Source organism: Lygodium microphyllum, chromosome 3 (genome assembly GCF_053477565.2).
Source record: "Lygodium microphyllum isolate KBCC chromosome 3, Lygodium_microphyllum_v1.1.10, whole genome shotgun sequence".
Classification (NCBI taxonomy): domain Eukaryota; kingdom Viridiplantae; phylum Streptophyta; class Polypodiopsida; order Schizaeales; family Lygodiaceae; genus Lygodium; species Lygodium microphyllum.
This window is the reverse complement of record NC_141137.1, coordinates 136,864,485-136,936,573: the sequence shown is the minus strand read 5'-3', so window position 1 is coordinate 136,936,573 and position 72,089 is coordinate 136,864,485.

Below are 72,089 nucleotides of genomic sequence, written 5' to 3'. Positions count from 1 at the left end.
CCTTCGACAACGGCTTACTCCTAATTTCATTGTCAAACTCTTGCAAAGTGATTAGTCACTACCTTAGGTGGTCAAGTGACTACAACTTATTCATCGATAGTCTCAACCCCTCTGCTTTTGTATAAAATACTACCTTTTCATAAGGATATAGTGCTTGAATTTCTTCGTTGAAAAGACCATACCAAGGCACAATTTCTCCATGTAGGTATAGCTAATCTCAGACATCCCCAATTTGTGATTAATAAATACAATCGGATGGTACCACTTCTCCTCCCAAATTTGGGCTAAATTGTCAGCACAATTGATAGTATACATTGTACTTGTTGAAAACATATAACATATTTCACCCCTTTTAAGTGCTTTTGAGACTCTTACATTTGTCAATTCTTACTTCACATCCTCGAAGGATACTTTACATGGATCACTCCAAACAATGAAATAGTTAAAGGACAATAGATTTTTCAATGGAAATGTTATCTTAGCCATTGTATTAATAAATTAGCAATAATATTTGATTGATGATGACAAAAATCTATATACTTTTTTAGGAGTATGTGGTAGACTCATAGCAATGATAACCTTTATCTTTTCAGGATTGGTCACACTACCAATTGAGCTAACCACACATGACCTAATAGCAATCTATAGGACACTCCAAAGACACATTTCCTTGGATTAAGAATAATACAAAACTACATGCAGTACTCAAAAAAGTTTATTAGAATGGTTAGATGTCTCTCCCTAATGGTGGTTATCCCTAGGTTATCAATAAAGACATTTAGCTCTTTTGGTGAAATATCACCAAAACTTTTATCAGTTATGCGTTGCTAAGACCCTAGCACATTGCATAATCTAAAAGCCATAACATGATATGTAAAGGTGCCAAATACAGTGATAAATATCATTTTCAATTTATCTTCCTCTACAATAGCCATTTGTTTATTACCAACAAAGCAGTCCATAAACACATAGATATCCCTATCCATTAATTGATTTATAATCTAACCACTAAATGGAAACATATAGTAATCTTCGATTGTCTATTTATTGAACTTTCCAAAATCTACACACAGTTGAGTTTATTTTTTTTCTTGATAACTATCGATGAATATCACTCCATGTGTTGTAGAAGAAATATCATACCAGTCTTAGACAATTTTTGTAGCTCCTCAAATACTCCTTCCCTTAGCTCAAAAGGCATACGCCTCACTTTTTTTTGAATAAGATGGCTATCTTCCTTTAAGGGAATAGTATACATAGCCAGACTAGAAGGAATACCCCTTAGCTCATGCAAAAATATCATGGAATTCTTGGATCAAGGACACATAGTCCTTCCTCTCTTCTAGACTAAGCATAGATCTTAATTTAATCAGGTATGGCTCATTCAATATATCCCAATCTAGATCAATCACATCCACATCTCTAATTCAATAACTTGAGCCTTTATTAACTCATTGTTAACCCTAGCTTGAGATGGAAAAAGAAGATCAAAGAATAAGCAAAGGCACAAGAATGGCCTTTAAAATTAAGCTAAAGGCAAAAGTGCATTTTTAAGTGAAAGGAGCCTCAAAATTTTTTAAAAAAGAGCGCCAGGCTCTCTCCTGTGCAAATTGTAAAAGGGTAGATGAGCATAAAATAAAGAAATAGGCCAAGTAGAAGGGAATGGGAAAAAGAACCTTGCCACAACGGCCAGTCATGTAAAAAGGGGGATGGATGCCCATGGGACTTTAGGGCATGTATATAAAGTTCAAAAAGTGAATGAGGGCTAATTCTTTGGTGTGTGGCAACAAGAGACTCTTCTTCTTCTCTTCTCCTATTCTCTTTGCTTGCTTGGGTGTGCTTGAGGGAGGGAGGGTGAGAGTGTGAGGGTGAGGGATCAAGGTGAAGCTGATGCTAGGAGGCATATTCCATGGTGGATTCCATGCCACGGTGGATTCCGTGAGGTTTTACGGTGGATTCCGTAAACTTAGATGACCGGGGCTCATACACAAAGAGGATTCTTTGTGTGAGAAGTTGATGGGGACGCCTGTCCTTTTCGGGCATTTCATTAATTTAGTGTGTACGTGGGTGATTCCATAGCGGGTGATTCCGCAAAATGCATATTAAATTAATAAACGTTTATGAGTTTAGAGTGCGCACTCGTAATAAATTAAGGTTAGGATTTATTTCTAACCACTTGATTTATTTATGTAGCTGAAGACTGCTAGGTATTCACTTTTGTCGATTTAATTGTATTATTTTACTAACGATTGTGAATGCTTCAGTTGATGTGTAGAGATAGCAGCAGTGGCGGAGGAAAGCATTGGAGTTTAGCGAGTATTCGACCTTTGGATTATATTTTGATAGGCGCCACGCCTATATTTTGTTATGTCTATTGAGACATCGATTATTGATTATTATTTTGTATGCACCTATGCGCACGGATATGTTATTTCTATTTGGACATTGAGATTGGGCGTGCCAGACTCTATGGGCACCGTCCATTAGCTTTACTTTCCTATTTTTGTAGAAAGCAAACTCAAAAGCTAAAAGCTTGTCATATTTTTGTAAATTGGGCTATTATTGAGCATGAAGATGGAAATATACATAAAATACATGCTTTGTGAAGCCCTCACACAAGGCATGGGAGGAGATTGAACCCAATTGGTCTCTTGCTTCTTGTCGTTCATGCTTTTACATTGTTTTTTGTGCAAAAAGGTAGAGTTCATTGTTCTTGGGGACCTTCCGGGATTCACTACGTGAGCATACAACGTCCGATCTGCGCACCAGTGGTATCAGAGCGGAGCTGAGATCAAGAGCTTCCAATCGCTACCAATCTCGGGCAAAGGTGGAGCTCCAGGAACGATCCGGCTCTACAGTCAATCTCGTCTCGAACTGTCGATACAGGCAGACTTCTGGCAATCAAGAACCCCTGTTTCTACTATCAGATCGCGAAGCACCAGGCTGTGTAGAGGGAGGACCACACTCTCGTATTGCTGCGCATTCGAGGTGTGAAAACCACCCAAAAATTGTGTGTGTGATTTGATACTTTGTATATACTCAATTGTTGTGTTTACATTTATTTTCTATGCATGAGTGAACATGATGAGATGCTTTCAGCCTATGTTGATACATGTTGCTACAAAAAGGTTTGGAATCATTGCTTGCCAAAATCCATCAGCACTATTGCTCGTAGACTCAGCAGAGGGGAGCCATTGACTGTAGGACGGATTCACGGTTTGAGCTCAATGACTGAGGCTGCTCCATCATGTGGTTTTGGGTTTTCTACAGAGCGAAAGAGGATGGCCCTGTCCTCCTGGGTTTGCGGCATCCATGGGAGCACGGTGGCCATGGCCATGGGCACACACAGGTGCACGAACATGTGACTACACACCCATCGGAGGAGAAGGAAGAAGCCAAGGCTTATCATTGAATTTGAAGAACAGATGAGATGCGGACCATTGAAGGTGAAGAACTGATGAGTTGTGGTTTAACGCTCATCCTTGAATGTGAAGAATAGGTGATTTTCAAACTACAATTGTTGGAGATATGTAGTGTAGTCAAGAGCTTTTGTATAAGCTAAAACTTCTGCAAGCTCTAGAATAGATAATTTGAATTTGAACCAAAAATAATGTCATGTGAGCTATCGTGGGCAAAGGAGGGATTTTTTTAAAAGAGCTAAAGAGGGAGGGAAAAAGAAAAAGGCGTATGTGACTGAAAAAGAAGGGCTAATCTGGGAGGGGAAAGAGGAACAGAGCATGAGAGGCAAAAGAGTGCTCTGCAATCAGAGAGGAAGGGGGAGTAAACAAGGGAAAAAGCTTGAGAAAGCTCTGAATGCAGACGGAGTGCTAAAGTCTTGTGCAAGAGAGAGGATTGGAAGAGAAACAGTGAAGATGAGGGACAGGGGAGTTTACGCTAAATCAGAGAAAAGAGGAAGGAATGGAGCATAGGAAAAACAAAGAAAGGATTGGAGAGGAAGCCAAAGCCGAAGTTGACGAAGCTGAAGGCAAAGACAAAGTTGATGAAGTTGAAGGCGAAGCAACAGTCGAGATGAAGATGACAACTAGGAAGATGAAGCCGAAGACGCAGTAACAACGACGAAGAAGAAGCATCATTGAAAGGTAGAAGAGGAGCGAGGCCGCAGCGAAACCAAAGAAGCTGAACGAAGAGAAGTCGAAAGCAGTGGAAGATGAAGAAACAAATGAAGAAAGGAGGCCACGACGAAGAATCGACGATGATGAAGGCTGCTGTTTCTATAATTCCGTGCAGCTGCTCACTAGATTAAACGGGAAGAAGCAGTATTATTGTCCTCCTGTGAGTCGTAGGCCTCGGCTGCTTGCTGCTACCCTTCTGATCAGGCGGAGTGAAGAGCTTTTGCGCTTTGAGAGGTCTCCAAACAATCATATCGTGAGGCTCCATTCAATAAAATCCAGAGGCAGATTCCGGCCAACTGGAGCTGCTGTTGATGAAGCAAATATACCACTGATAGCCCGGACCTTCAGAGTCTCGATCGGATGCTTGAAGAAGGAAACCAGCATCGACGACAAGAGAGGAAGCATCAGAGCCTACATGGACGAAAGGATAGCATTACTGCGACAAGAAGACTGTAACAAAGAAGGTGCTGAATATGTAAGCCGAAGATGAAGAAGATCCAGAGAGGAGACTACTGATTCCAAAGACAGTGATGAGTTCAAGCCTTTTATCCGCCAGCTTCCAGAGTTCAAATTCTGGTATGCATTGACCAAAGCCTTCTATGTGGCATTTGGTTTGACATTTATATCTATATTCGACGTCCCTGTTTTCTGGCCTATTTTGCTATTGTACTGGATAGTGTTGTTTGTCTCCACCATGAAGCGGTAGATACTCCACATGAGCAAAACGATGACGGAGCTGCTATTCCTTTTATTCTTCAGACGACAGGGTTGCGAGAAGTGATCGATCAACTCTTCTAATTCAAGCCAAGATAATCAGTTTGATTCAGAGTTTATAAGTGTTCTGAAGCTGCATTGTGTGGAATGAACATGACAAATTGTAGAGAAGATAATGGTGAAGTTCATGTGTATTGAAAGTTTTTTTTTTTGAGAGAAAGGAGCGAGCTTTTGACATCTTTGCAAGTTGTCATGCTGAGCGTCGGGCACCTCGAATTCCAAGTGTTTGAAAAGCTCTGGGACATGGTTTGTGACCTTTAACGGCTGATAGAACTGAAAGGTCTTCTGAAGACGCGACTTTGTTTTCACAAACCCTTCGACATCTTTGTTGAACCCGACGTGAAAGCGTCGCAGAAATTTCAGGATGGGAGATACTTCAGCCTCTATTTCAGCTTCCTCTACAACTCCAGCTGCCTCTACTTTAGCTCCATCAATGACTGCTGCATCAAGTACTTCAACGGAGGATCTAAAATAGATTTTGCAGAATATGTCCATGTATATGCAGCTCCAAAATCAGCAAACACAAATGTATACGCAGCAGCAACAACAATTGCATCAACAGCAGTTGTCTCAGCAAAGACAACTCTATTCAGAGCAGGAGAATGCAAACAGCGCGACTAAGGCTATTGAAGCAGTTGAGAGTGAGAAGAAGCTATTTGACGGGCGTAATGTTTCAGCATATTTGAAGACATATGAGATCAAGATGGGGTTTTTTGGAGTTCCTACTGGACTTATGAGTAAGTACTTCCTTCGTCTTGTCACACCTGCTTTGAGGACAAAAGTGACTGATCTTTTTATTCAAAATATACATTGGCAAGATTTTAAGAAGGCTCTAAAAGAAGAATACTTCCTTGAGGACTTTGGTATGGCTACACGGCGGTCATTCCGAGAGTGGGTCTACATGCCAAACAAGGGTCTTGCTGCTTCGGAGTTGATTCGAGAATTCGAAGAGAGGTATATTCAGCTTGATGCCATTGAACAAAGAGCATTGTATGTTGAAAAAGTTGAGCTTTTCTTGCAAGCTGCAGATCCTGCTCTTCAAGAAGAATTGGGTGAGCTTCTTGAAGATCGTACGAAGCCTATAGGTCTTAAAACTGATTGGCAGGATGCTCAGGATGCAGTCTCGACTTTGACCAAGAGGAGGATATGGAAGACTCGCCTATAGAATGGTTCCATGACACCTACACCATCATCTGCTCCTATGCCTACTTCTATCCCTGTTATTTCTTCTCCTCCTCAGCCAGTTTCTTGGCCTATGCCAGTGCCTACTATTTCCACTCCACCTATTCCTCATGTTCCACGACCAATGCCTACACCTTCTGCTCCAAAACCATCCGCTCCATCGGTGCCTACCTCTATTGATGACATAATCAAAGGTATCACAGATTTGACACTTGAGTCAGTCAAGGCGGAGTTAGTGGGAAAGTTGAAGGAGCAGTTTGCTTCAACTGTGCCTACTACTTCTTCTAGTGCTCCTACTGCACCTAGGAGTGCTCCTAGTGCACCTAGGAGAGATCGGAGATGTATTTGGTGTGATAGTACGGAGCATCGGCATTGCAGGGATTGTGACTCTTTCCAGGATGCAAGGAGGCAGAATTTGGTATATTGGGGGCAAGATGGTAAGATTTGGTTGACTGAGACAGGAGCTCCACTTGCTACCAACTTTGGCAAAGGTGGAATGAAGAAGTTAGTGGAGGACATGGCTGCGCGTACTTCTTATGTGACAGCTAGAGGTGATGCTTCTGCATATGGAGTACAGATTGAGAAGGGATCGGAGACTCAGTCCGCACTATGGACTTATGCTATGGAGACTGCAAACAAGGGGAAAATTCAGCAAACTGTTTTGACTAGTGCAGGCTCTAGCATCAGAGCAGAGACAGGTTGGGACTCGCCTGTTGACAGGTATTCTATTTATGCTTATTTGGCTAAATCTCATGGTGCAGATGTATTTGTTGAGGAGAAGCGTAAGAGGGATGAAGAAAATCCAAGTGCAGCTAAGAAGACTAGAGGGGGTGAGTTTGTTTCTCCACCTACTGCAGGACCGTCTTCGAGACCAGGGCCAGATCGACAGATGGAGGATGCTCAAAAGAGAGAAAAGAGGCAAGAGCCTAGAGAGAGAAAGCAGCCAGGATTCAGATTGATGTCCGATATTGAGACATCTACAAACATGAAGAAAATCTTTAATGATAAGATACTTGGCAGTGAGGTGACTTTCACTATTTCTGAGATTTTGGGCATCTCAAAAAGAGAGTTTCAGGATCAGTTTCAGGAGGTCTTGAAGAGGAAAAGACATGCATTGTCTACCATTGATACACAGGGAGTTTTGATTGGAGAGTTGGATGAGGATGAGGATGAGGTTATGGTTGATAATGCTTCTGTTTTTCCACAGGTAGAGAAGAGAGTTCAACCTATGCATTATGCTGAAATTGATGAGTCTGTTTTGATACCGCGTAGTCACTTTTCGCGGAGCCATTGGGCTAGGGCAACTACAGAGACGATGGTAAAGATTGGAGAGAAACAGGTGCCTTATGTTGCATTGGTTGATCATGGTTCAGAGATTAATCTCATAGTTCGTGGAGTTTATGAGAGTAACAGATGGCCTATGGATGTAGAGCATGGGTGGCATATGAGAGCCGCCAATAATACTGCAGGTGATTTATATGCTGCTTGCCCTAGTGTCAGGGTTTCTATTGGTGATGTAGAGGAGGATTTTCATTTCTTTGTGCAGGATTCATGCTCTTATCCCATAATTCTTGGTTAGCCATTCATTACAGAGATGTGCATGGAAACAAAGGTCATGGATGATGGATCTACTTATGCACGGATTCGCAGTAAAGATGGTATGAGAGCAGTTCAGTTTATGACTGAATGTGTGAACCATGTTAGAAACAGGGATACTCTCAGAGATGCACCCTTACCCACTGTGAGGGATTCGGGTTTTCATTAGGTACTGCCGTTTCGCGAGACGACGATGGTACAGAGGAGAGGAGATTGGAGTTCTCGCCTCCTGGCAGCAGTGTTTTCTCCTCCGGTTATGTTGGGATTTCAGCAAACAGTTCGATGAGCTATCAGAAGACTTCTAGATTGTCTAGAGCTGCCAGGCAGTATATATACAGAAAGGAGAAAAATTTGAAAAATGCAGGAATTTTGGAGGATGATGAGCACATAGATGGGATGTATGACAGTGTGATTTGTGCAGATACGATGACAGAGATGGGAGATATGCTGAAAACTGATATGCTGAATTGTCATGGTAATGTATTAGTGCAATCCCTGGACATGTTTCATGAAATTGCAGATTTTGTGTCACAGATTGAGTCAGAGGCTGAGGAAACTCAACAAAGAGTGTTGAGTGTTGAAGAAATTCAGCAAACAGAGTTTCCAGCTGATTATGATCAGCTTTCAGAGAGACAGAGGGCTGAAAATTTTCAGCCAACAGAGTTTACTGCTGAAATATTTCAGCATTCAGAGTTTGGGGCTGTTCCTATGCAGTCCATAGAGCAGAGGGCTGAGAATATTCAGCCATTGGAGTGCAGAATTGCTGATTTACAGCAAGGTTTATGTAATGCAGAAGAGCATAATGAAGCCAGGGTTGACACGAAATACAAAACTGTGGATAAGAAGGTGAAGCCGGTTGCTGTACCGCTTCCATCTGACAGTGATCAGCAAATAGAGAGGGCTGCTAAACAGCAAATTTTGAGGAATCCGAAGCATATTGGTCATAAATTTTCAACAGAGACACTTACTGAATTGAAAATTGGAAATGGTGATTTCTTGTTACCTATAGAGAAGCAATGCTTTCAAGATATGCTTGAGCGTCATGGAAGGGGATTTGCTTTTTTGCCACATGAGATTGGATGTGTGAATCCTGATATTGTTGCTCCTATGGTCATTTTTACTATTCCTCATATTCCATGGAATCTCCGACCTATTCCAGTGCCTAAAGCACACTTGCCAAAGCTGATTGATTTATTGAATGAGAAAATCAGGATGGGAATCCTTGAGCCTTCATCTGCACCATACTCAAACAGGTGGTTTACAGTTCCAAAGAAGAATGGTACTCTTCGATTTATTCAGGACATGCAGCCAGTGAATAGAGTTACTATCAGGAATGTTGGTATAGGTCCAGTTGTGGATGAGTTTGCAGAGGCATTTGCTAGACGTGCCATCTATTCTTTGGGTGATTTGTATTTAGGATATGATCAGTTTCAGCTGGCTTTGGAAAGCAGGGACATAACCACCATGAGAACTCCTATTGGGCTTGTCAGGATGTGTACCTTGCCTCAAGGTGCCACTAATTCTGTTGTGCATATGATGAATGCCATGCATAAGGTCCTTCGTGATTACATACCTCATCTTACTATGCCTTTCTTGGATGATGTGCCCATTAAGGGGTGTGCAAAAGAAGAGAAGAATGAGAGCCTAAATGAGCAGGGATGCAGATACTTTGTGGTTGATCATATTTCAGCATGTGAGAAGATTTTGGCCAGGTTAGAAGAAGTGAACTTGACACTTTCAGGGCAAAAAACTGTTTTTGGAGTGAATGAGGTTGTCATTGTTGGGCATATGTGTGGATATTATGGCAGGAAACCCTCACCTGATAAGGTGAATGCTATAGGCAAGATTGCAGAGTATTGTTCTACCACTTTAGAGGTACGGAGATTCATTGGTGCTTGTGTGTTTTATATGATTTGGATACCTCATTTTGCACACATTGCAGATTGTTTGTATCAGCTGCTTCGAAAGGGGCAGAAATTCTATTGGGATGAGAGCCACACTAAAGCCATGCGGAAATTGAAGAAGTTATTACAGAATGCTCCTACTCTCAGGAAAGCGGATTATAATTGTGATAGGCCCATTGTATTGACAGTTGACACTAGTCCAATTGGCATAGGTTGGGCTGTGGGTCAAGATGATGCAGATGGAAATAGGTATGCTATTCGGTTTGGGGCGAAAGTCCTAAACGAGAGACAGAGGAGATATCCGCAAATCAAGAGGGAGTTATTGGGGATTGTCACGGCTCTCAAATGTGACAAGGAGTACTTTATTGGAGCTTCAGTTGTGGTAGAGACAGATTGCTTGCCGTTGATTGGTATGATCACGAGTTACTCTACTCCGGATATAGCCATGTTGAGATGGATTGCATACATCAAGTCATTAAATCCGGAATTTAGACACATAGCAGGAAAGGATAACCCAGTGGCAGATATGTTGTCTAGAGCCAGATATGATGATGAGGAGACTCTACTTGCAGAAGAGGATGATGCAGAAATTTCAGCCACTATGGTTGATCATGTTTGTCATGTCTATGATATTGAGGCTTTCATAGAAGAGCTCTATGTTGGAGATTGGTTGTAGATTGGCAGGTACCTTAGTACACTAAGCAAAAGAGATGAATGGACAGATGAAGAGTTCAAGAAGATCAAAAGGAAAGCCTATGGTTATTTTCTCAAGGATGGATTTCTTTGGAAGCATCCGAAGAAAAGAGGTGGATTACCTTTGCGGATTGTCTGTGATAGAGAGACACAGTTACAGGTGATGAGGGAGTTTCATGAGAGTCCTTGGGCTGGTCATAGAGGAGTATGGGCTACTTATGAGAAAATCAAGGAGAAATATTGGTGGAAAGTCATGTACAGAGATGTTTCTCACTTTGTTGAGACTTGCAGAGACTGCCAGATGTATTCAGTAGTGCGTCATCGAGATGAGCTTCATCCGACCTATCCACTATGCATTCATTATAAGTGGGTAGTTGATTTGGTTACCATGCCTATGGGTCTATGGCAAATGAGATACATTGTTTTGGCTAGAGAGGATCTTACTAATCATGTTGAGGGCATATCTTTGAGAATGAAGACCACTAGTGCAGTATGTAAGTTCTTATTGGAAGAAATTTTCTGCAGGTATGGTTGTGTGGGTAAGATCACTGCGGATCGTGGTGAATTGGATGCAGATGAAGCTAGGGAGTTTTTCTCCCAGCTAGGAATCAAGTTGGCTCTAACCACAGCATACAATCCAGAGGGAAACGGAAAGAGTGAAAGAGGGCATCCGCCGATAGTGAAAGCATTAGCCAAAGCATGCAGAGGACGGATTGGAGAATGGCCGAGACTTCTACCATTTGCTTTATGGGCTGATCGTACGACTCATAGTGTTACCACAGGATATATGCCTACAGAGTTGATGTATGGTCAGAAACCTGTTATGCCGATTGAGACTTGTGCTTTGACTTGGTCAGTTTTACCTTGGCAGGAGAATTTGACGAGAGAGGAGCTCTTAGCTCTTCGGATTCGACAGCTGGAGAGGAGACCTGAGGATATTCAGCTAGCTATTGACAGGTTGAAGGTTGCTAGACTAAGGAATAAGGACAGGTTTGACAGCAGGCATCGCTTGTGGCCTAGAGCAATAGAAGAGGGAGATTGGGTATTGGTCTTTGATAGCAGCCTTGAAAATCAGCATACTGCACTTCGGAAGATGGTGAAAAGATGGTTTGGGCCATACATAGTCAGACATGTCTTTGATAATGCAACATATGAGCTAACAGAATTGGATGGAACAGTGCTTAGAGTGCCTATTGCTGGAAAAAGAATCAAGATTTTCAAGAAAAGAGATGATGAGGATTATGCATTGGAAGAATTTTCAAGAGAAGAGCAACGACAAGAAACTCCAATGGAAGAGACAGATGATATAGCTGATAATCTTGTTGATCTACCGGAAATGCATAACGAAGAGATTGATTTGTTTGTGGATCTTGATGATAATGATAATGGGTAGTTGGCCCATCCAGAGGATGCGCAGGATTAGAGGGGGTGGATGTCGTATTGCTGCGCATTCGAGGTGTGAAAACCACCCAAAAATTGTGTGTGATTTGATACTTTGTATATACTCAGTTGTTGTGTTTATATTTAGTTTCTGCGCATGAGTGAACATGATGAGATGCTTTCAGCCTATGTTGATACATGTTGCTACAAAAAGGTTTGGAATCATTGCTTGCCAAAATCCATCAGCACTATTGCTCGTAGACTCAGCAGAGGGGAGCCATTGACTATAGGACGGATTCACGGTTTGAGCTCAATGACTGAGGCTGCTCCATCATGTGGTTTTGGGTTTTCTACAGAGCGAAAGAGGATGGCCCTGTCCTCCTGGGTTTGTGGCATCCATGGGAGCACGGTGGCCATGGCCATGGGCACACACAAGTGCACGAACATGTGACTACACACGCATCGGAGGAGAAGGAAGAAGCCAAGGCTTATCATTGAATTTGAAGAACAGATGAGCTGCGGACCATTGAAGGTGAAGAACTGATGGGTTGTGGTTTAACGCTCATCCTTGAATGTGAAGAATAGGTGATTTTCAAACTACAATTCTTGGAGATATGTAGTGTAGTCAAGAGCTTTTGTATAAGCTAAAACTTCTGCAAGCTCTAGAATAGATAATTTGAATTTGAACCAAAAATAATGTCATGTGAGCTATCATGGGCAAAGGAGGGATTTTTTTAAAAGAGCTAAAGAGGGAGGGAAAAAGAAAAAGGCATATGTGACTGAAAAAGAAGGGCTAATCTGGGAGGGGAAAGAGGAACAGAGCATGAGAGGCAAAAGAGTGCTCTGCAATCGGAGAGGAAGGGGGAGTAAACGAGGGAAAAAGCTTGAGAAAGCTCTGAATGCAGACGGAGTGCTAAAGTCTTGTGCAAGAGAGAGGATTGGAAGAGAAATAGTGACGATGAGGGACAGGGGAGTTTACGCTGAATCAGAGAAAAGAGGAATGAACGGAGCATAGGAAAAACAGAGAAAGGATTGGAGAGGAAGTTGAAGCCAAAGTTGATGAAGCTGAAGGCAAAGACAAAGTTGATGAAGTTGAAGGCGAAGCAACAGTCGAGATGAAGATGACAACTAGGAAGATGAAGCCGAAGACGCAGTAACAACGACGAAGAAGAAGCATCATTGAAAGGTAGAAGAGGAGCGAGGCCGTAGCGAAACCAAAGAAGCTGAACGAAGAGAAGTCCAAAGCAGTCGAAGATGAAGAAACAAATGAAGAAAGGAGGCCACGACGAAGAATCGACGATGATGAAGGCTGCTGTTTCTATAATTCCGTGCAGCTGCTCACTAGATTAAACGGGAAGAAGCAGTATTATTGTCCTCCTGTGAGTCGTAGGCCTCGGCCGCTTGCTGCTACCCTTCTGATCAGGTGGAGTGAAGAGCTTTTGCACTTTGAGAGGTCTCCAAACAATCATATCGTGAGGCTCCATTCAATAAAATCCAGAGGTAGATTCCGGCCAACTGGAGCTGCTGTTGATGAAGCAAATATACCACTGACAGCCCGGATCTTCAGAGTCTCGATCGGATGCTTGAAGAAGGAAACCAGCATCGACGACAAGGGAGGAAGCATCAGAGCCTACATGGACGAAAGGATAGCATTACTGCGACAAGAAGACTGTAACAAAGAAGGTGCTGAATATGTAAGCCGAAGATGAAGAAGATCCAGAGAGGAGACTACTGATTCCAAAGACAGTGATGAGTTCAAGCCTTTTATCCGCCAGCTTCCAGAGTTCAAATTCTGGTATGCATTGACCAAAGCCTTCTATGTGGCATTTGGTTTGACATTTATATCTATATTCGACGTCCCTGTTTTCTGGCCTATTTTGCTATTGTATTGGATAGTGTTGTTTGTCCTCACCATGAAGCAGTAGATACTCCACATGAGCAAAACGATGACGGAGCTGCTATTCCTTTTATTCTTCAGACGACAGGGTTGCGAGAAGTGATCGATCAACTCTTCTAATTCAAGCCAAGATAATCAGTTTGATTCAGAGTTTATAAGTGTTCTGAAGCTGCATTGTGTGGAATGAACATGACAAATTGCAGAGAAGATAATGGTGAAGTTCATGTGTATTGAAAGTTTTTTTTTTTAGAGAAAGGAGCGAGCTTTTGACATCTTTGCAAGTTGTCATGCTGAGCGTCGGGCACCTCGAATTCCAAGTGTTTGAAAAGCTCTGGGACATGGTTTGTGACCTTTAACGGCTGATAGAACTGAAAGGTCTTCTGAAGACGCGACTTTGTTTTCACAAACCCTTCGACAACGCATCCATCTCCTTCATCAAGTCGTGGTTATATAGTGAGAAAACAAAAATTTCATCTCTTATTTCTCATAAGTTTAAGCTTAAGTTAAGCTTAGAAGAAGCTTAAGAAGCTTAATAAGCTTCAAATTTCACATCGAGCTATCAGAGGAGGCCCGCGTTTTTCGCGCCGTCACGAAAAATGCCCCCCCGCCCCCCCCCACGAAATTAGGCGACAACTGATTAAGCTCTTTAAGCTTAATCTCCTAAGTCCAGCTAAGCTTTCTGCAAGTCACACAGGGCAACAAAGTCACCAAACTTCAGGTCCTGCACCTCAAAAGTCAAGTTCTGCAAGTCAAGTGGAATCAAGTCCTGCAAGTTCATCAAGTGGGCCTAAGTTCTGCAAGTCTGCAACTCTGTAAGTCGGCTAAGTCTGCAAGTCAAACTAGTCAACTGGAGTCAGAACTGACTAGTGCTCAAAACTCCTAAAAGGCTTGTTCCTACGCAAAAACTCTGAACTGGAAAGTTGTTCGTGGCAAGGTGTTCTACCTATCTATAGGTTCGCTGAAGTATTTTCAGCAAACGAAGACGGAAGTATTGCAAATTTTCTAAAAATTGAGAAAGAAATACCCCAAAATACATAGCCTTATAACCCTGAATTTGAGCTACGCTCATCCCGCTAACCTGATTTTGAGTGAGAAAGGTTTATTGAGTTTTACTGGATGATGACCCCACATATGGATGATCCTATGACTAAAGATGACCTACCTGAGCCTACCATGGAACAAAAGCTGGATCTAATCATGTTACAATTGGAAGAAGAGCGAAGGGCTAGGCAAGCATTGCAAGCGCAATTGACAAAACTACAAAGAGCGTCTACCGACAAAGAAGAACCTCAAGCTGAAGATTTGATTTGACGTACCATCAACGCCACTCTTGAAGCACAAACCATTCGCAAGGAATCCAAGATAAGTAAACGAAGTTTCAAATTTTGCACTTTTAATGGCATATGAGAAGGAAAGACTGTTTTATCCTTTATTAGCCAATTTGATGACTATTTCCATGAGGAAACTTATCCAGAAAAAGATAAAATCAAGTGTGTTACTAATCATCTGGTAGACATAGCATCACTTTGGTGGACTGTAGTACGCAAGAGCATAGAATGTCCTGCTACTTGGGAAGATTTCAAGAAGAAGTTCATGCAGAATTTCCTTCCACCGCAATTTCATGAGAAGGCTATCAAGCAATGGGATTTACTTCAACAACAAGATCATGAGCCTATTCCACAGTATACAGAGCGTTTTTGGAATGCACTTCTACAGCTACGCATGCTTGAAGACATACCAGAGACGACACATAAGCGGAAGTATATGTCTGGACTTCTTGGACATTACTACGCTGAAGTGAACATGTTCAAGCCTGCTACCCTTGAAGACGCCATCTCACTAGCTCACGACACTAAAGATAAGTTATGCGGAAGAGACAGACGACCACAGCAATTCCAAGCCAATGGTAATTATGGATCTAAACAATTCAATTCCAATTTTAGAAGGTTTAATCTAGGTTGTTTCTCATCACCATCTTTCCGCAAGAATTGGGCTAAACCACCTGCATTACCATCCACTGTCAATCCAAATCCTAAGCCTATTCCACAAGCAAATCCAAATGTACCCAGACTTCTAGCCATTGCAAATAATGTAACCAAAGCCAAGCCAATAGTATGCTATAAATGTCACCAGCCTGGGCATCTCGCAGCAAATTGTCATTCAAAGAAGCCACTAGCACATATCAACTATCTTGGAGCCATGGACGAAGACGAGCATGAGGATATGCCAGATTTGACTGAAGATGAGGATGATCCTACTACTACTTCCGACACTTTACCAGATATGCCTACTCCACATTCATTATTAACTATGAAATGTTTGGTGCATGGAAAGGAAAGAACTATCTTGCATGATGACGGTAGTACTCATGACTTTATTTCAGCAAAATTGGTAAAGGAATTGAAATTACAGACTGTACCTATGCATTATCGCATAAAAGCTGCATTTTTAGGCACTAGGTACAATGGCACACAAGAAGTACAAGATTTAGAGATTCAAATTGGTTCATATATTGAAAGAAGAAATTTCTTAGTTGTCCCATTACAGTCAAGCGACATTATTTTAGGAATGCCTTGGAGACACCAGCATAACCCAAATATAGATTATTCCATGCACACAATGAATATTAATTTTCAAGGAAAATCTATTACATTATATGGTATGCATGCATCTAACGTCTTTCCACTACTTTCGCATACTCAAGCAAAACGTGCATTACGCAAGAGTACTAAATCATATCTCATTTGGGTGAATGAATTGCACGCAAAGGAAAATCATATGCACCCTAGGCATAAGGAATTTCTTGCATATTTTAAGGACTGTTTTGCAGAAGACCTACCACCAGGTTTACCACCTTCACGTCCAGAAGACCATAAGATTGATTTAATCCCTGGCACACAACCACCTTGCAAAGCACCATATAGGCACAATCAAATAGAGCAAAAAGAAATCTAGAGTCAAGTTGAAGAATTACTAAGTAGAGGTTTAATTCGACCTAGCAGTTCTCCATTCGGCGCACCTGTACTCTTAGTCAAGAAAAAGAATAATACTTATCGTATATGTATTGACTACCGAGCTTTAAATAAGATCACTGTAACGAATAGGTATCCTATACCTAGAGTTGATGACCTTATGGACAAACTGCAAGGATCTTCTAAATTTAGTAAAATTGACCTTAAGTCTAGATATCATCAGGTGAGGCTAGATAAATCCGACATATTTAAGACTGCATTCAGAACACAGTTTGGCCATTACGAATTCTTAGTCATGCCATTCGGATTAACTAATGCACCTGCTACTTTCAGTAGAATGATGAACCGTATCTTTCTGAAATATCAGTATTGTGTGATTATTTTCTTTGATGATATTTTGGTGTTTAGTCAAAGTGAAAAAGAGCATTATGAGCATTTATCATTAGTTTTTCAATTACTGAAAGAAAATCAATTGTTTGCAAATCCTGAAAAGAGTGAATTCTTTAAGATAGAAATTGAGTATTCAGGTCATATTGTATCAAAAGAAGGAATTAAAGTTGATCCTAAGAAAATTGATGCAATATTGCATTGGCCTATTCCTAAAAATGTACATGAATTACGCTCATTCCTTGGTCTTGCTAGTTTCTATAGGATGTTTGTACGTAATTTTTCATTACTTGCTTTACCATTGACCAAACTTCTTAAGAAAGGAATTGTTTATCAATGGACTGAAACTCAGCAGAAATCCTTTGACTTACTGAAACATACATTAACCAATGCCCCTATTCTACAGTTGCCTGACTTTAATAGACCATTCTTTCTAGTTGTGACCGATGCTAGCAGATCAGGAATAGGAGCCGTACTAATGCAAGACAATCATCCAATAGCATATTCTAGTTCTAAGCTGAAACCCTCTGAGCTCAAATATTCCACTTATGACAAAGAACTATTAGCAGTTGTACAAGCATTAAAACAGTGGAAGCACTATTTAATGGGTTCAGAATTCATGATAAAGACTGACCAGCAAAGCATTAGACATCTACTTAGCCAACCCCAAATTTCTGACCGTCATATCAAATGGGCTTCCTTCATTCAAAGTTTTCATCCTATCATTCAATACCAACCTGGAAAAGAAAATGTAGTTGCTGATGCATTGAGTAGAAGACCTGCAATTCATAATATTTCTGTCATATCTTTTGATTCTTTGATTGTTATGAAATATACATATCACCAGGATATTAGTTTTCATTCTGATTGGCAAAAATTAGTTCAAAATAATTTCATTCATGTTGATTCATTGTCATATAATGATGGATTTATGTTTTTTGAAAAGAGACTGTGTGTTACTATTCCATTCCGATCTTTTGTTTTGAATGAAATTCATTGTCCCCCATATCAAGGTCATAGAGGTATCATATCTACATTACGCATGTTAACTGAAGATTTTTATTGGCCGCATATGGATGCAGATGTATCTAATTTCGTTTCTAAATGTTTGATTTGTCAAAGAATAAAAAGACATCATGGTAAACAATATGGATTATTAATGCCTTTGTCTATTCCATCTAAACCTTGGAAACATATTTCTATGGATTTTATTACTGGTTTACCAAATACTAAATCTAACCATGACATGATTTGGACAATTGTAGATAGATTTAGTAAGCAAGCATATTTCATTCCATGTAAGAAAACTTTAACAGCATCACAAGCAGCACAATTATTTTTGAAAACTGTTTTTACTAACCATGGATTGCCAAAAGTGATTATTTCAGATCGTGATTCTAGATTTTGTAACAATTTTTGGATTACTCTGTTTGCAAATTTAGGCACAAAGATTGATTTCTCATCTGCATTTCATCCAGAAACAAATGGACAAACAGAAGCCACAAACAGCACCATTTTAGATCTTTTACGTGCATATACTATCTCTAAACCTCAGACATGGGACACTCATTTGCATTTATTACAGTTTGCATACAACAATACACCACACATATCTACAAAGAAAGCATCTTTTGAAGTCATTTATGGATATAGATTATCTACACCTGTTGCATCTTTGTCTAATAGAATTCAAAGTGCTGATGATATTGCTACTATGCATAATAGTATTTTTTATGAGGTTAAGGATATGATTGCTAAAGCCCAACAATCATATACCAAACAAGCCAACAAGAAAAGACAAGCCATGAATTTCAAAGTTGATGATTATGTTTGGCTTAGAATAGAAAAACGTAGACTGCAAAGTGTAGATAAACATCCAGTTGTCAAATTAGCTCCTAGATTTTATGGACCATTTAGAATCATTCATAAGATTAATGATAATGCATTCAAGTTAGAATTGCCATCTCATTGGAAAATTCATAATGCATTTCACATTAGTTTATTGAGACCATTTAGAGGCCAATTATGATGCCAGGAGGCATATTCCACGGTGGATTCCGTGCCACGGTGGATTCCGTAAGGTTTTACGGTGGATTCCGTAAACTTAGTTGACCGGGGCTCATACACAAAGAGGATTCTTTGTGCGAGAAGTTGATGGGAACGCCTGTCCTTTTCAGGCGTTTCATTAATTTAGTGTGTACGTGGGTGATTCCATAGCGGGTGATTCCGCAAAATGCATATTAAATTAATAAACGTTTATGAGTTTAGAGTGCGCACTCGTAATAAATTAAGGTTAGGATTTATTTCTAACCACTTGATTTATTTATGTAGCTGAAGACTGCTAGGTATTCACTTTTGTCGGTTTAATTGTATTATTTTACTAACGATTGTGAATGCTTCAGTTGATGTGTAGAGATAGCAGCAGTGGTGGAGGAAAGCATTGGAGTTTAGCGAGTATTCGACCTTTGGATTATATTTTGATAGGCGCCACGCCTATATTTTGTTATGTCTATTGAGACATCGATTATTGATTATTATTTTGTATGCGCCTATGCGCACGGATATGTTATTTCTATTTGGACATTGAGATTGGGCGTGCCAGACTCTATGGGCACCGTCCATTAGCTTTACTTTCCTATTTTTGTAGAAAGCAAACTCAAAAGCTAAAAGCTTGTCATATTTTTGTAAATTGGGCTATTATTGAGCATGAAGATGGAAATATACATAAAATACATGCTTTGTGAAGCGCTCACACAAGGCATGGGGGGAGATTGAACCCAATTGGTCTCTTGCTTCTTGTCGTTCATGCTTTTACATTGTTTTTTGTGCAAAAAGGTAGAGTTCATTGTTCTTGGGGACCTTCCCGGATTCACTACGTGAGCATACAGTGTCTGATCTGCACACCAGAAGCTCTCCACTATCTCCGGCTTGAGGATGCTTGAGCTTGTATCAAGAATCATGGAGCAATCAATGTGCTTGAGGGAGGATGCAACTCATTCATGCATCGTGGTAAACTCACTGCACTCGTAGAGAGGGATAGCGCATCAGCTATGTGAGAGGTAGCCATTAGTTCCCACTTGAAACACTTGAACAATAAGCGGTTTGTGGGTCTTGGCAGTTCACCTCTACATCTTGGTTCCATTGTTGGAACCAACAAATTCAAGCCTTGAGTGCTTGTGTGCTTCAAATTGAGTGTCGAAGTAAGGGTTTCATTCCCAAACTGGAGCTTGAGATAGGTAGGAACTTTTGGGTTTTTTAATCTTCATCAAAAGTAAGTATTTTGGTTATTTTAATGGTTTGATAATTAGGAGAGTAGGAGAAATTAGTTCAATGATTTTTTTTTAATTGTTATATTTAGAGTAGGTTAGGATTAAGAAATCGGATTGGAAAAGCATAAGGTTTGTTTCAGTAAAACAGGTCAAGAAAAATGGGAAAGAAAGAGTGACCAAGGGGAAAGTGAGGGATTAGGAATGGCAAGACCTTTGCTCGGAAGAGGGTTTAAGAGCCAAGAGGCTAAGGGAGAGCTCATTTGAAACCCTGTTTGCATGAGAGTGAGAGAGAGCTCCATTCTGGGGATTCACTTCAATCTTTCCGCCAACAAGTTTGTTGGCCACTATAGGTATACCCACACCTTCTCCTTCATGCATAGATAGGATCAAGAAGTGATTGGCAAATGTGAAGCTCAAAATCACTTGATGTGACTAATTTTTTATCATTTCCAAAAAAACATGCCACGTTTGGCCCATTCAAGTGGCTTGACCCTGGGGGACCAAGTCCCAAAACCAGCCCTCGCCCACTCGTCTTTGGCCATTAGGCCTATTCAAGTCCTCGTAGAACATTCAGACACGTGGCCACTCGGCCCATATAGACTTAGCCCGTCCAAGTCTCATATTCCGATGTACTAGGTAGTTGGCCTCGAATGCCACACCCATTTGTCGCTTGGCCACTCGGCCCTTAGAAATTCGACATGTCTCAATTCAGCCCAATATCACTTAGTCCTATTCAGCCTGTCCCGAGTCATACACTCCACGCTTGTAGTTTGGACCAATTGGGCTAAATTTGAAATTTTCCAAAATTTTTAAATCCTAGACAACCTAGACACTAACCATACGAACCTTCAAAGGGCATACAAACACTTGAAATGTCTTTCTGGCGCAAGGGATAGAAGAATCCTCGAGACGCAAATGTGAAGGTGATGCTAGTTGACCATCTAGTGATCCAACATGTAAGCGACATCAAGCAGAGTCGTAAACCCCAACCATACCTTGACTGAACAAAGGTCCAATGAAAAATCCTATAAGCCAACGAGGAGAAACCCAAAGATACAAGCCTATTAGACCAAATCCATAAACGAGTGTAAGAGCCACTTAGACACTTTTTTTTCTCACTCACTCTAATCTCCAGCACTCAAAACACACTTGAGCTAAAAGCCTAATTGCACACAGTGCATGAAAAAGAAGACACACACACACGCACAGAGTGAGGGTAAGTTAAGGGCTGTCTGTAACTAACAAGGAACTCATGCAAACATAAAAAACTTGAAGGAACCCACCATTAGGAGAAGATCCCAAGACATAGACGAGTAATCAAATCCCCAAAAAGTAGGACCAAGCGAAGGACACAACCGAAAAGCCAGACCCAGCAAGGATCGATACTATTGGGGAAGTGGATCTACCCAACCTCATCAACCTAATTGAAAACTTGGTAGAACAGGAAGTCTTAGATATGGAAGAGGGTAGCTCAGGCCATGGAAGCAATGAAGAGCTTGACCTGGGAGACTTTCTTGAAGCAATCTAGCAATTAGTGAGCAAATATGATACTCAAACCTGGTTAGAACACTGCGGCACACCTGTGGAGGACACCATAGCAGATCTTGAGGAGGAGAGGAAGCTAGCACACAAGGCTCTACAAGGCATACTCGCATATAACTAGGATTAGCAAAGTAGGAGCTTACGCCAGAGCATGGAAATGCGAGAGATCCAAAGAGTGCTAGCCCTAGTAGGCAGAAATCAGACAGAGAGAAAGAGAGCACTAAACCTCATGCTAAGGGAGCTTTTGATGAAGCAGCTACTAGATAACACAATATAGAAGAGTAAAGCATTGCAACATTAGCAACATCGCTACTGGTGGCAGAGTTATAGGAATCAGCCAAGGCTCTAAGAGCCAATAAAAATTTCCCATGGTAGCAAAGCAGCTTGACAAAAATCAAGAAAATGATGACCCATATAGCTTTGTGGAGTAGTTCGAGTAGGTCTATGAGGCTGATGGCCTCACTAATCCTACTCTATGCTCACAAGCTTTCGGTCTGTGTTTAGGTGAGAAGGGTTGGACCTGGTACATGATTCTAGATGCTGCAAAGCAAGCCAATTTCAATGGCCTGAAAAGTTTCTTCATTAAGAGACTTTTTGAACTTGGATACTCTGATAACCTGCTAGTGCAACTTATGAACATCAAGAAAAGAGAGAAAGAGGACATCTGAGATTATGTGACCCATATGAGGAGCCTCTTCAAGAGAATTCCTACTATGGGGGAGGGACCAACAGAAAGAGTGGTGTCCACAGTATTCATTAATGGAATAGGAAGTGAAGATCTCTACAAAGCCTTGGTACGCAATTCAAACCTGCAATGAGACGGGCTAGTAAGAGTCTTCGAGGAAGCTAATAGAGTGGATGACCAACTCAAGGAGAGAAGCTCCAAGAGCTCTAATCATTCTGAGAGAGCTTCAACGCCAACCAAGAGATCAAGCTCGAGTACTCAAGATAAAGGGAAGGGCATTGATTTAGGAAAAGAGCTAGCAAAGATGAAGATGGACATAGCCAAATTGCAAGAGATGATGAGATGACTAGCCAACCAAGTGTCAGGACCCTAGGTCATGACCTTGCACTAACAGCGGTAGGTTTGGCCATGATGCCATGCATTTTCGACTATCTCGAAGACTCCCATACTCACAACCTTATGGTCAACCCTACCTTGCAAATAGTCCGCCAAACTTCTTTGGAAGGGGAGCCCCATTGTCCCTCCCAGCACCTAATGATGCTAAGCCAACCATCCCTAGGGTGGAGACAAATCCTACAAGTATCCCTAGACCACTTAGACCCTACGTAACCCATCCACCGAGTAACACTCCACTCTAGTATGTGGAGGAGCTGAATGGCAATGAGCCTTATGTACACCCTTACATATCATACGATGAAGAAGGAAATATAGTCCTTATGGACTACTGACCAGTGCCCATGATGGCGTTAGGTAGAGGGAAAAGCAAAGGCCTAGGAGGACAGATGCAAGAGCCAATCGTGTGTTGGACTTGCAATCCCCTAGGACACGTTTCTTCATGTTGCCCCAAGAAGGAGCACGCAAATAGAGACAAGGTTGACTTAAGATGCATTGAGTGTGGAATCACTCATCTCTTTGTCAATTACCCTAAACGGAGGCCATCCTCTGGTTCCACAAACAAGCCATTGGTTTTATTAGGGTTGTTTGGTGTTGAGACACTTGATGGGGAGGCCACACCTATCGCATTTCATGTCATGACCCACGCGCAGACAAAGCAGGCTGTAATATAATTTTTGGGGCCTAGCAACCTTGATGCAACCTCAGTCGGAAAGAAGAGTCAGAGATGGAGAAAGAAAAGTTTATATGCTAAGGTCATGCTCAAAACCAAAAGTTCCATGACACTACCTACTGGAAAGAAAGTCACTAGTGCAAAGGAAAAAACATTGGGTCCAAAGATGGTTGAAAAGGGAAGTGCTAAGGTCGGGGAATACCCCAACTCAAAGTGCCAATTCAAAGCCATTAAGAAGGTGAAGGATGGGTGAAGAAAGTCCAAGAGCACCTAAAAGACATTGAGCTTATACTAGAAGACAAGATTGATGATCTCTTAAGCATAAGCATGCCAGTCTTACCCCCATGACCAAAATCAAGGGATGCGACGCCACCACAAGTAATGCCACTTAGACAAAGTCTAAATTCTATGGGCCATCAAACCAATCAAGGCCATTGTCCAAGAAACGTAGAGTTAGGAGAGAATCAAGCATCTAGCAACCTCCTTAATACATTGGTGACCACCCTTGTGACTCTAACTTCAGTGACCTTCTTAGGCAGCATCCAATGCTATGACAAGAGGTAAAACAGTGGGTCGAAGAATCAAATGAGCAAGTTGTTGCAGAATCACATGAGAAAATTGTGGAAACACAAATACCAAGCCTAGCGCTGCACTCAGTGCCTAATTCCTTGCACGTCAATGCCTTTTGGGAAGGCATAGAGATGCATGCAGTCCAACCAGTCTTAGCTCTTGGAGATGTCACAAGAAAAGGAATCGTAGACATGGGGGAAGGAGTGAGTGTGCTAAGCCATGCAGTACTCCAAACGTGGGGTAACCCACTGGTCCAGACTATTAGGTTCAACATCACACTGGCTAATGGAATGAAGGTGAAACCATTCGGCATGTTAAAAAATTGGCCAATGAAGATCACAAGAATCCAATTCTCTATTGACTTTATAGTCATGAAGGGAGTGGACTATGACATCCTGCTAGGCTGGACCCTATGTGCAACGTGAGAGTCATAGAAGACTGGGACAACAATATCATCTTCCTAGGTAATCAAACGGAGGCTATGAGAGTAGAGATGGACACCTAGAAAACCACACTGATTGACCTAGATTCCATCTTCATCATGCTAAAGGGAAATGGAAGCCATATTAAAAATCCTACGGGCCTTTAATCAAGTGTATTCCCTGTCCTGAGGATGAGGGAGACTCGATGCACATTCTTTCTACCATCGACCTGCGGTTTTCAAACATTGAGGAATACAAACAAACCATCAAGAAAATTGGCAATCCCATGAATACATCCTCAGTACCTGTCTGCATGATAGCTGGAAGCATACATAGAAAACCCAACCCTATCACATTCTAAGTCTCGAATAATAGATAAGAGCTCCTGGAGATCCTATGATATCTGACTATTAAGTTGGTTGGCAATCTAGCAACTAATCTCAAGCCACTCCATGATCTCTTGGATGAGCCTGAATGGCAATGGTCCAAGGTGCACAATTTAAACTTGATGTACAATTGGGTTCTAGTCCCTGACCAATAAGAAGAGGCATATTAGAACTTGCAAAATGATGAGCAGTCAGACATGGATAGCTCTAACGAGGAATATGAAGACTGTTATTCCTTCAGCAATGAGAGTGAAATGAAAGTAGACACTATAGAATACGACATTAGGGGATGTAAAATCGAACAAATACGAATTGACTCCAGACTACGCAAGCAGAATGCCTTTAGGATAGAGGAGTCATGCACATGGAGTGTGATCGAGCTTGGTTGGAGCACATGGGCGCAATTGACTACCAACAAGCAGGCCTAGCCCAACCAAGTGACACACCACTACTAAGAACAAACTCACCTTTCGAGCTACGACCACCAGGAGAGACTCCCTCTTATAGTGAGGATGAGGGGTTCGATTCTGAGTCAGAAGTCAGCTTAGATAGTGATCTTAAGATTCCTCAACCTTGCAAAACTAGGCACCCAAGGGGGACCTACCCATCCACCTAAGGCACACACGGCTAAGAGAGGAAAGACAAAATCTTCCAAGGAAACACAAGCAAAAGAGTAGCAAAAACCGCAAGACCTACCAAAGTTATTTATGAAATTAAGAAAAGGAGATAGGGTAGTGATCTTGCAGGGAGCCAAACAACAAGGGCAAGCAAGCAAACCAATCAAAGGACCCGCCAAGGTCAAGGAGGTCAATTTAGCCAAGGAAGGGACAAACCGACTTATCTTTATAGCCGATGACTTGTGTAACGATCTAATTCTATTTTCCTCCTTTCATGCGTGAATAGGGCATAGGGATAATTTATATATATATATAAAATCAAAATTTTTAAATTTCCCCTCTCCTCCACAGCCGACTGTCGAGCTGGAGAAAGAGGGGATTAGTAAGTAGACAAGCTCCTTGCTAGAGCTTGCCAGGGCAATGGTACATGCCCGATGACATGCAAGGGGGGGAGAATCTTATCCCCTCCCCTATATATTTGAGGGGGCGCAGGCTGAAGGGAAGAGAGATATCACAAAAAAAAGTCGTCGTGTGCCGTCACATTGCAGAGAGGGAGAGAGTGAGTCTCTCTCCACAACTCGTAAGGGAGAGAGCTCTCAAGTTGCCTCATCATCGCCTGTGCTAAGGGGGTCGCCGCCAGTCCGACTTGGGGGAGCCATGAGCTGCCACGCTAGTAGCCGCAGTCGTTCAGCCTTTGTTCTCCTGCCAACACAACTGATCACCATCGCCTAAACCTCCGCCAGTCACCACGAATCGATGTCTCCACCCCCCCCCCCCCCCCCCCCCCCCCCCCCGTATGTTTTCAATTTCCTTTAGCCCCCTTCCTTTGTGGCATCTTGAAAACCCCCCTCCCCCCAAAAAAAAAAAAAATCCTCTCTAAGGCTCCCTTAGGACCTTTTCCCCCATAAAAGGGTTTTTACCTAAATGTTTTTTTTCTCCCCGTATCCTTAAAATCCCTCTAAAGGGCCCCCTAAGGCCTTTTTTTTTCTTTTCCCTCCTTGAATTTCCCCCTTGAACCCCCTCTTGGGCCCTTTTCCCACCCCCTCAAAAGCTTTTATCTTTTTTTTTTTTTGTAAATTCCTCCTAAGGGCCCCCCTCCTTAGCCCTTTTTTTTGTGTAAAAATGAGTCCTACTCGCGGAGGATTTTCACAATACCCCCTTCCTGGATTTTAGACCAATTTCGGTAGTTCTTCCCTCCTCCACACACACATCCCTTCAAAGAGTCTCCACGAAGGGAAGCCAAAGAAACTTGCAAAGGACGGTGGAACTTAAGAAGGAAATTCACAAAGCAGCATCGACGACGGAAAGGCTACACTCGCAATGCCTTCTAAGAAAGCCCAAGGTGTAGCCGCAGGAGGGTCGTCTCCCCGCATCCACATGGACATCTCACCCCAAGCCCAGGTTTTCCTTCCTAATTTTTATTTGGTATTGTTGTAATTCAATCATGCAAGGTTAATTGTTAGAAATAGGATATATTTTTGTCCTAAATGCTCACGAGAAGAACTTAGTCATTAATACTTTCAATAAAACATGCAAAATAAAGAAAGAAAAAATGCATTTCTAGCAAATAGCATAATGCATTGAAATGAATTAAAAAATAGATTATTGTCCATTAAAATAGTATACTTCATTTAAACCTAGAAGTATAAACTTCATATCGCACTATTAACCCATATTCTCTTCCCAATGAATCATCGTTGAAAGTGCAAGGCATGAAATGATTCTTACAATGCATAACTCTAGGAAATTATCGTTTGTCAACTACATAAATTATCAAGTAAAAGGTTGCTTGTTTAGCATGAATTTTGTTCGCAAAATTATAGGAAGATTAGTTGGAATTAGCCTAACCTATGCGTGACCTCAAATCGATAAGTTAGGGTTGAAAAATCAATTTATGCATAGACAACAAGTCATGTGAAAATGATCGCGTAATTATCTTCTAGAGTTAAATAAATTGGCATAAACCTAAAATACCTACACCACGGAGTACTCGTTTAGAATGAGTTAAATTCCAAGAAATTCACTAGGAAATTAATACGTGACCTAATCATTACGTATCGCTAAAACTGAAACTCCTATACCTTAAATACTTGCCCACATTCACTGAATGTAGGGACAATGAAATGTAATTGGAAAGTGAACTAGGGTTTGTCCCTAAGAATCTTACGAGATGGAACTTGGAACTCTAGGACTTACGACGTCACCCTAACATAATCACGAACAGATTGTTTCGTGACTCCGTTCAATGTGTAGAATAAGTCTCATGGTTCGATGCGACACTTGCGCAGCAAGTGCGGAGTCATATGATCTTGTGATTGGATCACAAGGAATGGCCAAATTCTCACAATGAGGTTGGCAGGTCCTTACACAAGTTATCTTGCAAGAGGATAAGTAATCATCCTAATTTAGTATCTTTCTTAAGTAAAGATAATTGCTTGGAGCAAAGGACAGACCAATAAATATTGATATAACATATGGACTTAAGGTATTAACCAAGTCGGCTTAGTAGGATACGCCCTAACCCAGGATATAGGGATCTTGCCAAGTTGAAAGTCATCCCAGATCGAGTGATGGACGCATTCCAAAGGAAGGACTCATTCCTTAGCAGTTTTCCAACAAAAACGATCAATGGAAATATTTGTGCTTGCTACAAATTTTAGAGTACTATTTGGCTTTGTTTGATCAATGAATTAAAAGATAAATGGAAATCTATACTTCAGGTTGAAGGCCTGAAGGGAGAGGCAGTTTCAGTTACCCCCTACTGCCTGTTTGACCCTAACCAAGGGGATTTTTAACCGTGTCGGGCAAGTGGATCGAACCCGCCACGAGAGGTCTCTCCGTTGAGTGCTACTTGGAGCAGGAGGATGCTTGGGTACCAGAGAGGGCTCTGGCTGTAAATCCCTCACCTTTCGGGCCCTACACAAGAGGTTAACATGACTCGAGATTGGATCTCGAGGCCTGCATTCTAGTCTACGGGCGGAAACTTGGATTAGTGATCCCTGTGGATAGCTGGATAGCCTTCGGGCGGATTGTGGATAAGCCTACAGGCTGGACTTTTTGTATTTCAAAGATAAATATGATAACCTGTTAATAAGGAACTTGTTTGACTTTGTTTTTCTATGTCAAGTGATATGATTACGTGAAAGAACCAATGCCTAACGGGCTAATTAAAGAAGCTAATTGTTACATGTCCAATTAAATGTGCTAGGTAATTAAATAACTAAAACAATCCGAAAAAAGTGCGGTGGATGTGGCCATAGGTTCGTCCTACGGATGGGTGGTCCCGGTTGGCCGGGAACTTTACTCAAATCATGATGGATAGCAGGAAGATCGTCAAAGAACACGAACAACAAAAGCATTGACCTAGAGTTATGATTGATCCCGATTTACGCTGTTTTAGGGGAATGCAATGGGACTATGCCTTATGGCAGAGAGATTGAGCTTTGCATCCCTCTCGTTTCCCATTCTCCTTGAACCAAGTGCAGCGTGAATCCGCTTTGGACCTGGCGTTTCTGCGTAAAGTAGTTCACTTGGGTCCGATGCTAGTTGCCATTAGGAAATGACCAATAAGAAAAACCCTAATTTAGGTCGATCCTAAGTGGGAACGGCTGGAATACTTCCGCTACGTGGCAGATGTGGAAAGCCCTAGATCGCAAACCTCGTAACATTCCATGGGAGTGCCGGGCGGAGCTTTCTAGACATCCTTTCCGATGGACTGCTAAGACGTGTCCTGAAGACACAAGTAGACACATTATAGTTGGTATCAGAGCCGACCAACAACGGAATCATTTTTATGAAATCTTAATAAGATGAAGTAAAGTAAATATTGTTATTCCAAACATTTCCTTACTTCCAATGCTGTCTTGCAGAATTACGAAGCGTGGAACAAGTTCTTAGTATTTCGAGTCATGTTTATGACTGCAATGCATTCTCCGCATTATCGACAAAGGGTTGAGATGATGAACATCTTGGAGCAAATCTATAATCCATCACCTTTGTACATGGAACGAAGATGGACAAGTGCCTCAAGAATCTATATATAGCCACCCATCGATTTGCTTATCTACAAACCAACCTAAAGAGGATCAAGTGGTTGGAAGACCTGAAAGTCGTGAAGTTGTTCATTTTTGTGGAAGCTCACGTAAACTCAACTTTACATATTCGAGGTCGGAGGGTTGAGATGAACTCATATGTATATGAGGAAGTAACTCGTATAATCCCCGTCCACAGGATTAAAGTGTTAGGGCACCATGAAAAGAATGGATTCCAAAGGAAAGGATACCTTGAACTTCCAATGACTTACCGATTCCTGAAGATCCATAACCCGAAACCATACTATTATACAGTTCCTGTAGATAAATGTAATACAAAGTTGTTCTCCCCAAACTAAATGTAAAAGTTGGCTTATCATCGCAAGAAATGTTGTATTTCAAAAGGGCTATGCCCATATAAATACAAATAAAACTTCTTTTTATCAATGTCTGATTGTGCATTAGAATTGATAAAAAGTTAAGCGGTTAGATTGCTTGGGTGATAGCATAATTGAAGATGTAATATAAATCAATAATGTTTATCGGATAATGACGTTAAGAAACCTTTATCCAGGCACAACCCTAGGTACAGGTTCCTAGTTCGCCTCCTACATCAAGTACTACCGTAATCCAGGAGAAGAAGATTCTTCTCAAGCAGATTAATCCGCCCGAGTTTGACGAGAGAGGCAGGTCTATCCAAGCAGATACTAAAATTTGGATTGAATCCATAGAGGATTACTTCGAAGCGGCTGGTACTGCACCTGCCAATCAGGCTATGCTCGCCAAGCTGAAGCTCACCGTGGCAAAGCCAGACTTTGGTGGAAGCAATGGTGTAGGGATCAAGGGATTGCAGAGGGATCCGTTACCTGGGAGAAACTGAAGAAAGCCATGCAGGGAAGATACTTACCACCTGTATATCGCACGCAGAAAATGAATGAGTTCTACGAGCTAAAACAGCTGGGACTCACTCTTGACGCATACTATTCCAAATTTGTCTCACTTCTTAAGTATGCGCCGCAGATGGACATGACACAGCAAGTGTCCAAATTTTGTGCTGGTTTAAATCCACTAGTAAATACACGTCTCAAATCTATGCATCCATCAGATCTTCAGGATGTACTCATTTGAGCGGTGCCTATAATTCAAGAGGTGCAGTCTAGACCAAGGGGTAACAAAGCTTGGTCTTATAATGACCCGAATAGAGGAGCATTCACACCTCAAATGGAGAGAGTTCAAGGTCATAATCAGGGACAAAGAAAGAAAGCAAGGACTAACAACGTCAACAACTTTGTTCCTACTCAAAGTAATGGCCGAAACCTCCATTGTTTCCACTGCAATGAGCCTGGTCATTTCAAGAGACAATGTCCCAAGCTTGGTGGAGGTCATCGCCAAGCACCTTTCCAAGGAATGGGCCGTGGTCAAGGAGTCGCTATCCGAGGTAGAGGAAGAACCGCCTGCATTGCCAATAGGCAAATGAGCCAAGAAGAAGAAGAAGAAGATCCGACCATGGAAGCTGAGTTTGAAAGGGCGAAAGTCCATGCCGCTCTACACAAGAAAGGGCCGAATTGCTAGTTCTCGGTGATTCAGACACCGTCGGACTATCAAGGTAAAAGTTTCAAGACCTTGATTGATTGTGGCAGTACACATTCCTTTATCTCACCAGCATGTGCAAAAAGATTAGGAATAGCCACAGTAGAAGCACCTACCTTGCTTGTGGAATTCGCAAATGGTCATGAGGTTACTTGTACCAGGCAAACTGCTAAGGTGGAATTCTTTCTGGGAGGAAATAAGACTTCGGTTAAATTCAGAGTCATGAATCTAGGTATCCATGAGTGTCTACTCGGAATGGATTGGCTTAAGCCTAAGGACGCCCACATTCATTGTGGAAAGGGTCAAGTTTCCTTTCGGAACTCTGAAAGGGAATTAGTCACAATCCAAGGTGAGGCTGGAGTGCCAAAAATTCAATTAGCCAAAGCATCTCGGATCATAAAAGGAGTTAGAAAAGGATTACCTGTCTACTTGATCAAACTCAACAAGTTAGATCAGAAGTAAGAGTCTAGTGAAGTACCTTCTTCGCTAAAGGAATACGTAGACGTATTCCCTGAAGAGTTGATAGAACTCCCGCCTCAAAGAGAAGTGGATCATGAGATTAAGTTAGTACTAGGAGCTGCACCAATTGCAAAGAGACCTTATAGAATGTCCATACCAAAAGCAATTGAGTTGAAGGAACAACTCAAGCAACTACTAGATCAGGGCTACATCTAGCCTAGCAATTCACCATGGGGAGCTCCATTACTATTCCAGAAAAAGAAAGATGGAACACTTCAACTATGTATTGATTACCAAGGGTTGAATCAATCAACTATCAAAAACAAGTATCCTATTCCTAGAATAGATGAGCTTCTTGATCGTCTTCAGGGTGCAAAGATATTCTCCAACATTAATCTCAGGTCAGGTTATTATCAAATAAGGATCAAGGAAGAAGATATCCCAAAGACGGCCTTCAATACAAGATATGGGCACTTTGAGTTCCTAGTTATGTCATTCGGACTTACAAATGCACCTGCTGTCAAGAATCGCGTGGTGGGGAGACTTGCTCAAGATGCTACGCCAAACACACACAGAATGCACAAGGAGAAGCTCACTCAAGAGACAAGAAGAGAGATGGAGGCCAAAACGTTTTCTTGCTGGTTTCTTCTTTTTCTTCCACACTCTTTACAATGTACACAAAGTATAGATAAGATACAACATAAAGGAAAGTGGCCTACTAAGTCAAACAATGCATAACCAACTACACTAGTCGACTGACGCTATAACTATGCCGCTGTAAATAGGTGTAACAACCTGAATATAATAAGTAATGAGTCAGTAGCCATGTGAGAGTCATAATATCCACCGACGTGCTAAGTGTAGATGTGTGGACCCATCTAACCATGCGGTCCATCATCAATGTCCGCATATGTTGAGCTTGTCATCTCAACACTCCCCCTCAAGCTCAACTGCATCTCTGCAACTCCAAGTAAGCTTCAAAACTTTTGAAGCTTCTCTATACCCAATGCCTTTGTAAAGATGTCAGCTATCTGATCCTGTGTGCTGACATACACCAAGTCAATCTCACCTGCTAGTACCTTCTCTCTCACAAAGTGGTAGTGTATCTCAATATGTTTTGTCTTGGCATGTAACACAGGGTTCCTAGCCAACTGTATATTGCTCATGTTGTCACAATAAATGACAATTGGATCTTCCATCTTCACATCCAAATCATCCAATAACTTTTGTAGCCATACTACCTCACATGCTACAACAGCAGCACCTCTATACTTAGCCTATGTACTCGACAAAGCAACTGTAGATTGCTTTTTGCTACTCCAAGTAACTACTGCACTACAAGAGAGAACATGTATCCGCTGGTAGATCTTCTATCAGACATACTACAAGCCCAATCTGCATTTGTGTATCCAAACACCTGTACATCTGTACCTGCCTCATAGAGAATTCCATAATGTAATGTGGACTTACCATATCTCAATATGCGTCTGACTGCATCCAAATGTGGCTTTCTAGGTACTTGCATAAACTGACTCACAAGACCAATAGTGTAGCTCAAGTTTGGCCTTGTAATGGTCATTAGATCAAACTCCTCACTATTCTCCTAAACATAGTAGGGTCTTCTATCTCATCCCCAACATCAGCACTCAACTTTACATTCTGCTCCAACGGGACTGAAAATGGTTTGCATGCTCTCATACCATACTTGGACAACATATCCAAGCCATACTATCTTTGGGACAGCCATATACCATCATCATATCTGATCACCTCAATGCCAAGGAAGTATCTTAGCTCACCTAAATCCTTCATCTCACTACTTCTTCTTCAAAGAGTCCTTGACTTTAGCAATCCCACTATCATTATCACCTGTAATAATCAAGTCATCCACATAGATGACTATGATGACCAAACCTGCATCTCCCTTTCTCACATAAAGTGAGTGATCAGCATCAGAAACATAAAAGCCAATATTGAAAATATACTCTCTGATCTTGTCAGACCATGCTCTAGGTGCTTGCTTGAGCCCATAGAACGCCTTCTTCAACATGCACACATACGTGGGATGCTCTAAATCTTCATAACTTGTTGGCTGATCCATATACACTTCTTCCTGCAAATCACCATGCAAGAAGGCATTCTTCACATCCATTTGCTGCAATCTCTTATCTTTGGCTGCTGCAAAGAAATCACACATCTGATAGTTGCCATCCTAGCAAGTGGACTGAAGGTTTCTTCATAATCTATGCCATATGTGTGGGCATAGCCTTTTGCAACCAGCCTAGCATTGTACCTTCTAATAGAACCATCTGCATTGTGCTTAATCTTATAAACCCACTTACATCCAATAGCTTTCTTGCCCTTCGGCAATGATACTAGATCCCAAGTCTTATTGGCCTCTAATGCAGCCATCTCCTCATCCATTGCTGCATCCCAATGAGCATGACCAACAGCATCCTCAAAACATATGGGCTCAACATCCTCAACTAGTTTCACCATATAATCATAATGGTGAGCTGCATAACCTTCAAAACCAAATCTTTTAATAGGGTATCTGACCATGCTAGATCTGCGTACCACCGGATCACTCAATGGAGCCTTTACATTACTATGAGCTCTCTGTACACCTGGTGTCCTGACAAAAGGAATACTAAGTTCATCATCTAAGCTCTTTGAGCCACTGGAGTCTCCATCAAGAACTACATCAATGCCATCTGACACTTTATTCTTTATTTTGTCTTTACCTATAGTGCTACTAGATGCACCTGAAGATGTAGAGGTACTCAGTCTCCCAGACCAAGGACTACTAGATGACGTCTCTGGTCCACTAAGTGTTTGCGATTCTTGCTTTTCAGCCTACACATGAGTGTCATGATCATCATCATCACCCAATGCATCACCACTAGATGCATACCAACTACTCATTTCATCAAAGATGACATCCCTGCTCACTCTGAACTTACATGTGACAAGGTTATAACAGCGATACCCTTTCTGCTCTAAAGAGTATCCAATAAAGACACACTTTTCAGCCTTTGGATCTAGTTTCTTCTGCAACTCATTTGGCACATGAACATACACAATGCATCCAAACACTTTCAAGTGTGAGACATCAGGCTTCTGACCTGTAAAACAATCTTCGAGGGTCATACCATGAATTGCAGTTGTGGGAGTTATGTTCATAATATAAATAGCAGTATGAATAGCCTCAGACCAAAAATGCTTAGGCATATTCTTTTCAGCCATCAAGGCACGTGCAACTTCTGCAATATGCCTATTTTTCCTTTTTGCAACCCCATTTTGCTGTGGGGTATACCTGTATGTGAACTGTCTCTTTATCCCATGAGACCTCAAAAAATCACTGAACTCATTCGAGAGGTACTCTCCCCCTCCATCTGACCTCAAGCACTTTACTTTCAAGCCTATTTCTCTTTCAATTGCAGCCTTGAAAGTTCTAAAGTGCTCAAACGCTTCACTCTTTTCCTTCATAAAATATACCCACAGCTTTCTAGAACAATCATCAATGAATGTGACAAATTATGAACTATCTCCAAGAGATGCATTTTGTGTAGACCCCCAAATGTTTGTATGCACAACATCAAGGATATTTCTGGTTACATCTCTCTCATGTGAAAAGGGTTGTCTTGCTTGCTTACCAAACTGACATGCTTCGCATACCTTATGAAATTTTGCAACTCTAAATGTAGGAAAACCTGTAACCAACTCTTTGGACTGCATTAATTTCAGCCTTTGTACATTTGCATGTCCAATGCGTTTGTGCCAAATTTCAATATCTGCAACAACATCTTTTCCTTTAGCATACATAGCAGCATTCATAGTAGGAATTCCAGCATCCAAAGTAAACATACATCCAACTCTACTTCCCTTTGCTACCAACCTGCACTTGTCATTGAAGTCTTCTACAAAGTAGCCTTTTGCATTAAATCTGACTTGCAGCCCTTGCTCTAGCGACTGACACCAAGTTCTTTGTAATAGATGGCACATGTAATACATCTGAAGGACTCTTTGTCTTACCATCATGCAAGGACAAGGGAACTTTTCCAATGTGTAAAATTGGGTGGCATGAATCATCACCCGTCTGCACATAACCTGCATTTTGCAAATCCTGCATCTCTCCAAACCATTCTGTATGGCTGGTCATATGATTGGATGCACCTGAATCAACATACCAAACATCATCATGTGTTTCCTTTCCTGTAACAGCATTCAACATATGCTGCATAACAAACATATGTTCATTTTTGTCTTCATTCTGTCGTGAAGACGATGCATAGTTTCCTTGCTACACCTTACCACTGCGAATATCATCTTTCTTAGCATAACATTGGGCTGCAATATGACATGTTTCGCCACAGTAGTGACACACAATACCAGAGTTGTTAGAGCCTTTGTTCCACCATCTACCTCTTCCTCTAAAGTTACCACGACCTCCTGAAACCTACATATTGCCAAATTGCCAATTCAATTTGTTTTGATGGTTGTCACTACCACGTCTTGTACCACAGCCTCTTGAAGAGAACTTGTCACGTCCCCTTCTTGAACTAGAGTAGAAAGCTTGGACCTGTTCACCACTTCTTTCAGATGTCTCACTCTGCATGTTGATCTCTTCAGTGAGATCATAAGGGAGACCAACTCATCAAAATCTGGAAATGGCTTTCTGACATATACGAAAGTTACAAAAGACTTCCAAGCCTTTTCATTGTTAAGTCCACCCAAGGTAGACGACACCAAATCATCATCATCAGGCATTACATCAATCGCTGCCAATGCATCTGCAATGCTCCTTACCTTCAGTGCATACTCATTGATAGACATCTTCCCTTTCTTCAATGTATTCAACTCTTGCTTGAGTTGAATCTTTCGTGCCTTTGTATTTACGGAAAACATACTTTCAAGTATGGTCCAAGCTGCATATGAATTCTCTGCATTTCTAATATGTCCTAGCATATTATTACCAATTACTGCAGACAGCCAATACATGACCTTCTTGTCTTTTGCATTCCATTCCTTCCGTGCCTTTTTCTCTTCTGCAGTTGGAGGATCACTCACCTCTGGCTTCTTTTCTTCACCTGAAACAAACTCGTAGAGGCCTTTTCCAATAAGGAAGTTCGTGACATGGAACTTCCATGAAGGGTAGTTGTTCTTGTCGAGCTTCTCAATGATGGGGCTTCCACTGTTCTCTACCATTATCACAAAACTAATACCAAACAGCAAGCAAATCTTCTACAACCCTCGACTTGTAGTACACAGCAATACACCAGACAACCTTTTTCACTGGTCTGCTCAACAATACATGCAATCTACAACCTGTTTGCAGATAAACCTTATGTTTGCTTTTTACAAACACCTCAAGAATTACAGATTCACAATCTATAACCTGCGCACCCACTTTCGGTCAAAATAGCCGAAATCACAGTGTACCCTGAAACTGTTGTCTGCAACCTTGTGGCTCTGAAAGCCAAGGTCAAAGACATGCTAGAATGGCCCATATCAACATCTGTTAAAGAAATACACAGCTTTCTTGGATTGATATGATGGTATAGGGTCTTCATCAAAAACTATGCTTTGATTGCAGCACCTCTATCGGACTTATTGAAGAAGCAAACTTCCATTGCATGGTCAACTCCCGAACAAAATAGCTTCCACAGATTAAAGAAAAGTTTGGTATCAACACCTATTCTAAATCTTCCAGACCTCAATAAAGAGTTCGAGGTAGTAACTAATGCTAGTACACTTGCCTTGGGATGTGTGCTCATGCAGGAAGGTCATTCTGTAGCATACTCTTCAAGGAAATTGAAGAGTCATGAGAAGAATTATGCTACACATGATCTGGAATTGCTAGCTGTCATCCACGCTCTAAAGCTTTGGAGACACTACCTGTTGGGTAACAAGTTTACTCTAGTAACTGACCATAAGAGTCTCAAATGGATCTTTACCCAGAATGATCTCAACATGAGGCAACATTGGTGGATTGAGGTGTTGGAGGAGCATGACTTTGAAATCAAGTACCGACTAGGAAAAGAGAATGTAGTTGCAAATGCATTTAGTCGCAAGGCATTCCTTAATTCCCTAATCTTGCAGAATCCATCAACAACCAGATCTCTAGCTACAAAAGTATCTATGCCAAACAACCCTATACTTGAGTTAGCTAGAGAGGATGCATGCCATGATCTGGCCTACCAAACAATGCTAAGGGAGATCTCTATCAAAGATCAGAACTAGAAGCTGTAGGCAAAGTATCATGAATTCTCTATTAATAGTGGACTTGTCTACTATAGAACAAGGCTGTGTATACCAACAAGCCAGTCACTTAAGCAGAAGATATTGTGGGAAGCTCATGATTCCCCTTTCGCAGGACATCCTGGCTATGCCACGACTCTTAATGCAATTAGGAAAAGCTACTATTGGGAGAGGCTTAAAGGTGACGTTCTCAAATATGTCACTGAGTATTTGTCTTGTCAACGTATCAAAGCTGAACATGTCAAGATGCCAAGGAAGCTGCAATCGCTTGACATTCCCCAAATGAAATGGGAATTCATCAGTATGGATTTTGTTGTAGGCCTACCCCAAGTCTAGGGAGGATACAAGTCCATCATGGTTGTGGTTGACATGCTTACTAAGGTTGCACACCTTATTCCAATAAAGACAAACTATAAAGCCTCAGACTTTGCAAGATTGTTTATCAAGGAGATATTCAAGATACATGGGTTACCCAGAAGAATCATTAGTTATTGTGATTCTGTCTTCACATCGCACTTCTGGAGAGCTATCTTTGAATCCATTGGGACTCAACTTTGCTTTAGCACCGCTTACCATCCCCAAACGGATGGACAAACAGAACGAGTAAATCAAGTCATGGAGGACATTCTTATGGCATACTGATATCGTGAGCCGAAGAGGTGGATTCAATACTTGCCTTTAGTTGAATTTGTCTACAATGCTTCTTACCAACAAAGCATTCAAATGACCCCTTTCCAAGCATTGTATGGTCATGACTGCAGAAGTCCCCTAAACTTCTCAGATCCAACCTTAAAGGTTGAAGCTTCAAGGCAGATGTTGGAAGAGATGGATGACCAAATAAAGTCAATAAGACAGGACATCCAAGCTACCAAGGATAGACAGAAGGCCTACGTGGATTTGAAGCGTCAAGATAGAGTCTTCAAAGAAGGAGACAGGGTCTTCATTTGTGTACGCCCTAAGAAGAGTTACCTATCCTTAGGAGATTGCAAGAAGCTAAGTCCAAGGTATTGTGGACCATACAAAATCCTCAAATGATTAGGACCTAATGCTTATAAATTGCAACTCCCTGAGAACCTAAAGGTTCACAATGTATTCCATATCAGTCTATTGAAGAAGTATATACCTAATCCTAACCACATACTTGATGATCAACAAGTTGTAATGCCTAGTCAAGGAGTCCTTGAACTCAGACTTGATAGGATCTTAGATGTTAGGGAGAGACAATTGAGATCCAGAACCTTGAGAGAATGCCTCATCCATTGGAAAGATTATCCCAAAGAGGATGCCACTTGGGTAGATGAAGGCACTCTCAACCATCAATATCCCCAGTTTATCTCGAGATGAGGACATCTGGATTCCTCTAAGGGGGAGAGAATGTAATGATCTAGTTTTGTTTTCCTCCTTTTATGCGTGAACAGGGCATAGGGATAATTTATATATATATATATATATTAATTTCCCCTCTCCTCTAGCCGACTGTTGAGCTAGAGGAAGAGAGGATTAGTAAGTAGGCAAGCTCCTTGCTGGAGCTTTCTAGGGCAATGGTACATGCCCGACGACATGCAAGGGGGGGAGAATCTTATCCCCTCCCCTATATATTTGAGGGGGCGCAAGCTGAAGGGAAGAGAGAGATCAGAAAAAAAAAGACGCCGTGCGCCGTCACATTGAAGAGAGGGAGAAAGTGAGTCTCTCTGCACAACTCGTAAGGGAGAGAGCTGCCGAGCTGCCCCATCATCGCCTATGCTAAGGGGGTCACTGCCAGTCTGCCCTGGGGGAGCCGTGAGCTGCCATGCCATCAGTCACCATCGTTCAGCCTCCATCCTCCTGCCAACGCCTGATGACCACCACCCGAACATGCTCCAGTCACCATGAATCAACGGCTCCATCCCCTCCCCCTCCCATGTGGTGAAAGCTTCTGGAAGCTTAGAAGCTTCAAGGGGGCCTTCCTTAAGCCCCCTTCCTTTGGGCTTTGGAACCCACCCTCCCCCCCCCCCCCATGTTTAAAACCTTCCTTAGGCCCTCTTCCTTTGGGCTTTGGAACCATCCCCCCCCCGTGTTTAAAACCTTCCTTAGGTCCCCTTCCTTTGGGCTTTGGAACCATCCCCCCCTCTCGTGTTTTAAATTTCCTTTAGTCCCCTTCCTTTGTGGCATTTTGAAACCCCCCCCTAAAAATTCCTCTCTAAGGCTCCCTTAGGACCTTTTCCCCCATAAAAGGGTTTTTACCTAAATGTTTTTTTTCTCCCCGTGTCCTTAAAATCCCTCGTAAGGGTCCCCCTAAGGACTTTTTTTTCTTTTCCCTCCTTGAATTTCCCCCCTGAACCCCCCCCCTTAGGCCCTTTTCCCACCCCCCAAAAGCTTTTATCTTATTGTTTTTTTTTTTGTAAATTTGTCCTAAGGGCCCCCCCCTTAGCCCTCTTTCCTGTGTAAAAACGAGTCCTACTCATAGAGGATTTTCACAATACCCCCTTTCCAGATTTTAGACCCCTTTCCGTGGTTCTTCCCTCCTCCACACACACATCCCTTCAAAGAGTCTCCATGAAGGGAAGCCAAAGAAACTTGTAAAGGACGGTGGAACTTAAGAAGGAAATTCGCAAAGCAGCATCGATGATGGAAAGGCTACACTTGCAATGCCTCCTAAGAAAGCCCAAGGTGTAGCTACAAGAGGGTCGTATCCCAGCATCCACGTGGAAATCTCACCCCAAGCCCAGGTTTTCCTTCCTAATTTTTATTTGGTATTGTTGTAATTCAATCGTGCAAGGTTAATTGTTAGAAATAGGATATATTTTTGTCATAAATGCTCACGACAGAGGAATTAGTCATTAATACTTTCAATAAAACATGCAAAATAAAGAAAGCATAAATGCATTTCTAGCAAATAGCTTTATGTATTGAAATGAATTAAAAATTAGATTGTTGTCCATTAAAATAGTATACTTCTTTTAGGGCCTAGAAGTATAAACTGCATATTGCACTATTAACCCATATCCTCTTTGCAATGAATCATCGTGGAAAGTGCAAGGCATGAAATGATTCTTACGAAGCATAACTCTAGGAAATTATCGTTTGTCAACTACATAAATTATCAAGTAAAAGGTTGCTTGTTTAGCATGAATTTTGTTCGCAAAGTTATAGGAAGATTAGTTGGAATTAACCTAGCCTATGCCTGACCTCAAACCGATAAGTTAGGGTTGAAAAAGCAATTTACGCATAAACAACAAGTCATATGAAAATGATCACGTAATTATCTTCTAGAGTTAAACAAATTGGCATAAACCTAAAACACCTAAACCACGGAGTACTCGTTTCGAATGAGTTAAATTCCAAGAAATTCACTAGGAAATTAATACGTGACCTAATCATTACGTATAGCTAAAACTGAAACTCCTATACCTTAAATACTTGCCCACGTTCACTGAATATAGGGACAGTGAAATGTAATTGGAAAGTGAACTAGGGTTTGTCCCTAAGAATCTTACAAGATGGAACTTGGAACTCTAGGACTGACGACGTCAGCCCTAGGTTTTGTCCCTAGGAATCTTACGAGATGGAACTTGGAACTCTAGGACTTACGACGTCAGCCTAACGTAATCAGGAACAGATTGTTTCGTGACTCCGTTCAATGTGTAGAATAAGTCTCATAGTTCGATGCGACACTTGCGCAGCAAGTGCGGAGTCATATGATCTTGTGATTGGATCACAAGAGAATGGCCAAATTCTCACAATGAGGTTGGCAGGTCCTCATGCAAGTTATCTTGGAAGAGGATGAGTAATCATCCTAATTTAGTATCTTTCTTAAGTAAAGATAATTGCTTGGAGCAAAGGATAGACCAATAAATATTGATATAACATATGGACTTAAGGTATTAACCAAGTCGGGTTAGTAAGGTACGCCCTAACCCAGGATATAGGGATCTTGCCAAGTCAAAAGTCATCCCAGATCGAGTGCTAGATGCATTCGAAAGGAAGGATTCATTCCTTAGCAGTTTGCCAATAAAAATGATCAATGGAAATGTTTGTGCTTGCTACAAAATTTTAGAGTACTATTTGACTTTGTTTGATCAATGAAATTAAAAGATAAATGGATATCTAAACTTCAGGTTGAAGGTCTGAAAAGAGAGGCAGCTTCAGTTACCCCCGACTACCTGCTTGACCCTAACCAAGGGGGTTGTTAACCGCGCCAGACAAGTGGACCAAACCTGCCATGAGAGGTCTCTCCATTGAGTGCTACTTGGAGCAGGAGGTCGCTTGGGTGCTAGAGGGGGCTCCGGCCGTAAATCCCTCGCCTTTCAGGCCCTGCACAAGAGGCTAACATGACTTAGGATTGGATCTTGAGGCCCGCATACTAGTCTATGGGCGGAAACTTGGATTAGTGATCCCTGTGGATTGCTGGATAGCCTTCGGGCGGATTGTGGATAAGCCTACAGGTTGGACTTTTTGTATTTCAAAGATAAATATGATAACCTGTTAATAAGGAACTTGTTTGACATTGTTTTTCTATGTCAAGTGATATGATTACATGAAAGAACCAGTGCCTAATGGGCTAATTAAAGAAGCTGATTGTTACATGTCCAACCAAATGTGCTAGGTAATTAAATAACTAAAACAACCCGAGGAAAGTGCGGTGGATGTGGCCATAGGTTCGTCCTACGGATGGGTGGTCCCGGTTGGCTGAGAACTTTTCTCAAATCATGATGGACAGTAAGAAGATCGTCAAAGAATAGGAACAACAAAAGCGTTGACCTAGAGTTATGATTGATCTCGATTTACATTGTTGTAGGGAAACGGAATGGGACTATGCCTTATGGCAGAGAGGTTGAGCTTTGCATCCCTCTCGTTTTCCATTCTCCTTGAACCAAGTGTAGCGTGAATCTGCTTTGGACCTGGCGTTTCTGCATAAAGTAGTTTGCTTGGGTGCGACGCTAGTTGCCGTTAGGAAATGACCAATAAGGAAAACCCTAATTCAGGTCGATCCTAAGTGGGAACGGCCGGAATACTTCCGCTACGTGGTAGATGCGAAAAGCCCTAGATCGCAAACCCCGTAACATTCCATGGGAGTGCCGGGCGGAGATTTCCAGACATCCTTTCCGATGGACTGCTAAGAGTGTCCCGAAGACACAAGTAGACACGTTACAACTTGATTGAGGAAGAGAAAGCAAGTCTTGTTGCTCTCTTACGAGAATATATAGACGTCTTTGCTTGGTCCCTAGAAGAGATCAAAGGGGTAGACCCAAGTGTAGTGACTCACAACATACCCATGACACCTAACACAATGTTGGTCAAGCAGCGACTATATCCCATGAATCCAAGGCATGCCCACGCTATCAAGGAAGAAATTGACAAGCTAATGATAGCAAGGTTCATCTACGAAATTGAGCATGTGGACTAGGTTTCACCCATAGTCATCATATTGAAGAAGAATGGAAAGATTAGAGTGTGCGTCAATTACAAGAAGGTAAATGCTTCTACAAAGAGAGATGACTATCCATTGCCGTACATCAAGCACATGCGCAAATAAGTGGCTAGCAAACATGCCTATATTTTCTTGGATAGCTTCTTTGGATACAATCAAAGGCAAGTGCATCCTAATGATAGGCATAAGATCTCATTCGCCACCACCGAGTGGGGTGTTTTTGCCTACATAGTCATGCCCTTCAAGTTGACTAATGCGCCAGCTACTTTCCAATGACTTATGTGCACTATATTCAAAGACATGCTTAGAAAGGAGTTGGAGGTCTTTGTAGATGACCTATGTGTTCACTCTACTTGGACGGAACACTTTGACAAACTCTGAGTTGTCTTTGAATGGTGTTGACTATATTTTCTCTCCTTGAACCCCTTGAAGTGCAAGTTTTAGGTAAAGCATAGATGCATCTTAGGGCACGTAGTGTCAAAGAACAACATTGCCACAGACTTCTCAAAGGTCAGGGTCATTGTCAATCTTCCACCCCCAACTAATTACAAGGGTGTTCAATGCTTCTAAGGCCATATAGGATATTATCAATGATTTTTGTTGAACTATGCATTGATTGCTAGACCTCTATACAAGTTTTTGATCATATTCGAATGGACCGAGGAATGCCAACACGCATATGAGGAACTAAAAAAGAGTCTGACCACGGCTCCAATTCTATGAGCCCCAAATTGGACACTCATGTTCCATGTGCACATTGACGCTTTGAAATTTGCCATAGGAGTTGTGTTGTGCCAACTTGATGAACACAACCTAGATTACCCAGTGAGATTTGCTAGCAGAAAACTCACTGAGATCAAAATAAATTACTCAACAATGGAGAGAGAGGGCTTGGCCATAGTATTTGTTGTAAAGAAATATTAGAATTATCTTGTGGCTACACCTTTTACCTTCTTTGTTGACCATCAGACCCTGTTATATTTTGTTAATAAACCTTGTGCTACAGAACACATCACTTGATGGCTACTTTTGCTTTTAGAATTTGACTTCTCTGTGGTGGTACATAAAGGGAATAACACTATATGGCTAACCATATGTCTTGCATTCCCACAGGAGAAGTTATTACACAAGGCATTGTAGATGTGAACTGCCAGACGTGCATCTATTTCGCTTATTCAACAAAAGAGATTTGTTTAGAGCCGATATGATGATGTATTGGAAAAATGACATAGTCCAAGTGCTTGAGCATGGACTATCGAAATGACCAATAGAAATGGCCCGACTTAGGCAACTCATCTTGAAGATCCGACCCTATGAGTTGATAGTAGGCCAACTTTATAGGTTGGGGGTAGGACGGATTGTTGTGCAGATGTGTGTGTGAGCATGAGATGCATGACATACTTGCAGAGGCACAATATAGAATCACAGGAGGATACTTCAACAGAAACACAACAACCCGCAAGGTGCTCCAGTCTCAGCTGTGGTGGCCTGCTCTTTTTTGAATGCAACACAATTTGTAAAAAATTGTGATGAGTGCCAATGGACTATGGTCCCTATTCATAAGGATCACATGGATTTAATCCCAATCATTGTACGACAACCCTTCGAGAAATGGGGGATTGACTTCATCAAATCCATTAGTCCCGTGGCACAATATTCACAAGCTAAGTACATCATTTTTACCATCGACTATCTAATGAAATGGGCAGAAGCATGACTTACAAGAAAAAATGATTCCAGGACTACTACTAAGTTCCTATGGGAGCAAGTTATCTCACGATTCGGTAGCCCCATCAAACTTGTTAGCGACCAAGGCATACATTGTCAAGATTGTGGGAGAGAAGGAAGGAGTCTCACTTGTAGCTTTCTCACTTGCACAATGGGGGAATACACACAGATGGAGACTGAAAACAGTTTTCCTCTTCTTAGTTATGTAAGCAAAAAATAAATCTAGTACAGAGAAATAGAAGAACCCTATATATGGGTCTCAAACCAAACTCAACTAACTAGGGTGGCATACTAACTGAGCCACAAACTAGAGTAGAGAAGGATAGCTGTCATCTAGCTATTATTCATGGGTGGTGTACCAACTATATCTGCAGCTAACAAGTCGATGACATAAATGCACAACGGTCACCCTGGCATATCACGAGTGGAGCTCGATATCTTAACACTCCCCCTCGAGCTCAATCCCAATTCCTACACACCAAGTAGGTCTCTGAACTTGCGCAGCTTCTCTGCGCCCAATGCCTTCGTGAATATGTCAGCTACCTGATCCTCTATGCTGACATAAACTAGATCAATAAGATCTAGTAAAACCCTCTCCCACACATAGTGATAATGCACCTCAATGTGCTTTATTCTAGCATAATAGACTGGGTTATTTGCTAAGTGTATACTACTCATGTTGTCACAATAAATGACAACTAGCCCATCTGTAGGCTAATGCATATCATAAAGTAGCTTATGCAACCAAGCTACCTCACATGCAGCCATTGCTACACCCCTATACTCAACCTTTGTGCTCGAAAGACAACTGTAGGCTGTTTCTTACTGCTCCAAGTGACTGCAGCACTCCCAAAAGAGAACACATATCCACTGGTAGATCATCTATCAGAAATACTACCAGCCCAATCAGCATCAGCATATCCATGCAACTGTATATGAACCCCAATCTCATAAAATAGTCCATACTGCAATGTGGACTTAACATACCTGAGTATGCATCTAGCCGCATCCAAATGCGATTTCCTTGGAGCCTGCATAAACTAACTTACCAATCCAACAGCATAGCTCAAATCTGGCCTGGTAATAGTCATATAAATCAAACTTCCTACTATGCGTCTGTACATACTAGGGTCTTTTAGAAGCTCACCTGCATCTGTGCTCAGTTTCACATTCTGCTCCAAAGGAACTGAAATAGACTTACAGCCTGTCATCCCATATTTGGATAGCATGTCTAATCCATACTGCCTCTGCAAGAGCCATATCCCACTTGGTGATCTAATCACCTCAATGCCCAAGAAATAACGCAACTCTCCCAAATCCTTCATCTCAAACTTCTGCTTGAATAGCATTTTCACATGAAGGATATCTTCATCACTATCACCTGTCATAATCAAATCATCAACATAAATGACAAGTAGCATAATACCTTTCTCTATTTTTCTTACATAAAGTGAGAAATCTGCCTTGGAAATCTGAAAGCCAATAGTGACAAGATACTGTCCTATCTTGTCAGACCATGCTCTAGGTACTTGCTTCAAGCCATATAAGGCTTTCTTCAACCTGCAAACAAACTCAGGATGAATAGCATGCACATAACCTGGTGGCTGCTCCATATAGACCTCTTCTTGCAAATCACCATGCAAGAAGGCATTCTTTACATCCATCTGATGTAAAGACCATCCCTTTGATGCAGCCATATCAATGACTGCTCTTACGGTTGCCATCCTTGCAACCGAACTGAATGTTTCTTCATAATCAATGCCATATGTTTGTACCCTTGACTACTAATCTTGCCTTGTATCTATTCACAGAACCATCTGCATTATGCTTCACCTTATAAACCCACTTACAACCAATTGCATTCTTATCTTTAGGCAAAGGTACCAATTCCCATGTAGCACTTGCTTCCAAGGCATCCATTTCTTCATCCATGGCTTTCTCCCATTTTTCTTTTCCCATGGCTTGCTCAAAAGAAGTGGGTTTTGGTTCCTATATCACTTTGACTATATAGGCATAGTGAATGGCTATAAATCCATCACATTTCAGCCTATCCATAGGATACCTAGCTCTGGTAGACCTGCGCAAAGTAGGCTCACTTCCAGGTTCTCTCAAAACATCCCTGGTCTTCCTTACTCCAGGTGTAACAACAGAAGGAATACCCAACTCATCATCAATGCTCTGTTTTGAGCCACTGGATTCTCCATCCACATAAGAGTGACCTGCATTCACATCAAACATGGGATAATCTACCTTCTCATTTCCTTTTTGTGATACCTGCATACCACTATCAGCATTTATTTGAGGAGATTCTCCTGATCTCAATCTGCCTGTCCATGGCGAAGAATGTGAACCACTGCTAGAGGATACTCCAGGTCCACTAATATCTTGTGACTGCTGCTGTGAATTCTGTGCAGCATTACCATTTTATGCATCTACATTATCAATCACATTTACTGGTTTATACCAGCTACTCATCTCATCAAAAACAACATCTCTGCTCACTGTAAACTTAGGAGTATAAGGGTTATAGCATCTATACCCTTTCTGCTGCGGAGAGTAACCAATAAAGATGCACTTCTCAGCTTTTGGATCCAACTTGGATCTCAACTCATATGGCATATGAACATAGGCAATGCAACCAAAAATTTTCAAATGAGAAATATCTAGTTTCCTACCAGTATACCTCTCCTCTAGAGTCATGCCATGTATTACTGCAGTGGGAGTCCTGTTCATTATGTAAACTGCTCTAGCAACTGCCTCAGCCCACCCAGTAAAAATCTGGCAAGTCTTTTTCATTGAGCATGGCACGAGATACCTCTCCAATATTCCTATTTTTTCTTTCTGCAATTCCATTTTGCTGTGGCGTATGGCTACATGAATATTGTTGCTTTATGCTATGCTCCTGCAAGAACCTTGCAAACTCATTTGAGAGGTACTCTCCAAAAAACACAACTTCAGCCTCACAAGGGAAAATCTGCAAAACTGACGAAAGTGGTACTTGATCACACAATCACTTCCTAGTGACGATTTTGCATCAATAGGCAACAAGGATGATTCTGTAACTCCCAATGTTTCTCCGCACAAGCATAGGATGCAATTTCTAAGGTAACTTTTCACCAACCTGTAGAATAGTGGTTGCACAGCAAAAAACAAGGCCTTTTCCTGAGTGCGTGCGAAAAACTTTTGCCTCCAAAACAGGCCCCGAAATGGCCTCGAATCAAAAAAACAGGGCAACCAAGGGCTGAAGCCCTTACCCGCAGCATATAGTGCCCTCTTGCTACACCGCGAAGGGCGTCTCAATCTGAGACAATGCACTCTTGCACTTTCCGGCTGTGCTACCTGCAAAGACTTGCTCCCAAACTCGAAAAATGAAAGCAACACTGGTCCTCTTACCACAACACTGTGAACTTGGTTTGCTTTCTTGAGCTCCTTACCACGAACCAGGATCTGATACCATGTCAAGATTGTGGGTGAAGGAAGGAGTCTCACTTGTAGCTTTCTCACTTGCAGAATGGGGGAATACACACACAGGTGGAGGCTCAAAACAATTTTCCTCTTCTTAGTTGTGTAAGCCAAAAAGAACTCTAGTACAGAGAAATAGAAGAACCCTATATATGGGTCTCAAACCAAACTCAACTAACTAAGGTGGCATACTAACTGAGCCACGAACTAGAGTAGATAAGGATAGATGTCATCTAGCTATTATTCATGGGCGGTGTACCAACTGCATCTGCAGCTAACAAGTCAGTGACATAAATGCACAACAATCACCCTGGCATATCACGAGTGGAGCTCGATATCTCAACATACACTTCATCAACAAAGTGATAGCTCATCTCTTATCTGCCTTCCTATAACCATCCATCGAAAATCTTTGCCTTATTACCCTCAGGAAAACAACCAAGCTGAATCCACAAATAAAATCTTGGTGAACATCCTAACCAAGGTAGTCTCTACTTTGCACAATGACTGGGATAACAAGTTGATGGCGGCCTTATGGGCCTATTGCAAAGCTTATAAAATGACTATGGGTTAGACTCCCTTTAGGTTGACCTATGGAACTAAGGTAATTCTACCCTTAGAGTTCTTGGTTTCTAGCCTAAGGAAAGCCCTTTAAGAGAGATGGGATGGGAAGGAGGCATGGAAAAAATGCCTAGTTGAGCTTGAATGCTTATCGGAAACTCGGCTTCTAGCCACCCATGTGCTAATATGTGATAAGGCAAGATGTAAAAGCTGGTTTGACAAGCATGTCAAGCAACAAGTCTTTGAACAAGGTGACTTAGTAGTACTATTGAACTCAGTTAAGGAACATAAATAGAAAATAAAATTTTGGGGGCTAGGTCCTTTCATCATTCAAACCATTAGCCAAACTGGCAACATAGAACTCAAAACCCTAGAAGGTGAGGGCATAAGTTTCTTCAATGGCAGCCGCATAAACAAGAGTTGAGACCTAAAACATGCCCAACACTAGCTATAGGCACTAGCCATGCCTCTATAACAATCACAAGACAACCCCACATGGCCTCATAATCAAGAGCATTCAAGGGTTCCATAATCACTACTAGAGATATTCCGTTTGTAATGGAATATAGTCCAATGATTTCCCTTCCTTACTCTCAAAGGAAGCCCTCTGGCTGAATGTTGTGGCTGCATTGCAGCTCTCCTATACCGAGAGGATTGGCCCCTCGATGCACTGCTCTAACATAAAGGACATACAAACAGTCTCCACACCTTGATTTTGAATGATCCAGGAGACTTCAATATTTCCTCACCAAGCACTTTCCCTCAAGAAGCGATCGTCTAGCCTACAACAAGGGTATCCTTACACACTCCACGTTGGTTTCTTATTAGGCAATCAAGTGCTATGCATCCATGTTTTATACCATGTGGCGTGAAAAATGTAGAAGTGTATGACCATTGTAAAAAAGCAATTTATGATTAGAAATCGGCCACATGGTGTGCAAAATAATCCCCTAATGATTTTCGGCCTTGGCATTATTGCGGCGTTGCTAGAAACTAGCATTGCGTTTCCTCGTGCTACAAGTCTCCTTAAACTTAAATTATTATCGGCCTATATGCTATGCATAAACCAAATGAATCAAAATTTGATGTATTTCCAGCAATCACTCACTTTTACAATCCCTCTTCCCCTAACCTGTTTGCAATGTTGCATAGGTGTAGGGTTCATTTTTATGTCATTTTTCATGTAGAAAGCAATAAAAATGCACTCTAAGATAAAAATAAGGCTAAAATAAGCCTTAATCCTCATTCCTTAGTCTTGTTACGCATTCACAAATATGAATCATATTTTTCTTAATTTTTTAAAGCACAAAAACTCATTTTCCTCTTATTTTTCTTATTTTTTACTATTTATCTATCCATAAAAATAGGGTATTTTCCGATCTATGATTCTTGACTGCTCATGATAGCTTAAATATTATTTTTTCAATTTTTTATTCCCTGTGAATTTTGTTTTCCCTCCCGAAATTAAAGATACCTTCATTTTCCCTCTAAAAATGTGTTTTTCGGGTTTTGATTTAATTATTACGATCACCTATCATTAGGGGTTCTGCATTTTTTCATGTACAACCCTCAATCAAGATGCAAACAAGATTCTTATAAATTTCATTTCCATGTGCACATCATTTAAGCCATCAAACATAAAAAGAAGCAAATTTTCTTTATAAAAATGAAGCATACCACTTATTTGTGTGTTGCAGGTTTTTTTGTCAATCACTATGGGCAGCCAATGGACCCCGAATAACAATCACTATGGGCTGACCACCAATCATACTTCAGTAGTGAAAACTTTTCCTCGTCCTCCTCTTTATCTTGGAGCAATCCGATCACTGTCGGACAAGCATCCTTCAGCCCCTCTTCCTCTTGATTTCCTCCTTGTGAATCACCGTTTGGAGGACAGAGAAATATTGAATTTGTATTTCAACCATCATCCAACTATTTTGCAAGGTGGAGGCGGCAATCAGGAGTAGAAAAATGGAGGAAATCACTGATAATCTCTATTTGATAGGCTATTTTTAGGCCCCCATAGCCCTCCATCAACAATTGTTGCCAAAATGGAGGGGGGCGGCATGTACTGCAAACTGCAATTTCAAAACAATGCCCCCCCCCCAAAATTTTCTTTTGAAAAAGGGCCCCCTAAAGGACATGCCCAAAATTATTGCCCCTTTTACCTTTGGCACTGCCCGGCCTTGTATCTTCAACGTCCGACCTCCAAATTGTTCTCTGAAATTTTCTACCTACCCAACTCAGGTTCCCGCACTACCTGGCACTTCCAAAAATCAAATCCAACATCCAAAAAAATTATTTAAAATCTGCATCTGCTAGGAGTTTTGCTTCTTAAGAAGCACTTTTAAAACCTCTCTTTTGCTTGCCACCTAAAATCAACCCAACTGCCTTTTCTGCCTTCAATGGGATCCAATTTTCTCCTAAATTTTAGATTTTTTGGCAAATTTTTAGCACTTTTCTAAGGCAAAAAACCATTTCTCAAGAAGTAATGTCCTCCCACGCACCCATTGCATAAGCCTCCAATGCTAGCATCTCCTATCAAGGTACGAGTAGCTACAATCATTGAGATGAATGATGAGGATGAGGAAGTTGTAGAATGAGCTAATCTAAGCATAACAATCATTCCCAAGCACACATACACCATCAATGCATTGATCAATAAGGGAGCTGACTTTAATGTCTTAACTCATGATCATTGGACCCAAATTGGCAAACCGCAGTTACAGCCCACTAATGTTATAAGCTCAGTCCACTAATGTTACTGTATGGGGGCCGATCATACGCCCTCTTCGAAAAGTGAAAAGCTACAATTTCTATAGAGTCCAAAATCATGCCAATGATTTTCTATGTGTTGCCCAACACTAAAGATGCAGGCATAGAATCACTGTTAGGACAAACCTTTAAGAAGTAAGCTCGTTGTAATGTCGACTACGAGTCACAGCATATCCACCTAGTCGTGGGAAATGTCCACATAGTTACAACTTTTAGCACGGGCTGCGTGGCTCCTTCCAAGTCCGCAAAGCCACCAATGGAGAAACCTGTCACCAAGTCTAAGGAGGGGGATGGTGCTTCGTCACAACCCACCAAGCCTCAAGACTAGCAACTCACTCAAGTCAAAGCTAAAGCCCATGAGCCAAAGGTTCAATGGATGCCTAAATGGCAACAACCACCACCTAGGGGCAGACACCCACAATCCCGCAAGGCTAAAAATCCCATTTTGCACGCTACAAAATCAAGACACAACTATAGACATCGATGCATGGTCAAGCTGCAATGGGTCCCCAAGACCCTATTGCGAGAGCATGGCTATTATGAAGGTAATTCCTAGATATGGATTTCTAAGGCCAAAACGGCCCAAGGCACTAATCAAACACCACCCTCAAACTTGAGCGCACAAACGCACATGCCATAACCAAGGCCAAGGCTGCAAAAGCCTCTAAATTAAAAGCCTTTAGCATAACCAACACACAAACTAGTGAAAACTAAGTGATTTTATTGACCCAAAACCACAACTTGCCACCCACACACATGCCATGACTAGTCCTATAACTCATGGAACATCACCCAATGTAGCAATGCACCATCAGCAAAGCCACAACCCAATGTGCTATACAAAAGACCCAACCACAAGCTCAGGAACATCCAAAGTAGCCACCATCAGCTGTTGATCCCTCTAGTCTGCTGGCCTTGCACCCTCCTATGAGCGGTGATCAATTGTGACTATGGCCCTCAACTTAGCAAAAAACATAGGGGATGACTTGGTTTCCTGTCTTAGATGCCTAGATGCCACCTTCATGTCGCTTCCTAAAAGCTATGACCACTTAGACTTGGGACTCTTGGATGAGCCTATAGTGAGAGGGAAGTACGAACACTCCCTTGTTCTTAGGATGAATCAGAATTTGTGTTTGTCAAGGCTTTCAAGGCAATTGAAGAGCTAATTACCATCAAGATTTCCCGTGATGAGAAGAAAAAATGCCGCATCACCTCATATGAAAAGCACACAGTTTATACCAATGACCAAGAGATAGAATACTTAAAACAACTTACTATCAGCAACTTCCCTTTCTTGAAAAAATGGCACACTCTTCGCCTTCAATGGGAGCTCGAGATCATGACAAATGCCGAGCTATGAGCTGCAATCAAAACATTGGAGTACAACCCAACTTATGTTGCTCCAACCTCTTATAGGCTATTAATGACCATTCGTGAGTGATCGACCCATGGAAGAACACATTTAGGGACAGCCTACTTAGATCACATCCTCACTGAGGAGGAATTGCACACTTCTAGTAGCATAGACTCCAGTGACTTCTTGCTTAATTTCCTTACTTATATCACCCAAGTAGGCATCCGACCTTTTGAGATGGACTGATACGCTCATATGAAATATAATCCAAACTTCTATGCTTGGCTCAGGCGAAAGTAAAGCACTATGCCCATGTGCGAAATGCCCTCTACACTCTAGCCTTCAAGCCTAGGAAGGATTATTCTCAATACCAAGGAGGTGGGTTGATACCGATGCAAATAACGATGCTAATAACGACGCCAATAACAACTCTTGTAGGTAATTTTGCGATGCTAATAGTGATGGTAACAAGGAAACAAAAAATGTGGCTGCCACATATAGCACTGTGTGCTGTATTTGGGCCATACAAAATAGTTTTTTGCACTGTGAACAATGCTCGTGTAAATAAAAACAAAGTGTACTTAAATCATAACACTGATACATGAAATAAATACATGATTGCATAATGAAAGCGACTGGTACAATCATGGCAAGATATCACTACTACATAGAAAATGTCTACATAGATCAGGCAACCAAAAAAGAAGGGTGTGTGAGCTCCAAGGATCCAAGGGCGAGCTATATATCCTCACCATCCGAAAGCTCGTCCCACGGCAAAGGAGCATCAAACGGACTCTACAAAAAAAGAAACAACTACACATCAGTCCACAATACAATAATGCATTATATTTAAACATGGTAACTATGGACAAGAAAGATGAGTGACTTACAGGACCGTCGCATCTATACAATCAGTCAATCAATGAAGTGAGGCCGTGCCTCTTTGCATATCAAGTCTCAAGGCCAGTCGGATCGTGATTTGTAATGGAGTGCTACAAAGAAAATGAAATACTAATTGTTAGAAATATGATTGTCAGTACAAAGGATATTGCAAACAAATAAACAAGCAAAACAAAAGAAAAACTTACAAAGTCCTCCAAATATGTATTGCAGCCGCCACTCCCAAGATGATGGACCACTCCAGCCTCTAGTCGTGCCCTCGCAACCTCACGCTACTAACTCAAATTTCCTGGAGAATCTGTAGCCTCCTCCCTCAATCAGTGCCAGTCGTCCGCGTCTAGGCACTCGAGCTTTGCAGCCCCACTCTTGAGTACCTTGCGTGCATCTGATCGTCTGTGTAACATATATACACGCATGCAATCCATCATCTAGCCCGTAGAAAATCTATCTGCTATGGCTGGAATTGAAAAATCCTCATGCAAGGATGCTACTATGTAGTCTTTGCTCCCCTCCGGTATGTTTTTCCAATGATCTAAGACATTGTGCTAAAAAACTTGTTGGCACAACTCTCTCATGCGAGCCATCACCCTCCTCCCCTCATCAGGGCTCCTGACCTATCATCGTGACAAGATAGGCATATCCCTCTCCGGTATGGCTAAGATGGGTCCTCTCCCACCTGCGACCACGCCCCTAGGCATATCACCTACAGAGACGGCTGAGCAAAAGCCAAAGTAATTGGAGTAGATATCCCCACAGGTGTGACAAATCCTGGAGGTGACACAACTCCACCAGAACGAGGAGACGGAGACAGCTCCTGGTCCATCATGTCTCTAAATCTTGCCATCTGATTTGGAGACATCCATGGGAAGACATCCTACAACTCCTCATCCCTCGACTCATCCTGATGATCTAAGTATCCAAAAATGTCACCTGCACAGACAAAAAATGATGTTAGCTTATCAATTTAAATCATAGAAAGCACGGTAATATAAATCCTAAAAAAATAATCTCACTTAAAATGCATATCTTATGTTCCCTTATAAGCGATTAGTCAATGAATTGAGTAAGTGGATGCTCCAAGTATGAAGTATCCTATGGTCCCCTGACACAACTCCGCATACACTAGAAGGTTGATAGACATGTCACCACAAAAGGATGAGTCCACATCGTTCTCAAAGATTTCTTGGACTCCTATATTTCCATCATTGTTACTCAATGCTGGCTCCTCTACATGCTCCAAGCTTTTGGTGGCCTCCACCCCTTGCAATATCGACCCCTTTATTTGCATATTGTCCTCCGGAACATCACTTTGATCATATACTCTCACACTTCAGGGAGCTGAAGGTATAACATACCACCATCGAGGTTGTTGGGGGTTTGGATAGAAGAGTACATATTCACAAACACGTACAAGAGAGATTAAACTATTGTGACATGTACTGTGTCGTAATACAATTAACAAAAAAATGAGTTCATGCACCTATTCACAATGGGCAGGCAACACAAAGGTGTCACGCAAATCTGTCCATGTTTTTTCGAAATCTATTTTGAGAAATCCAGATGGACCTCATCGAATTGTTACTCCAGCTCCTTCAAGTACCACTTTGAACCATTGCACATCAAATAGTATCATGGAGAAGCTATGGTAATCCACCGTAACAATACTTTGCAAGTTTCCAAAATACTACATCTCATCTATAACCGTGTTTGGATCTGTTGCTCGTCATCGATTCTCTTGCTCGAACCTTGCCATGATACCACAGTCCGTTGTGGAGTGCATTTTGTCAATACGCTCCAAGCAAAAATACCGTCCACACGACCACGCTACACTATATATTTTGTATTGTATATTGAAACACTCAAATTAGTTGTGGCATCTAAAATATAGATACGACAAATCCTAAACACGTCATCACCTTTGGACTACATCCCCTCCAGAATTCCCACTTCTCGATTGAGACCTCTACCCCTTCGCGAGATGCAGCGGTCAAAGCTCCATGCAACCATTGCGTTGACATGAACCAGGGCATCTCCTCCATCCCCTTGGGATATCAAATTGGTCAATGGCATGTGCTACGTTGAAATACAGATTGTGCTTCCTCTAGAACTTGCCTAGCTTATTGGTACATGGCAAGCAACATCTCCATAGAGGCATGGTGCAACATACAAAAGTGATTCACCTTCTCCTCCATTGCAGCATCCATTCTTTTTTCTACCTCATTTCCAACCACCACATCTCCAGTCAATCTATCATCACCCTTCAACAACCATAGCATTTTGTTGTCTGGATCCACCGTTGGTAGCCATTATGAAATATGCACTAGCGCCTCAGACACAAACCCACCTTTAGTCATGCTACCTTCTAGCTGAGCTCGTTGTCGCACAAAACCTTTCAAGGTTTTCATGAAGCGCTCCAAGAAGAACATCCATCGCATATGGACAGGTCCAGCAATCTCCACTTCAACTACAAGATGCACAAGAAGGTGGATTTGTATCGTGAGCATGCTGGTAGGCATGTATTTCTCAAAGAGACAGTCATCTCCACTGCTCCCCACCTCGTAGATTCAATAGAGGATGTCTTAATCTCCTTCTGTGAGATCCATTGCACTAAATTCAACAACCTATAAATGGTCCCACGTATTTCTAGAGTAAGGCATCGGGCAATTGCGATCGGTAGTACAAACCGCCACAAATGAGAAAGCATTATGAGCAATGGCTACACTCCAAATAGCAAAATATGCATGCCAATTACAATCCATTTGTAGTACAAACCTAACGTATCTTATGTCAATCATGGGATTTTAGCCCTGATAATTGATCATCTTTAGAAAATGCATACCTGAGAAAATGCATCATACCCATCGAAGTGCGGATAGACTTGACTATTTGCTTCACAATGCGTTCTTCTTTAGTGGACAAAACCCAAGGAGCACGAGGTAGTTGCATACGACTATCAGCACACTCGACTGCAGCCAAAGCGCCTCCATCTTGCCTACCTCCTTCAAATCCATTCGTGCCCCTATAGTATCTCTCTTTCCTGTGATCTGGTCCCATAGTAAGCTGCCCACATTCTTGAAAATATGCATGGGATCCAAAAAGTGGTTGATCTGTAAGTGGGTCTAATATGGCAACTCGTAGAAAACTGAGAACCGTAGTGTTCTGTTTGGATGCACTACAAAAAAAAGGGTTCATAGAGGTGCTTCTAGACGCAATATTTGAATTGTGAAAAAAAATGTCGGGTGCATTTATTAACACGTCTATTTGCTCATGTACAAGATCGCGTCTAAAAGTATGCTTATGATCAAAGTTACACGCACACTTAGACGCACCTATAGACGCGCGTATAAACGCGCTACGTAAATATATAATCATATTTATAAAAAAGTGGACATATTCATATTGTGCGTCTATACAAGCCTGTATCTACGCGTTTAAAACCGCGTTTACTATGAAAGTTTTTGACGAGAATAGACGCACATTTATCCTGCAATTTAGACGCGCTGATAGACGTGCAAAACAGAGGTATGAAAAAAAAACCAGAGAGATGCAAGCCACATGCTCTCTGGTTTTTTTCCCCCCATCAACATCAAATTGTATGCTTAGAAAAAACAGAGAAAGATTATTTCGAAGATTGGATACTAAAAACAAAACAATGTATGTAGCACACGAAATTTCATATATATAGATGCAACGTTTTTACATTATGAGTTCTAGTGCTTGTGACGTCATGGTCGCAAGCACTAGCTCAAAGTAATACATATCAAAAATGAAAACTACAAGCCAAGGGGAGGCATGCATGCATGGGGCTCCTCTATATCTCCTCAGAAGAGGCATCATCATCGTTACCACCGCTGCCTATGCCATTGCTGTTTCCGCCACCGCTACTGCTAGTCCCCCCTTCGCTATCCTCAACTGCATCAAGGTTCGCCTACACAAATGATTAAGGTTTATAAATACCATTACAAACAATAAATTAGAGTTATCTATACTTTTCATGTAAAAAATAAAACATACCTCTTCTGGTGGTGGAATCCTCATGGCATGATTATATTGCTCCGCCGTGATGAGTCCCTCCCCGTAGAAATGCTACCAAGTGGACGCCTGATTATGACCTCAATGGTAGCCTACCTCTTTAGGAGTAGGCATCCTACCAATGATATGATACTACAAAACAATTTGAACATACAACGTATTAACACACACTACATAATGAAGTGAAACAAATTACAAAATCTAATTTAAAAAAGAAATCAAATAATACTTACAAACTCAGCCTCCCATGACGCCCTGCCACCCGATCCATAATGCGATGATCCCATGGTTGCCATCTGGATACGTCGCGCCTCTGCATGCTGACGACTTGTCATTTTCTCCGCTGCTCTCTTCTTGGCCTCTTTCCACTCCTTGCGGTGGCAATTGGGTGGTTGGCCATATCTAGGGTGCCCCTGCTCTTGTCTCTGCAATGACTCCTTGGCGCGCGTCATAAGGTGAGACCTCTTGTTATGAAGCGCGTCTCTCACCTTTGACCGTCCCCAATCATCTGAGAATCATGAATTCTCGGGATTAGGGTACCTTTTATGTACTGCCCGTAGCACCTCTTGCCACAAACCATTTTTTTGGTGCCTGAAGGGAATCATGCAATCTTTTTATGTGGCATGCACAACACTCCTCAAGTAGGCTATCACTTTCCTCCCCTCAAAGTCATGCAAGATACCACCAACATCAGTGATAAAGTAGTACATTTGTGGAGGCTCACCTCTCTCATTTTTCGATGAGAGTGATTGAGAGCCACCACCTAGGCAACCTCCATAAAGCCCTCGACCTCCTCGTCCTCCCACACCACTCTCCCTCCTCCCTCGACGTGCACTACCCTCTACCTCACTCAATACACGTGCTTCTGTAGATGCATGTGCTTCGACCGATCCATGTACCTCAGCTGATCCCTATGTAGGCAAAGATGTGATAGGTGTCCCAGACATCACACTGAAAACCTTATCTGTAGTGGGAGGGCGACGAAGATAATTGGTCATCTCCCCCATGAATTGCTCCTTGTTGAATGGGGTGCTGGAGGATCCAGGATTCCACATCTACACAAGAAAAATCATACTACCCTATGCAGACAAAACATATTACATACAACATCTATACATGCATCTCTATGTGCGTCTATACCTGTGTCTCTGTGAGCTTCTGTCAGCGCATCTCTGTGGGCGTCTATCAGTGCGTCTATTTTTGCATCTATAGCCGCATCTACACTGTCATTTGGACAGGCTGACAAACATGCACAGTCGCACTATTTCTTCTCAAACTTGCTTAAAAAACAAAGCTAAAAAACCTCCATAGATGACAAGATCCAATATGTGAAGAGAGAGAAGAAAGAGACAAATAAACAGAGAAACCAAACAAGATTGAGAGAGAGAAGAAGAACTTACCTTCTTTGCTTGTTCCAACGGGTGGCGGCGGCTAGGTTGCAAGCTCCTTGTCCTCCTTCTCCCTTCCCTTGGCAAGTTACTTCAATCTTGTTCTCTTCCTTACTGTTTGGCTCTTGTTCTTTACTCTTTGGCTCTTGTTTCCTCCTGTCCTCTTTTTACTCTTATTTCCTTGCCTCATTGTCTTCATGAAGTGATAGATAGACATGAGTAGTGATGTTGAGCTCGAACTGCACAAAACGCGCAAACAACGCAGGAAATCAGAGGTTTGAAAAGAAAGCCACAACTTTTTTTATATTTTTCTATACTTGCGTGGCGCGTCTGTCAGCACGTGTAATAGCACGTGTATATGCGCAGATAATTCCTACTACACGCGCTTACAGACATGCAAAAACAATTTAAGAAATCAATGCATGCATTTAGGGAATCAATTGACCTATGTGGTGACATATATAACAAAGCTTGAGGATAAGAGATAACACATTGGCAAGTCAATTGGCACATATATATGTAGTGACTTACTAGACCATCCCACTTACAATTGCATATTATCCCACTTAGGTATCAATAGGTGGATAAAGCACGAATTGTTTTTAGCTAGAGAAAGATAATGCAATGAAGGTATACACGAAAGAGATAGACAAAGGCATATTATCCATCAATCAATCAAAGATATGTGAGCTATAAGTGCACCTTGACATGATTGGAATAGCTTGCATATGCACAAGCCAACTGATTTACATCAATCTACTCATGCTATGAATTGGCATGCATGGCTAGGTTAAGTGCACAACATTAAATGAGACATGTGAGTGTATTGATCAGTTCTCTCTCTATATATATATATATATATATATATATCTATATATATATATATATATATATATATATGTATATATATATATATGTATATATATATATGTATATACACACATGTCAACCTTTGATTTATATATATATATCCAATCATCATGCCCTATCCAATCACATTTGTATAGGGCATGATTGGATGTATATAGGGCATGAAATCACATATAGGTTTGGTCATATTCAGGTAACCTCTTGCTTGCATGATATGTTTTAAACTACTTAGAATCTTGGGAAATTTAAAGAAAATATAGGATTCTTTGCCACCCAAGCCTACTCTGCTTACTCTATTGTTGCCTAAGAGATTGTTGCAGGGGCTTCCCCCAATTATGAGGTCAATCTTTCCCACTACATCCTCAATCTCAGCCAACTTATCATCAGTAAGATCTCTAACATCATCCTCCATTTGAAATCGGCTTGTTTGGAAGGTTTTGTTCCACTAGCTGGCTATTATATTTTTACATTTCTCATTGATCTCCACAATAACAACATCCTTCAAAATTATACCCAATTTGTGCAATGCCACTTCTTTCCCACCAAGGCTCGAGAATAAGGACAGAACTGTTAAACCTTGCGGATATAATTCTTTCAGTGGTGAAAGACTGTACGTATTGACCTAAAATGAGTTGCCCAATGCATCATACCAATATGAAAGGGTAGAGTAGCCTCAAGTGTGGTCACGATCATATCCAAGCACTAGCTCAATCTCAAGGGGTTCAAGTGGGGCAGCTTGGCCTGGGCTGACCCAAACCAAGTTCCATATTTTGCATGCCAGGACAATCTCATGTTGAAGATAAGAAGGTATCTTGTTTTCTTTATGGAAAGAAAATATTTTTCTGATCAATCCACATATAGTGCTAGGGGCACCCTGTGTGTTTATGCAATTCAGATTCTCTCTTGGATCCCATGGGGGCCAATACTTCTTTGTTTTCAGAAGCACCTCAAAGATTGTCATGGGAGCAGGGGAAAGGATCAACCTTTTTCCATCTACTGGAAGGTTATAAACATAACCACCTCAGCCTAAAGCATGCTAAAAAATATCTAGAGTTTGTGAACTCTGGATCTATGCCATTAAAATGCCATTTGATGGTCTCCCACTCTGAATTGGGAACGTTCTCAACATTTTCAAAATAGAAAAAGGGAGGGCCTTCCATCAAACTATTCAATGGTTTTGGCTTGCCTTTAAAAAAGCCAGGAATTCCAAACCCCATGCCCTTTTTGAACTTGAAGGATGGGATAGAACCTAGATGTGGACGTGATGTTTTTCCATTCATAGATTGAGTCTCGAGTCATAAAACACTCGAGTCTTCACTGGCACTTTTATCCAAGTCTAGAGTAGGAGTAATGCCGATCTTTGTTTTAAGGCCCAAGTAAGTGTACCATAGCTTAAGGGCTCTTTCATCTACCCAGTATATTTTGCTACAGACACCTCATGAGGGTCCAGCATGTCTAGTTACTTGAACACTGCGTGAGGGTCCATCATGTCTAGTTTGATCTTTTATCTTTTACGACTAGTTCACATTATTCAATACACTTTGGTGTGAGGGTAAACATCTTCCAACTCAACGTATAGATGAAAAGAGAAATACCCAAGATTGTGGTATCCTTACTCACTTTGAGGATGCCAATGGTACTTCAAGCAATTATTAACTCTATTTTTTTAATTCAATGATTCAATGTGTATTCTTAATTCTATGGTTTTTATCATGGGCACACGTGCATGCTTAAGAATCAATTTCAGGTGGTTAAATAATTATTAAATTTGGTTTTTAATTATGTGAATTGCAATTTTAGGTGGTTAAATAATTGTGCGTCTACTGGCGCATCTATATTAGCGTCTATTTGTGCGGATATATAGACGCACAATTCGCATCTATTTACACGCGCGTTTACACACACTTATAGACGCTATGATAGACGCGCCCGACTTTGCGCATCTAACATGCCCGTCTATGCCTCATTTCTATTGTAGTGATGTAACTCAACGTGGACCATTTTCATATCGTACTAGGGCGGTATTCATCCATGTTGGAGGTCGTCTAAGAAAAACTTCCCTGAGTTCATGACCCTCTGGCAAGAAAGCGGCGTGTCCTTGATATACCATCTTCTTCATGGTTCGTGACCTTCAAGAGCCTAACTGTGGCCCGCACAATGAACACATTGTAAGAAGTTGAGCGCAGACCAAATGGATTCATGCCATCCATTGCAAGACCGAGCCGAAGATTCCTTGGCTCTCGGGCAAAGCCTGGGAAGGTAGAGTCAATGTGGCTCCATGCACGTGAATCCACTGATATTCGTTGAACTCCATCTGTGGACCTATTCTGCGCATGCCATGTTGTCAAGCTTGCCATGCCGAACGTAGGAAACATGTGGTTTATGGGAGGGATAAGCAGAAAGTGTCTAAGAACTTTTTGAGGGATGGTTTGCCCTTGCAAGTCCTGTCCATACTTGTGAGCATCACACTTTGGACATGTCTCCATAGTCTCGTATTCTCCTCGAAATAGTATGCAATCGTTGATACATGCATGGATGCTATTGTAGTCCATGCCAAGCTTTTGTAAAACATATCATGCATCATCACGAGACTCAGGCATGGTGTTTGCAGGTGGTAATATATGATATTTTAGTAACCTGAAAAAAATCATAAAACACCTTTAAAAAGCACAAATGTTTTTAATGATAGTGTCGAAAAGAAATCAACTCAGTGTATGTACAAGGTACCTGAACAACTCGGTCACACTTGCATCGCTCCACCCGTATTTTGCTTGCACACTTAGGAGTGCAAGCAATGTCTTCATATGAGATACTTGGTACCCATCATATAATAGTATGGATGCTTGCTCTCTAAGCAAATCAGAAGTCTTGACATCCATGGGAATCAATGCATCGACGATCATTGCCTCCATCTTAGCCTCCAAGATTGTGGGTAGGTCTAGAAGGCTGCCTGTCTCCTCTAGTATTGATGGTATAGATTGGGTAGTACCTTCCAAGTGGTGGATTTGCTCAAGCACTCCATCCATCGCACGCCCACGAACTCTTCTAATTCGCCGCAAAGGGTACACTCCTCCTTGGGATGAGATGTCACCTCCCTAAATAGAAAATTTACCAGCCACACCCAATCTTCTTGTATATGGCATTCAATTTGCTTGCGAGTACAATGCATGATTGATATTAACTTTTCTTACCGTTTGCTGAAAATCCAAGATCACCTGATCAATGATCTTAGATTGAAACTCACCAAAGCGTCGTACGTGTTCTATAGACAATCGACGTTTTCATCCAATTGCTAGCTTGCATTGAGAGCAAGGACATGGGACAAGCTGATTAAGATACACCTCGCGATCTTGAACAATAAGACCTTTATCGGTTTCCATTTTGTCTACGTTACGACAAATAATTTGTTTTTGTTATCATTCTTTTTTTCTTTCTTACGTTGTTTGAGAAGGGATTTCTTCTCTTGTAACTCAGCAAAAATTAACGTATGTAAAGTCTCGACCCACCCACCCACAAATTAACGTATATACGTTGGAGTGTTTTCTATCTCGTGGTGTTGCACCGGACCTTGCCACCACTCTCTCTTTGTTTTTTATCCATTCATTATCTCCTCTCCTTCCATCTCTCTCTCTTTTTCTCTTTCTTTATTATGCTGTATGTTTATTCCCTCTCTCTCGTTCCCTCTTCTTTTTTCTCTTCCTCCCCCTCTCTCATTTTCTTTAACGATCACAACCATGACCATGACCATGACCACAACCACGACCACGACCATGACCATGACCACGACCACGACTACGACTACGACTACTACTACTACTACTACTACAACAACAAATAACAACAATTTCCTTTTCTCTCTTCCTCTCCCCCTCTCATTTCCTCTCCCTCTCTCACCCTCTCCCTCTCTTTCTCTCTTTCCCTATTAGGTTTAATGTTTTTTCTCCCTTTTTCTCTCTCCTCTCCCTCTCTCTTTTTTTTCTTTCTCCTCTCCCTCTCTCATTTCCTTTTCTCTCTTTCTCTCCCTCTCTCATTTCCTCTCCCTCCCTCACTCTCTCCCTCTCTTTCTCTCTTTCCCTATTATGTTTAATGTTTTTTCTCTCTCCTCTCCCTCTCATTTCCTTTTCCCTCTGCCTCTCCCTCCCTCATCCTCACCCTCTCTTTCTCTTTTTCCCTATTATGTTTAATGTTTTTCTCTCTCCTCTCCCTCTCTCATTTCCTTTTCTCTCTTCCTCTTCCTCTCTCATTTTCTCTCCCTCTCTTTCTCTCTTTCCCTAATATGTTTAATGGTTTTTCTCTCTTTTTTCTCTCTCCTCTCCCTCTCTCATTTCATTTTCTCTCTACTCTCCGTCCCTCATTTATTCTCCCTCCCTCACCCTCACCCTCTCTTTCTCTCTTTCCCTATTATGTTTGATGTTTTTTCTCTCTCCTCTCCCTCTCTCATTTCCTTTTCTCTCCTCCTCTTTCTCTCTCATTTCCTCTCCCTCCCTCTCCCTCTCCCTCTCCCTCTCCCTCTCCTTCTCTTTCTCTCTTTCCCTATTAGGTTTAATGTTTTTTCTCTCTTTTTCTCTCTCCTCTCCCTCTCTCATTTTATTCTCTCTCCTCTTTCTCTCTCATTTCATTTTCTCTCTTCCTCTCCCTCTCTCATTTCCTCTCCCTACCTCACCCTCTCCCTCTCTTTCTCTCTTTCCCTATTATGTTTAATGTTTTAATTCTCTCCGCTCCCTCTCTCATTTCCTTTTATCTCTTCCTCTCCCTCTCTCATTTCCTCTCCCTCCCTCACCCTCTCCCTGTCTTTCTCTCTTTCCCTATTAGGTTTAATGTTTTTCCCCTTTTTTTCTCTCTTCTCTCCTTCTCCCATTTTTTTCTCTCTCCTCCCCCTTTCTCATTTCCGTTTGTTCTCTTCCTCTCCCTCTCTCATTTCTTCTCCCTCCCTCACCCTCTCCCTCTCTTTCTCTCTTTTTCTATTATGTTTAATGTTTTTTCTCTCTTTTTTCTCTCTCCTCTCCCTCTCTCATTTCTTTTTCTCTCTACTCTCATTTCCTCTCCCTCCCTCACCCTCTCCCTCTCTTTCTCTCTTTCCCTATTATGTTTAATGTTTTTTCTCTCTCCTCTCCCTCTCTCATTTCCTTTTCTCTCTTCCTCTCCCTCCCTCTCCCTCTCCCTCTCCCTCTTCCTCTCCCTCTCTCATTTCCTCTCCCTCCCTCTCCCTCTCCCTCTCTTTCTCTCTTTCCCTCTTATGTTTAATGTTTTTTCTCTCTTCCTCTCCCTCTCTTATTTCCTCTCCCTCCCCCTCTATTTCTCTCTCCCTCCCTCTCCCTCTCCCTCTCTTTCTCTCTTTCCCCATTATTTCTAATATTTCCCTCTCTCCCTATCCTCTCCCTCCCTCTCCCTCTCCCTCTCTCATTTTCTCTCCCTCCCCCTCCCCCTCTCCCTCTCCCTCTCCCTCTCCCTCTCCCATTTCCTCCCTCTCCCTCTCACTCTCTCATTTCCTCTCCCTCCCTCTATTAAGAATCGGGTGGTGGGGGGGCTTTCTTGAGCTGCGGCACCAAACACACAGTGTATACACAAGAGGAAGCTCACTCAAGAACACAAGAAGAGAGATGGAGGCCAAAACATTTTCTTGCTGGTTTTTTTTTCTTCTTCCACACACTATACAATGTGCACAAAGTATAGATAAGATACAACATAAAGAAAAGTGATCTACTAAGTCAAACAGTGCATAATCGACTACACTAATTAGTGGCGCTATGTCTTTGCCAGCTATAGGTAGGTGTAACAAACTAAATATCATAAGTGATAAGCTAGTGGCCATGTGAGTATCATAATGACCACCAACATGCTAAGTGTAGACATGGGGACCCATCTAGCCAGGCGGTCCATCATCAATGTCTGCACGTGTTGAGCTTGCCATCTCAACACTCCCCCTCAAGCTCAACTCTATCTTTGCAACTCCAAGTAAGATTTGGAACTTTCGAAGCTTCTCTGCACCCAGTGCCTTTGTGAAAATGTTAGCTATTTGATCCTGTGTGCTGACATATACCAAGTCAATCTCTCCTACAAGTACCTTCTCTCTCACAAAGTGGTAGTGCACCTCAATGTGTTTTGTCCTAGCATGGAACACTGGATTCCTAGCTAGTTGTATGCTGCTCATGTTGTCACAATGAATGACAATTGGACCATCTCCTTATACATCCAAATCACCTAATAACTTTTGTAGCCATACCATCTCACATGCTACCATAGATGCAGCTCTATACTCAGCCTCTGTACTCGATAAAGCAACTGTAGGTTGCTTTTTGCTGCTCCATGTAACTGCAGCACTACCAAGGGAAAACATGAATCCACTTGTAGATCTTCTATCTGACATGCTACCAATCCAATCTGCATCTGTGTATCCAAAGACCTATACATCCTTACCTGCCTCATAAAAAAGTCCATAATGTAAAGTGGACTTCACTACCTCAATATACGTCTAATTGCATCCAAATGAGGCTTTCTAGGCATCTGCATAAACAGACTTACAAGGCCAACAGCATAGCTCAAGTCTAGCCTTGTGATAGTCATGTAAATCAAACTCCCTACTATCCTCCTAAACATAGTAGGGTCTTCTATCTCATCTCCAACATCAGCACTCAGCTTCACATTTTGCTCCAATGGTACTAAAAGAGGCTTACATATTGTCATACCATACTTGGATAACATATCCAAGCCATACTGCCTTTGGGATAGCCATATACCATCATCACATCTGATCACCTCAATACCAAGAAAGTATCTCAGCTCACCCAAATCTGTCATCTCAAAATTTTTCTTCAAGAAGTCCTTAACTTCAGTAATCCCATTGTCACTGTCACCTGTAATAATCATGTCATCCACATAGATGACTATGATGACCAACCCTACATCTCCCTTTCTCACATAAAGTGAGTGATCACCATCAGAAATACAAAATCTAATATTGACAAGATACTCTTCAATCTTGTCAGACCATGCTCTAGGTGCTTTCTTCAGCCCATAGAGTGCCTTCTTTAACATGCACACATATGTGGGATCCTCTAAATCCTCATAACCTGATGGTTGCTCCATACACACTTCTTCTTGCAATTCACCATGCAAGAAGTCATTCTTAACATCCATTTGCTACAAACTCCGATCTTTGGGTGCTGCTAAGGAAATCACACACCTAACAGTTGCCATCCTAGCAATTGGACTGAATGTCTCTTCATAATCTATGCCATATGTTTGAGCATAGCCTTTTGCAACCATCCTAGCCTTATACCTGCTAATTGAACCATCTACATTATTCTTGACTTTGTAAACCCACTTATAGCCAATAGCTTTCTTACCCTTAGGTAAGGGTACCAAATCCCAAGTCCAATTGGCTTCTAATGTAGCCATCTCCTCATCCATTGCTGCATCTCAATGAGCATGACCAATAGCATCCTCAAAACAAGTGGGCTCAACATCCTCAACTAGTTTCACCATATAAGCATAATGGTGAGCTGCATAACCTTCAAAACCAAATATTTTAATAAGGTATTTAACCGTGGTACATCTGTGTACCATCAGATCACTCAATGGATCCTTTACATTACTATGAGCTCTCTGTATACCTGGTGTCCTGACTAAAGGAATACTAAGCTCATCATCCAAACTCTCTAAACCAGTGGAATCTCCATCAAATCTGAAATGACTGGTAGATGCATCATAACCATCCAGCACTTTCTTCTTTCCTTTGTCCTTTCCTACAACACTCATAGATCCACCTGAAGATGTGGGGCTACTTCTTAGTCTCCTAGACCAACGACTCACTGTAGGTGTAGTACGAGATGATGTTCCTGGTCCACTAAGACTCCGTGATTATTTTTTATCTTTCTACACATAACTCTCGTGATCATTATCATCATCCAAAACATCATCAGCAGGTGTATACCAACTTCCCATCTCATCAAAGATAACATCCCTGCTCACTCTGAACTCACCTGTGTGATAGGGTTATAACAGGGATACCCTTTTTGCTCTAAAGAGTATCCAATAAAAACACATTTTTGTGCCTTTGGATCAAGCTTCTTCCGTAGCTCATCTGGCACATGAACGTATGCAACACAACCAAATACCTTCAAGTGTGATACATCAAGCTTCTTGCTAGTAAAGCATTCTTCAGGAGTCATCCCATGAACTATAGCTGTGGGAGTTCTGTTCATAATGTAAACAATAGTATGAAGAGCCTCAGACTAAAAATTTTTGGGCATATTCTTTTCAGCCATTAATTCCCGTATAACTTTTGCAATATGCCTGTTTTTTCTTTCTGCAACACCATTTTGTTGTGGGGTATACCTGCAAGTAAATTGCCTCTTTATCCCATGAGTCCTCAAGAAGCCACTGAACTCATTAGAGAGCCACTCTCCCCCTTCATCTGATCTCAAGCACCTTACTTTTAAGCATGTTTCTGTTTTAACAGCTACCTTAAAAGATTTGAAGTGCTCAAACACATCACTTTTTTCCTTCATAAAGTATACCCATAACTTCCTTGAACAGTCATCAATAAATGTGACAAAGTATTTGCTGTCACCAAGAGATACATTCTGTGTAAGCCCCCAATCATCAGTATGCACTACATCAAGTATTTTTCTATTCACTTCTCTATCATGAGAGAAGGGTTTTCTTGCCTTCTTACCAAACCAGCATGCTTCACAGACTTTATGCAATTCTGCAACTGTAAATGAAGGCAACCCTGTAACCAATCCTCTAGACTACATTAATTTCAGTCTTTGCAAATTTGCATGTCCAATACGTTTATGCCATATTTCAATATCTGTAACTACTCCTTTTCCTTTACCATACATAGCAGCATCCATTGCAGGAATTCCAGCATCTAAGGTGAAGATTCGGCCAACTCTACTTCCTTTTGCAACCAACCTGCACTTATCATTAAAGTCTTCTACAAAAAACCTTTTGCATTGAATCAGACCTACAATCCCTACTCTACCATTTGGCCAACAGATACTAGATTCTTTGTGATTGATGGCACATGTAATACATCTGTCAAACTCTTTGTCTGGCCATCATACAAGGACAAGGGAACCTTTCCAATGTGTGAAATTGGGTAGCATGAATAATCACCCGTCTACACATAACATGGGTTTTGTAAGTCCTACATCTCTCCAAACCATTCAACATGATTGGTCACATTATTAGATGCACCTGAATTGACATATCATACATCATCATGTATCCCCTTTCCTGTAATTGCATTCATCATATGCTGCATAACAAACAGACACTCATTTTTGTCTTCATTCTGTCGTGAAGATGATGCATAGTTTCCTTGCTACAATTTACCACTGCGAATATCATCCTTCTTTGCATAGCAATGGGTTGCAATATGGCCTATTTTGCCACAATAATGGCAAATAATAGCATAATTTCTAGAACCTCTATTCTTCCATCCACCTCTTCCTCTAGAGCTCCCCCTGCCTCTAAAGTTTCCTCTGCCTCTAGAAACCTGCATTTCATCAAATTGTTGATTGAACTTGTTTTGCTGGTTATCGCCAGCATGTCCCATACTACGGTCTCTCGAAGAGAATCTACCACGTCCCCTTCCTGAACTCGAGTAAAATGCTTGGACTTGTTCACCATTTCTTTCAAATGAATCACCCTGCATATTGATCTCTTCAGTAATCATGAGAGAGATCAGCTCATGAAAATCTGGAAATGGCTTCCGTACATATACTAAAGTAACAAATGATTTCCATGCCTTCTCATTGTTAAGGCCACTTACAGTGGATGAAACCAAATCATCATCATTCGGCATTGCATCAATCATTGCTAAAGCATCTGTAATGCTCCTTACCTTCAAGACATACTCATTGACATACATTTTCCCTTTCTTCAAGGCATTTAACTCTTGCTTGAGTTAAATCTTTCGTGCCTTTGTATTTACTGAAAATATGCTCTCAAAAATTGTCCAAGCTGCATGTGAAGTTTCGGTGTAACAAACTAAATATTATAAGTGATAAGTCAGTGGCCATGTGAGTATCATAATGACCACCAACGTGCTAAGTGTAGACATGCGAATCCATCTAGCTAGGCGGTCCATCATCAATGTCCGCACATGTTGAGGTTGCCATCTCAATACCCTCTCCCTCTCCCTCTCTTTCTCTCTCATTTCCTCTCCCTCTCTCAATACACATGAACTATACCAAAAACAAGTAAGAGAGAGAGAGAAAACACAAAAGAAAATCAAGAATGGAGAATGCACTCATCGTAAAGGCTCAAAGAAGGATTTGGCAGCTCCTCTTTGCCCTCCGTACACCTCCTCCTCTTCTTCGTGAACGGCGGTGGTGGTAGTGAGAGCTTTCTTTCTCCCTCTTTCTCTCTTTTTCTCCCTCTCAAATGCAAGATGTTTGATCTCTCTCTCGCTCTTCCTTTTTCTCTCTCTTTCATGAATGCGTGCAAAATAACGCGCTCGGATTTCGGCCCGCGTTTTTTTCATCTGAGTACTGCCGCTATTTGTGTCACTATTTGCATCGCTATTAGCATTGCATTTGCAATGCTAATATCGATGCAAATAGCGACGCTGCTATTTCTCGTCGCAAATCGCCGTCGCTATATCCTCATATCCTTGTAGTGAAGGTGAATCATAAGGAGAATCAAAATCAAATCAAACACATAAGGAAACAAGAAAAGGAAAAGCACGTCTTAAAAGCCTCAATGCACATCTAAGAATAGAAAAGGAAGGAAAACATTAAATAGCGATTGAGAAAAATCTCACAACCTTTGAAATAAAGTTTAAAAGGGAAGTCTATTTCTATGCTAAAAACATTTCAATTCAATAAGCATAAATTTTTCTCTTCCAAACCTGACTGTTTTGAAAAGCACTAATGATAAACCATGGCTTATGATAGAAACTAAAGATGTTGCAACAAGACCAAGCCCATTTTCTTCCCTTCTTCATAGAAGAGGAAAGAGCAAAGTACAGCCTCTCCCTTGAAAACGGAGCATACATCTAGCTCTGATTCAAGAGCATTCACAACATCGAAGAGGTGGTGACCATTGAGAAGGCCGTCAGGAGGATTGTAGACCAGTGCAACCTCACAAGTACATCAAAAAGTTTGGATAAGAGCCTGACCACACTAAGTGTGCCGAATTCTTGAGGACATATAACCCCGAAAAGTGTAAAATATTACACGGCGCAGCGAACAGAATCTGAGAAAGAGATAGAGAGTACACAACAGATAAGAGGAGAATCAGTAAATTCTTTAACTCCAAACAACTGATACAAAGATGGCTCTGTCCACCCGTGCGCTTCCACTGTGTGAAGCTTAGATGGCGATCTAGACAGAAGATAGGTGAAGAGCTTAAGGCTAGCTGGAATAACAACTCTGACTAGGTGAAAGATAAGTGAAAGATGGCTGCGAAGGTGTTTAGCTTTTATAGCCCGCGAAGGTCGTTAGGTCGGCCTGCTGACCAACCTACCATATGAGCCTCCACTAGTCGACCAGGGAATATTCCAGGGATACAATGCCTTCTTCAGTTTACACACTTTGTTCTCAGAATGGGGGGCCTCAAACCCTGGTGGGTGGCTGAGCCATGTACACCTCCTCCTTGAGGTCACCATTTAAGAACGCTGACTTAACATCCATTTGGTACACTGGCCACTTCTTGTGGGTAGCCACTGCAAGTACCGTGCGAATAGTGGTCATTCTGGCAGTTGGGGCAAATGACTCTTGAAAATCAAACCCTTCAACTTGTGAAAATCCTTGGACAACCACTCTAGCTTTGTACTTTTCT